The sequence below is a fragment of the Fusarium falciforme genome, chromosome 14 (genome assembly GCF_026873545.1).
Source record: "Fusarium falciforme chromosome 14, complete sequence".
In the NCBI taxonomy this organism is placed as follows: Eukaryota; Fungi; Ascomycota; class Sordariomycetes; order Hypocreales; family Nectriaceae; genus Fusarium; species Fusarium falciforme.
Genome location: NC_070557.1, coordinates 389,528 through 461,616, shown reverse-complemented (window position 1 = coordinate 461,616; position 72,089 = coordinate 389,528). Strand labels below are relative to the sequence as shown.

At 36.4% G+C, this 72,089-nt stretch overlaps 4 protein-coding genes across 4 annotated transcripts; 3 read left to right on the top strand and 1 right to left on the bottom strand.

Moving 5' to 3' along the window:
• Positions 1–28,421: 28,421 nt before the first annotated feature.
• Positions 28,422–30,182, top strand: NCS54_01501500 (Peptide hydrolase; the record flags this gene model as incomplete). Its single annotated transcript, XM_053160128.1, has 6 exons — positions 28,422–28,537; positions 28,615–29,278; positions 29,328–29,379; positions 29,427–29,816; positions 29,860–29,948; positions 30,000–30,182. The coding sequence occupies 6 exons, from the start codon at positions 28,422–28,424 to the stop codon at positions 30,180–30,182; spliced, it is 1,494 nt and encodes a 497-aa protein (XP_053016103.1).
• A 179-nt stretch (positions 30,183–30,361) lies between these two features.
• On the bottom strand, positions 30,362–30,823 carry NCS54_01501400 (Hypothetical protein; the record flags this gene model as incomplete). The annotated part of the gene is made up of 1 exon (XM_053160127.1): positions 30,362–30,823. The coding sequence occupies one exon, from the start codon at positions 30,821–30,823 to the stop codon at positions 30,362–30,364; it is 462 nt and encodes a 153-aa protein (XP_053016102.1).
• A 29,608-nt stretch (positions 30,824–60,431) lies between these two features.
• On the top strand, positions 60,432–62,862 carry NCS54_01501300 (Fungal specific transcription factor; the record flags this gene model as incomplete). The annotated part of the gene is made up of 8 exons (XM_053160126.1): positions 60,432–60,482; positions 60,547–60,653; positions 60,725–60,975; positions 61,041–61,223; positions 61,283–61,551; positions 61,601–62,227; positions 62,273–62,292; positions 62,355–62,862. The coding sequence occupies 8 exons, from the start codon at positions 60,432–60,434 to the stop codon at positions 62,860–62,862; spliced, it is 2,016 nt and encodes a 671-aa protein (XP_053016101.1).
• A 3,922-nt stretch (positions 62,863–66,784) lies between these two features.
• NCS54_01501200 (Hypothetical protein) lies at positions 66,785–68,512 on the top strand (the record flags this gene model as incomplete). The annotated part of the gene is made up of 7 exons (XM_053160125.1): positions 66,785–66,911; positions 66,958–66,997; positions 67,057–67,229; positions 67,292–67,557; positions 67,646–67,758; positions 67,805–68,311; positions 68,362–68,512. 7 exons carry the CDS (start codon positions 66,785–66,787, stop codon positions 68,510–68,512), a joined length of 1,377 nt encoding a protein of 458 aa, XP_053016100.1.
• Positions 68,513–72,089: the final 3,577 nt, after the last annotated feature.

Here is a 72,089-nt window from a genome sequence, read left to right as displayed (position 1 = left end):
GGTTCTCGGGCTCATAGCAGAATGCCCCCTGTCAGCCCGCCACCGGCTTTGAGCTTCCATGCCTTCTTCTCTCAGCCACTCACTCTTCATGTGGTTGTAGTTGAGGCGATCATAATGGAGCAGGAGGGAGACTAAGAAGTTTTTACGATCTTCTGGATCAGTTAACCCATAGAGGGCCGGGCTTCAACTATAATAAAGAACACATTGTCAACACATCATAGCATCATATCCCAATGCTAACACAGTAAGGAGTTTTTACACACCCTGTAGGCCGTGATCTCCAAACAGGCAGCTTGAGCAAATACATTGGGACTCAACGCCATTCGATAGTTGTTCTATTAAGGCTAGTATACTTCGTCAAAGACCATCCCGAGCCGCCAGCGGTGTCGTTCTTGATCTTCGATCTGTCGATTCTACTTCATCCTACCCAGGGGCTTTTAATGTGGTATTGGGATGTCGCAACTTATAGGATGGCTGGTTGTTTTCCTGGTTCCATTTCGCCTCTTTGGTTACAAGTCTCCACTGCCAATATTTTTGGTCCTTTTCAAGGCTTGGGGGCTCTCATCATCTCCATCCAGCGACCGCTTCTTCCTGCTTATTCGCCCGACCGAGTCATTCGATCCATATGTAGACGTGCTTGGTGAGACGCTAGATGCCGCTGGGCTTTCTTTCTGGCGTGAGTGATGGTCCTCTTGGTCATGAAGTGGTCGGTTCTTACGGTTCGCTGGACTTGGTGACTCGGCATAGAGGTAGGTGGAGGGGCATCACGTGGCGCCATCTACGACTAGGCAGGGTTCTGAACGCCGAGTATCATCATCATCTTCATCGTCCTGCTCGTCAAGCGCCTGTTTCTTATTGCTGGCTGGACCGTGTGAGTTGTCCGAGCAGTGGTTAGAGGAACTCACGGCAACATTGGGCGCTGCGGGACTTTCAGGGGGGCTAGACGAGAGGGCAGAGGACGGGGATAAGGATGAGCTACGAGAGCGGGGCAAGGCTTGCCGGGTCGTCTTGAGGCGGGGATTGCAGGCTTGATGGGCGTGAGAGCCAAACGCTACTGTTGCCAACGCTACTGGACATTACGGGCGGCGGTGGCACTCACTCGAAGAAGATTGATCCTTGCTGTGATTGGGATCAACCACCGATGAAAGGAAGACTGCAAGAGATTTGAGGCTCCTGTACTGATGAAAATAGACAAATTTGTGTTGCTGAGTCCGATTGAGAGAAGAACGGCCTTCCATGATGGTGATGAACAGGTCGTAGAGCAACTCATCAATGGTCTGAGCATGTCGCTTTATTCTCTCATCAACTTGACGAGGAAACTCATCATTGTCGTCGGTGTTGCTCGCAACATGATGGTTTTCGTGATGGAAGGTGACGGGGTCCAGAAGGGGAGTTCGCTCATTAAACTGATCGTACAGAGAGCTAAACAAGTCGTCTTCGTTCAGACCCACCCTCCAGTATGGCCATCTGAACTCTGGCTGGTCTTGAAAGTCGATATGAGGCCGGTGTTGCCAGGACATGATGAGGATTGTGATGTTGTTTTGCTGGAGATGCCTGTGTGAGGTTGAGTGTGGAGAAGTGAAGTGACGCGTGTGAGGTGGTGATGATAACGGCTGAACAGACGATTGCACAAGTGCCATCTAAACAGACGTTGGCCTCGCTCCAAGATCTATCAATATCTGGCTTGCCAGCCCATGCTAGAGTTGTCATGTCCTGTCTGCACGACCCGAATGGCTTGCAGAACGACGATGGACAAGTAGTTTCGGTGCGGCTCCGGCATTCAGCTACCAACGTCCTGGCCGCCTTGCAGTCTTCGGTGTCCCCCGGCTTCTCTCTGGTCACACAGAGCCTGAGCTTCTACTGCTACTACGACGCTAGTAGTGACGACATCGTCGTTGACAACCATGGATCGGCACCCGTTGAAATTCATTCTGTGTCTACCGGCCGAAATAGAAACACCTGCAAGACAGTCGCTCCTCGAGGTGTTTTTACTTTGTCGCCTGGCATCTGGAAGACATCAGCTGGTTCGAAACAGGCAAAATCGGTTGTGGAGTTGTTGATCTTACCACGGCGTTACATCGCCGAACGGTCAATAGTAGGTGCCGGGTCAAAAACAAGGCACGGGTTAGTTAATGAAAGTTCGACGAAAGGGCATCGAGCTCCTCTTGAGGATCAAGCTTCTAATTTCTCAGATCCCGAAGGTCTCACGAAAGACGGCTCTTGACGCAGAAACGCAGTTTCCAGAACATCGACAGCCGTAGCTGGAAATCCCTTGATGGACTTCCGCCCTGGAGAAGTGATATCAATCAAGAATGCCAAACCAAGACCATGTCCCATCGCAATCGGGAGAGAGATTGCTAGTCCTTCCGGTGGGTGAGATGGCACGAAGAGACGTAGAGACATACGCCTTGAGCCAGACAGCCAGCATTGCCATAAACAAGGGATTTTCGGCCATTTTCGAAGACCAGCACTCCGACTACGGAGCTATCGCGGTCAAACTCATCCGGACGAGGCGTGTCCCCCATTATCTCTGGATTCCAATGCTAGTCCGCGACTAGCTAAATGAAAAGGGCATACCCAGCCAGCTCGATCATGTGAGTTCACCTGTTCCCGCCTGATGCTGATGGTGCCAAGCTAAGCCGACCAGCCGTCAATCGTAAAGCTCAAAGGATTAGACGCCTGGTTATACTCGCTATGCTTAGATGTAAATCCCTTTCGTGACCTCTCTAGAGAGAGATACTAATAATAGCTATAATATTTAAAGTTAATATATATTAGCTAAAGTTTAATAATTTACTAAGATATTATATTTAAGCTTTAATTAATTTAATTTTTATTATAAATTTTTTTTATAATTAGATTTTTTTTATATAATTATTATAATTTAATAGTTTAAAAATTTTAATAAAAATAATTTTTTAAATTTTATAATTTTAAATATTTTAATTTAGAATAATTTATAATAGTATATAGAAAAACTTAAAGTTTTATAATATTTTAAAATATTTTAAAATTATAAAATATTTTATATTATTTAAAATAATTAATTTAATATAATATATAATTTAATATTATATTAATTAATAAAATTTATTATATGTATATTATAAAATAAAAATTATTATATATTATATAAAATATATTAATTTTTATATTAAATAATAATAAAGTTATTATATAATTTAATAATATTTAATATTTAATTTATTATAATTTATAATATTATACTAATAAATATTATATTAAAAAATAATAATTATAAAAAATAAAAAAATAAAAATTGTATTTTTTATATAAAATTTAAAATTTATAAAAAAAATAATATTTTTTTATAATATAAATAAATATAATTTTTTTATTATTAATAATATATAATTTAAAAAAATATATTATATTTATATTAATATATAATATTATAATATATAAAAAAAAGTTTTTTTATAATTAAAGCTTAATTTTTATTAAATTAATTAAATTAAATATTATTAGTAATAATTATTATTTTATAAATAAATATAAAAATATTTAATAAGTTTTATATAATATAATAATAATATTTATATATATTAAATATTATAATATAATTTATAATAATATAAAGCTATTTAATTATTTTTACTAATAAATTAAAGTTACTATTCTTATAAACTTTAGCCTAGCTAACTCGAGTAATTAAAATATATGCACTGGAGGCCCTCCGTGGTATGTTGCACCTGAATATCTTAGGCAGCGACGAGGCCCTAAGAGTGATGAATACGCACTGGGCGTCGTCTTGCTATATTTACTCAACTCCCTGATAGGGGTGACCTGCGGTATGTAAGGCAAATAATGCACGGCCGATATAACTCTCGGGGCTCGACTTCAAATGCTTTGTCGCGAGAAGATCAGGGCCTCAATTGCTGTCTTCCTTGGTTTTTTTTTACCCTCGAGGCTAGTCAGTGGACTTGAACTGAAGTGGCACTAATGCGGTCACGTGCTGTAGTCTCATTGGCTTTGATCGCTGTGGTCTGCGCTCCTAAGAAAAATTTGGCGGGGGCTACCCCGTGAAAATCCTGGTCTGGCTGACCCTAGGGTAGGTGGAGGGGTGCCGCATGCACGAACTGTTCTTCTCCCGGTGCACACGGCAGGCCCTTGAAGGGACTTGGGCATTGCTAGGCTGAGAATATTAATCTAGGTTGTGTAGAACTATCCCGCTGGCCTTGACTTGGCCTGTGAAGACGGCAGACGGGGCTGGATTCTCGCCTAGTCGACGTTTAGACACTTTTCTGTTTCGCCTGTTGACGTTTAACTCAGATCTCTTTTGCGGGGAAACCTTAATTTGACTTCATCTGGGGACAGCGCCAATTCCATTTGTGGATAAAAAATCAGCATGTAATGCGTCTTTCTGGCTGACATGACCTCATTTCATTTACATCTCAATGGAAAAGCTCGCTCCGTAGACTCTGCAGCATGGCCCGGGCAGCAAATGGTCTTTCTGGGCGCTTGCCGAGAACTCTTCCAGGGTGTCATACAGAGCGCCTGCTGTCACCTTAAAGCATAAAAAATAATAAGTAAAAGAGCCTTATTCTTCTAAAAATAAAGGCATCGCCTAATATAGTAATATAATAGCATATAGCCCCTATAGTAAGGCTACTCTAACTAATTAAAATACATTATTATTTAATATATTCCCTATTTAAGTATATATTATTAATAGTATTTAAACATTCTTATAAATAGCTTTAATAAAAAAAATAACTTAAAATAAATAATATATAAAAAAAATAAAATATTTATTAAATATACCTTTAAATATATATAAAAAAATTTATTATTTTAAGTTTATTTTTTATTTATATAAATTATTTTATTAAATATTATAAATTAAAATTTTTAAAAATAAAAAAGGCTTTTATAAATATAGTTTTTTTTATTTTTTATTATTTTTTAAATATTATTATTTTAAAATAATATTTTTATTTTATATAAATCTTTTTAAATATTATATTAATTTATTCATAATTATATTATATTTAAAAGTTTATTATTATTATATCTTAATACTTTTATTATATAAATTAATTATTTTATATATATTACTTTTATTAATTTTATAATATAAATTTAATATAGTATTTTACTTATAAATATTCCTATTATTTCTTTTTAATTAATTTATATTTATATGTTTATTATGATTATTATAATTATTATTATAATTATTAATATTTCTTTTATTATATAAGGCTTTTAGCTTAAGCCTTTTAAATATTTTTATTTATCTTATATCTAAGCTATAATATTTAATAAAATTCTTAATTTTTCTTAATATATTTCTATTTCTTTTTATATTTATTATTACTTAGCTTATAATCTAAGTAATTATACCTATAGGTTTATATAAGCTTTTATTTTTAACTTTAAATATTAAAATAATATTAATAAAATATAAATAATTTCTTTTTATTTAGCTTATTATTTAGGCTTTATAAAAGGCCCCTTAATATTAATACTAAGCTTATAAGTATTCTTAATACTTTATTATTATATTTTTATATTATTAATTAATTTAATAACTTTTTTATTAATATTATATTATTATTAAGCTCTAATTAAAGCTATTAAAGTATAACCTTAAGCTTTTAAATAAAAAAAATAAGACTTTATATATATTAAGCCTTAATAGCCTTAATAAATCTAATAATAATAATAATAATAAAAATAATAAAGATAATAACCTTACTTAAAAGAAATAAATAAACATAGCTATTTATATATTTTTTATTATTTTTTATTAAGTAATTACATACGTATTTTTATATTATACTATATAACTAATTTACCTAAGTAAATAATAAAAAATATTATATTATATTTTTATTATTTTTTTTTATAATTATAATTATATTCAGTAAAGCTCTAAAGTATTTAAATTATTAATATAAAAATACCTTTATAAGCTTATTAATAAGTATTAATATTATTAAAAAATATAAAACTTTAAATATACCTTTTTTAAATTTTGATTTTAATTATATACCTTATATATATATATAATATAAATATATAATAATTTTTATACTTTTATAAATTATAAAATATCTTATTTATAAATTATTATAATTAATATTATATATTAATCTAAGTTTAAAATATATCTCTAAGAGTAAATACTTAAGATTTATTATTTCTTTTATTATTTACTTTAAAAAAAATAATTTAATTTTTATTATAAATATTATAATTATATCTTATTTTATGATTTTTTATTATATTAATTTTTTTAATAAAAATAAAATATTTTTATAATAACTTTTATATAAAAAAGTTATTAATAAAAGAAGTAGTATTAATAATTAATAATAACTAAATTATTATATACCTTTTATAATATATAATATATAAGAGATTTATATATAAATAATAAATACTTTAATTAATAGCTTATTAGTATTTTAGACTTAGATTAATAAGGAATTAAGAAAATCTTAATACTAAGAATATAATATTTACTTATATTATTATTATTATATAAAGTAATAAACCTATTTTCTTTTAATAAATCTTAATTTGTTATATTATAGCTATATTAGGCCTATATATAAATTCCCCTATAGATATAAGAATTATAAGTTATATATTTAGCTTATTAAGACTAAACTATATAATTACTTTTTTAATATCTAACTTATATAAGAGATATATTATATACTTTTTTCTATTTTTAATACTTTTAATACCTAAGAATTAAATTATATTTCCTTAATCTTATAATTATAAGCTCTTTTCTTTTTATGATAATTATTCATATAGCTAAAAATATATCTTTATAATAAAAGATTAATATATTATTAATAAAAAATCTAATAAAAAAAATTTTTTTAATAAAAGAAAAATCTTTTTTATTAAATATTATATTAAGGGATTAAAGTATTAAAAAGAAATTTATAAATTAAAAATTTAATAAATTATAAATACTAAATATATTAAAGCTTAATAATTCTTTTTAAATACTTAAAATTATTAAGTATATAATAAATAATAAAAGAATTATATTATTTTATTATATATTAATAAAAATATTAATAATATTAAATTACTTAATCTTAAGATTAAATTAAGTGATTATAATTATTATAAATTAAAAAAAATAAAAAATATATAATATTATATTTATAATCTTAAATATAAAAAGCTCTTAAAGGTCGTTTTATATATATCAATATATCTTATAATACTTAAGAAATCTTTATTTATTAAACTTATATTTAAATACTTATCTTAGAGGTAACAGCTTTAAGTATACCTTTAATTACTTAATTTCCTTTTATATATTTTTTTCTCTAAGGGTATAAATCTTTTTCTATATTACTTTTTTAAGTAATAACTTTAAAAGGTAATATTATATCTCCCTTTAATTATTTAATTCTATTAATAATAAATCTTTATTTAGCTTAATAAAATCTATAATATTTATTTCTTATTAATTTAGCTATGTTTAAATATTTTAAGATTTTATAATTATTTTAATAAATATTAAAAAAGTAAGTAAAATATATATAAAATACTTTATTTTATCTCTATATTAATTAGACTTAAAGAGGCTAATAAAGTAATTTCTTTTATATTTATTAATATATTTATAATTCTTTAAGTTTTATTTTATTTTATTTTTTATTTATATTATAACTTATTATTATATTATTTAATAAATAAAAATAACTAAAAGGCTTTTTTTAGCTTATTCTTTTTTATTCTCTAAGGTAATTTTATTTTTTATTTCTTTAAGGTCTTAATAAGAGACTTAATAAATTAATTATTATTATTTCTTATAGAACTATAAAAATCTTTTTAATATATTTTAATTATTATAAAAAGCTTTAAGTCTTAATGTTTTTAACTTAAATTGAATCTAATATAATAATATTACCTTATAATCTTATTACTTTTAGTATTATTATATTTAGATTTTTAAGGCTAATTTTTATATTTAAAAGAGTATTACTTATATGTATTATATATATTAATTCTAGCTATATTATCTCTCTAGGGGTTTAAACTTTAATTAACTTTTAAATATTTAATTATAATATATTTATTTATATTTACTTAGGGGAATTCTAAATAATTCTTTTAATATTTATAAAAGCTTTTACCCCTAAGTTTAAACCTTTTAGTTATTTTTAAAGAAATATCTTTTATTATATTAATTTTATATATATATCTAAGATTATTTTATATAGCTTAATTATTAAGTTTTATAATTAAGTATTGTTTTATATTTTTAATATATAACTTATAAACAATATTTTTATTAATATTAATCTTATATATAATAATAATTTACTTAAAATAATAGATTTATATATAAAAAAGATTATTAATTATATAATTAATTAAATATCTTATATTTCTTTTAAGCTTTATTTTTATTTTTTATTTACATATTCTTTATTTATAAATATATTTTAAAAAATATATATAATATTTATAAGCTTAAAATATATTTTAATTAGGCCTAAGATTAATTTCTAATTTATAAATAAATAAAGGTATATTATTATTAAATTATTATTTTAATACTTTAATAAATAACTTTTAGCTTAATTTTCTTAAGAAACTAATAATAAATAAATAAATAAATACTTATATACTTTTTAGCTATAGCTTTATAAATAATCTTATTCTTATAAATATAATAATTAATACTAGTATAATATTTTTATTTATATACTTAATACCCTTATTAGACTTATATATATCTAAAAAAGTAAGCTTAAAAGTAATATCTTTTATATATACTTAGTATTAAAAGATTAGTATTCTTATTATAATAATAATTATATATTTATTATTTTATTTAATTATATAAATATAAAGGCTATATTATTTATATACTTAGTGCTTAAAGTAAAATTAACTATTAAAAATATTAATTAGATTTTTAATTAATAAAGGCTATATATATAGCTATTTATTAAATTTATCTTTTATAATTAAAAGCTAATTAGAGTTATTAAAGCTAATTATATAATCTTATAAGTTTTAATATATTTACTAAAAAAGTCTTAATAATTTCTATACTAATTTATAATATAAAATTACTTATATAATATATATTATATTATATATCTTATAATTTATATATTTTAAAGTATTTATTTTAATATTATATATATTAATAATTAACTTTTTAAGTACTTCTTTAATTAAATATCCTAATTATAAGTATTCAATATATATTAATATATCTTGTATTTTATTTAAATCTCATGAAAACTAATAAAATTACTTAATATTTTTAATAATAATACTTATAAGAGTATTATTTAAATTAATTAGAATTATATTATAAAGCTTTAATTATATATTAAGAAAATAAAATATATATATATATATATTTATAGAAAATATTTAAATATATCTCTAGCTATTGAATAATAAAGCTATATTGTATTTTTTTAAAATATAAAATATTATTAAAGCTATATAGCTAAAGTCTTATTTTATATAGGTATATTAAAGAAATACTATTAATATATTAACTCTTTATAATAATAATATCTAAGAAAATATAATAAATTATAATATTATATTTTGATCTTTTTAATAGTCCCTTAAGTATGAATTTATTTTATCTTATAATTTAAACGCTTATATTACTTAATTTTATTATCTTTTTAATATAAGAAATAAAAAAGCCTTGTTAAAATAAATTTATATTATTAATTAAATATATTATATTATTAATATCTTATATAATATTTATAATTATTATTAAAATTATTATTATTTATATATTTATATAACCTAAGATATATATATTATATATTCAACTAAATAGGCTTAATTAATTAAACCTATAGACTTTTATCTATTATTAAGTCTAGTACTAAGCCCTATCGCTAATTCTTTTTAGGTTTATAAAACTCTAATACTAACTCTAGGAACTAATCTCTCTAAAACCTATAATATTAATAACCCTTATTTCCTAATATAATTATGCTTATAGCTATATAGCTAGATCTTAGCTAGCTATAAGACTTCTTTAATCCTCTTATTTAGTAATATAAAAGGTCTTTATAGTTATTATAAGTATTATAACTTATGCCTTATGCCGCTTATTATCTTATAAGTCTTTAAGGAATTTAATACCTTTATTAATAAGATTTCTTTTTTTAATTTCTTTTTAAAAGCCTTTAATAAAAAAAGCTTTTTTTTTAATAAAATTAAACCTTTTATTAATACTATAACTTAATAAAAAAAAAGCTAAGTAAAAAAATAATATTATAAGTAAAAATTATAAATTTAATTAATATTAATTTATTATATTATATACTTATCTTACTACTTTTAAGGCTATTATTTAATATTATTACTTATAGTTTATTATATATACTTTTTATGCTCTTATAAACCTTATAGACCTCCTTAGTAAGGTTATCTTAATTATATTAAAAGGTATACTAATAAGTATTAGTTATATTATTTTAATTATTTAATTAAAGGTCTTTATAGAAAGCTCTTATAATCTCTTTAATATATTATTAAAGCTATTAATAATTATATAAATAAACCTTATTAATTTAAGCCTATTAAGACCTTTAGCTTTAGGTATAAAGCTTTTATTATTAAAACTATTAAAATATTAATTAAGATATTTTAATCCCTCTTTTAGGGAATATATAGTAATATAATAATAATATTTATAAACAAAATATTTATATTTCTTAAGTGCTATAAATATATTTATTATATATCTAATTTTATAAATTATCTAAGGGTTAATAATAATATTATAAATATTTATCTCTAATAATAAGCTTAATAATATTTATATAAATAGTCTTAATTACTTATATTTTATAATTAAAATAGGCTTTAAGTCTTTTTACTATAATTAATTAAGCTTTTTTTAAATAGAATTATAATCTTAAAACTTAAATATATTTTTAAAAATAAAAAAAATATTTTAATCAAAATATATTTAAATATTAAATTTGTTTTTAATTTTTACTTATATATATTATATTTCTTATTATTTATATAATAAGAATAAATATAATTTTCTTACTTTAAAAAATATTATTTAATTAATTATTAAGTATTATATAAATATTAGTATATTTAATTTATTTTCTTAAAGGCTTTTAATAATTAAATAATCTAATATATATTTTATAGCTTTTAATATAACTTCTTTAATATAATTTTAATTAAAAAGGGTTATAGATATTTTTAGGCATAATTAGGGGCTATTTATATTTTTATTACTTATAAGAAATTATAACTTCTAATAATATTAAGCAACTTAGATATATTATATATTTTATAATACTTATAAAAAGGCCTTTAAGTCTTTATTTATTTTTTAAGATTTATTCTTAATAAAAAAGCTTTTTTAAATTTTATTTTATATATAAATTATAATACTAAGTTAATTTATTTAATTTAAAAAATAAAAAAACTTTTTATTATTTTAATAAAGTCTTATAATAATTAAATATTAAGATTTTTAAGCTTTAAAGTTATAATAATAGCTTTATAGTAAGATATTATAAGTATAAATATAACTTAACTCTTAATAGCTTAATTCTAAGTAAAATATAACTTATATTTATATTTAAAATATATTTTTTTAATTAAAGTATTATATATATATTATATATTAAAGTTTAATAAAATATTATTATGTTTTTTATTATAATATATTTTTTATAATTTATAATTATAAATTTAATAAGCTTATTATTAAATTAAGCCTTTTTATTAAGATTTATAAAATATTAAATATTTAATATATTTAAATAAATTTATAATATAATTATTTAATTAAACTATTATATCTTAGTCTTAAAATAAATAATCTTAATATTATTTATAATATTAGGCTTAAGAATTATAAATATTATATTTAATAAATAATAAATAAATATATTATATATATTAAAATAATTAATTATTAATATAAAAAAAGGTTTTAAATTATAAAAAATAAAAGTTTTTTATTAAATAAGGTTTTTAAAAGTTTTTAAATTAATTTAAAAAAAATTATTAATAATAATACAAGATATATACAAAATTATTAAGAAATACTTCTACTTAGGCTTATAATTATTATATAAAGCGCCTATTATTACCTTAAAGTATAAAAAATAATAATTCAAAGAGCCTTATTCTTCTAAAAATAAAGGCATCGCCTAATATAGTAATATAATAGCGCATAGCCCCTATAGTGGGGCTGCTCTAACTAATTAGAGTGCGTTATTGTTTAACATAGGGCGAGGGTCTAGAATTGGGCCCTACCCTAAACATATCCCAGCCTCCGAAAGATGATGCGTCGATTAGACGTGAATAATACAATCAAGCAAATTCAAAGTATCCTTCTTATTAGGATAGCGAGCTCATAAAAGCCCATCTTCTATAAAATTACTATGGTGATTTTTAGAGCTTATTCAGGGCTCACATAGTCATCTCAAAAATCGTGCATCACATTCGAAAGACGATCAATAGGTGCTAAAGAAATAACCATGTTTTTCATCTCTACAGTCGGTTCTTTTCATTCATTATTCCTCATCATGTCATCATGTCTTGCATCCGTGCTGCGCCGACACGCTCTCCCCCAAAACAAACACCTCGATCCATCATGCCTAGACGCGTCCCAGCCAAAACAGTACTTGGCCAACCACAACCCCGGTCCCAATGCCAGATCTCATAGTACGTGCATATTGTCCCGCTTCTTCGTCTGCTTATTCCTTTTTTTTTTTTTTTTTTTTTTTTTTTTTTTTAAACCAAAGGCCCAAGCCATCACGCAAAAGATGTACTCACCTAATTCTCCATTGGCACGTGTCGAGCCAACAAAGAGTGAATGCTTCCCGATTCGGGAGAGAGCTGGAAGCCAACTTTGTGGTATTTCCGGCGCAAAGCCGCCCGTGCCACCCTCTTCACTGGGTTGTCATTCCGCTGGGCACCCCAGATCCTGTTGTGAGCGGCCATATCGATGAGGCGATGCATGATTGCTTGACGCGCTTCCAGATCTTGGGCCGTCATGGGCTGCTGAAGCATGCCGACAGTGCTGTTGGCATTCATCAAGAGATGTCGCCGTTTCTCTTCCATTTGCTGTTCCATCTGCTGCTGCCGCCGTTGTTCCATCTCCTGTCTCTTCTCCTTCAACCGCTGAGTATACCTTTCCCAGGCCTCTACCCGCCTTTGTCTCATCACTTTGGCCTTTGCTTTCGCCCTGGCCAGTTCCGCCTTTTCGAGTTTGGCTGTCGCACGCTGGGCTTTGAGGTTTTGCTGGCGCTGTTTGAGCGCCTCCTCTCTCGCCCGCAGCTCCGTCTTTTACCGCTCTTGTTCTTGTCTCATCTTCAGCTGTATTTGATCTCGTTCGCGACTGGCCCGCTGCTCGACCGAGGTCAGTTCCTCTGCTGCCCGGCGTTTTTCGTCCTGTCTCTTGCCGGCCAGCTCAAGTTCGGTTCGATCGTTATCGAGCTTCGTCCTTTCGGTTCGGACACGCTTGGACAGTGCAGTGAGGTGTGCCTCGGTGCTTCGGATCTTGGTCTCGTGGTCTCGGAGGGCAGCGTCGCGTCGCGTCATATCGTCCACCAGGGCTTGGAGTTCTTGGAAACGTCAGCTTGTTCAGAGGCGGCTCTGCAATGATGACCTCCTTACCTGGGGGGATGGCTGGGTCGAGAACCATGGGGTCGGCTGTCTGAGCCATGTCTTGACAAGGATTGGGGGCTTGGCCTTGAGGCTGATGCGAAGGAGGCCGGGGAAACTAGACATTGTGCACGTTCTGATGCTGGCGGCTCTGGTCCTGAACCAGCTGCTGGAGTCGGGCGATCTCGTCCTGCAAGCTGAGACGAAGAGTTTCCTCCATCTGGGCAGCGTCAAAATCGGCTCTCGTCTTTCTGCTCTTCGTCTGTTGAATAGGTCAGTCGTGGACTCGACACTAAACGTCACAGCATCCATACCTCATTCGACAGAACCGTCTTGGCCAATGAAGTGGTAATGTCTCCCATTTCGATATCTCCCTCCGAGTCTAGAAAGTCATCCTCATCCTCGTCGTCGTCGATGACGATGGGCTCAGTTGTTCTGCCGGTCGGCTGTGTCGGGGCCTTGGGATTGGCTGCCGTCATCTCCCCGCTGTTGTGTTCTGATGGGCCGACCTCTTCCTCAGGAGTAGAGTCTCTCAGGATCCTCTCGAGAACACTCGATAGTGTAGAGGTTTCGCCCAAGATCTCATTGACCAGGCTCTCGGGCCACCTGAACCGCTTCTTGCGAGTTGATGGATCCCAGTATTCAGATACCTTGCCATCGTTCTTGACCATCTGGAGAGTATACTCCTTGCTGCTGAGCATCTTGCGCTTGAGGACGATGCGATGCTTCTTGTGAAGCTTGGCCGGCTCAATCCGATGGAAACGGCCAGCTTGCTCAACAACTTCTCGTCCTGGAGACAAACCTTGTGTCGCTTTCGGACTCGAGGTTGGGCCTGCAGAAATGCAGCCGGCGGCAGAATGTCGTCTTGGGGGGATCACCACTCATCTTCAATTTGGGCTTGACGACTGGCAGCTTTGGAGATGTTTGATGCCAACTGGATCATTGAGGAGGGCAAGTCGACCGTGATGCTCCAGAAGACGGCTCACCCCAAGGACCAGGCCAAGGCCGGTGTCTTTGCTTCTTGGCTACAAGATGAGAGGCTTGATTCCATGATTAGCTTTGCTGGTGGTCGACAGGCACCAATTCAGGGCGCCAAAGGGCGCATGCCACAGGGCTCAATGGGTTCTCCGGCCTGGTCTGCACCGGTGCCATGATTCGGGATGATGACGCCGGTGCCCTCCGTTCCTATTAGTTTGATGAGACCGGCCACCTCTATACCTCCAGGTGCGCCGATGACGAGTTAGAGAGGCCAATTGCGTTGATCGGAGGCATCATGCCTAATGGCGTAGATAAGGAGGTACGGGTAGACGCCGTGGACAGGAATCATGGTTCAAGATGCAGCTGGAGCTTCTCCCGACGAGTTCATATGATAATAACCCATCATTTATGATTGATATGTTCTGGGTGGGCCATAAGTATAGAAACCAGGGAAATAAGAGGATTTCGATCAGGCAAGAGGGAATCGATAGAGGTGAGCCGCCTTGCTATTAATTCCCTTGGCCGCCTTGAAATTTCGCGGGCGGGTTAACAACCTGTGAAATTACTCGCGCCCGATCGAAATGACGTCATTCCATGAGCTACCATGCTTACCAAGGACAAGGTAACTGTTGGTGCCTGATACATATCAACCAGTGTGTATCAGGCATCCATTTGGATAAGACACTATATGTTCTGGAGGCCGCAGAACGCTCCTGCCTCATGTTAGTTCACCACGTGATCGTTCAACCGGCTTCTGCTTCACCTCACTAACGCGGCCTCAATGAATGGTCTTTACCTCACGGGCTTGTGATTGGCATTGCCCACTATGCTCCTAACTACCCGTCTTCGGGGCCGGTCTGTACCCCCTGGTGCTCCCACAACGCCGCGCATCCTCAGTTTGAGCGGCCTGCATGTGCCCTAAGCCTTAGCCAAGTCGGCTGCATCGACAGTGTCTCGCCCGCCTCGATCGCCGCCGCAATAACTCCCTGCATAACTTCCTCGGACGCCATTTCTTGAAGCACTTCTACTAGCATCTGGCTCTTAGGCAGCTTGATCACTTAGTACAACGCCGTGCCCTCACTCTCCTCATGGAGCACCATGGAGCTGTGTGCCAACTGGCCTAAGCGGGAAGGCTTTTGTTAGGCCTTTCCTCTCTTTTTGCCTTGGTATGAACTAACTCGGTGGTAGTTCTATGACTTCATGTATAATCTCGTCGAGGACGAACCAGCATGCGGACCGGCTCTCCTACCCTATATCACTAGTTCTCTTAACTCGTACCCCAAGGAGACTCAGCACGACGTTATTCGCTAAGTCGTTCAATAGGCACCTCTCCTCAAAGAGACCGTTACCGTGGCCCGCAAGATGACCAGGCTGCAGACAGACTGGCCTTCGACGAATAAGGGACGTCGGGACAGATGCATCGCCAACTTGAACGTGGCTTAGGGGGGCGATGGTTGGCTGCCGCCGTGGCCACGGAAAGGCGGCGCCATTATGTCGGCGGAAAACATATCTTCTGTGGACGTCTTCAATCTGGCAACCATCACTCGGACCGCTACTTAGCGCGGAGTTGTTCTTCCTTCTTTATAGCAGGCCGGAGGCTGGCTATTTGACGCCGCCCTTTCCCTGCGAACACCCATGGTCTGGACACGAGACACCTCAGGGACTGCTCTACGGTTGTGTAAGCAGGGAGGATTGCCAGTGGCATCCCATAACCAGTCCAATGTACATAATGACCCTGTGGCAGAGGCAGGAGAGGTCAGTTCTGATGATGATAATATCGAGGGCATGGAGATGATTCCAGTCACCGATCAACCCATGCAGCCTACAGGCGTCAAAAATCAGCGTCTCGCTAGCTACTCTGAGCACTCCACAGAGGACGGGAGCATCAACACGAACCTAGAAGCAGAAGACACCTCACTCGTGCTGGAGCTAGGTCGATACATTGCTTTAGAGCAAACCGCAGGCGACATCTCGAGTCCTCCAGAGCTAACCGAGTACGACGACTTAGCTACCGAGCTTCCCTCTAACCTGTTGCAAACACTCCTACAGCCCCACACCAAGAACGACCAACACATGCAAAGAGTCACGCAGCGCCCTTCTCCAGGGACCGCTCTTGTTGGTTCTCCATCTTTGGGGTCGAGGAAAGTACCAGATCCTCAGTCAGATGCCCACGAGCAATTGGCGACAGGGTCTTGGCTGTCAGATGCCACCTTGGAACTGTTGCAGAACAAGATTATGCAGTACACCCGCAACACCTTTCCTGAAAGCAACATCCTCGACTATTCCTTTGTTTTTGATCCTTTGTTTATCGAATTAGCTATTCCCCTACCCGCCTGGCCTCGTCGGATGCAACATCCATCTATCCGATTTATCTTCGTGCCACTTCATCATAGAGAGCCGGGCCACTGGACACTGGCAATGGTTGATCTCAAACTGTCTCATGTTCTCTGGTACGATCCTTTGCCAGAGCCTCGTCGTGCTCGAGATGTCTCTAGAACTCTCTGCTCTTGGTTCAGCCCTGACTCCACGCCCTTCGAGTTTCACGAACTGGTACGTGTTGATACTTCACTTACCCTGTCACCTCCGTGTCGCATCACCGTTCGCCGATTTCCCGCCGGCGACGTGAGAATCTGACCGCAGTCACGAAGACCTGGTTCTCGTGGTCTTGTGTTGTAGCTGAGCTAGACTAATGAATCATGTAGGCTGGGCCGCGCCAATCGGATGGGTCAAGCTGTGGTTATTACGTCTTGCACGCCCTTTTCTATCTTCTACGTGGTCTCCCATTGCCACCGACCTTTCTCAAGACTCAACAATTCCTAGGGGATCTTCTGGGACCCGCCTCTCCGAGCCGCGATCGCCGATCGGCTGATACTGCCTTTTTCCGCCCCGGAACCAGCACAGATCTGCTCCATATTGCACCAGACTTCCCTCCAGACAGCACTTTGCACGGCCCCCACGATGCGACGGGATCTTTTGAATCGGAGCTTAGGGCCCGCCCAGAGAAGCAACTAATAACAGCAGCGCCAGAAAGCTTGGTTCACGATGCCAATGATGATGCGGGATCCATTGGGAAAGACAGTTCGATGCCCCGAACATCAACTTTGTCAGCCGAGTTTGAAGAACGGCGCGCACCCATGGCCGACTCTGGGTCTTCATCATTGTCAAAATCAGATGCCGTGAATACCCCTAACAAGCGGCCACTTGGTGCTTGTACCATTGACATGGACACAGAAGCATCCTCCAGCAACCAGAAGCGCCAATGCCGAATGGATCAGAGCTCATCCCACGGTGGCAATCAAGCCTTGGGAGAGGTCATGCATCGCCTGCAAAGCTTACGAACTTTCACCGACTCTGTCAAAGATCATTTCGGATCGTTTCCACGCAAAGACATCGTTGCTCTTGGCCGGTATCTTGAGGAAGAGGAGGAGAGCCTGCACCAACTTGAACAGGAACTGGGAAGTTTCAACGAGGCAGCCTTGGCCGCTCAGCGACACGAGTTACTATCCAACTGGTTGGCTCCAATCTCGCAGACTCACACGGCGAATATGGAGGACGACGAGGAAGTCAAGCGCGTCATGGAAGGCTTTTTATGGATGGCCACCACCGTCCTGCGTGGATACAGTGACCGTGTGCAGTCCCAGGGGGTTTCAGGAATCAACAAGGAAGAAATTGAACGAAAACGGAGTGAGGTGACCAAGCTTTTGGGCCTCAAGAGGAAAACCCTCACTGATTTGCGCCAGCAAGTGGCATTGGAGGCCATCAGAGGTGAGCTGGTCGGCGAGATGCGTCATGTCTTAGGAACAATGGAGCAGTAGTCTGTCTACTTTTCACTTCACATATCTGTTAACTTTCATGGAGGTTGTTACATAGGGGATACGCTTTCTTCCATCCGAGAGGTTACTCGCGTCTAGTCGACTCAGTTACCTACTTAATATACTGCATCTTTGGGTTTCTTCAGTGTCTTGCCAGTGTCTGTCTCTTTGCCGTCACACGACAACAAAATTCCAACCTACATAGCATTCATTGAGTGCACACCGAGTTTCCACGCCCTATTCCAGGCATATCCCCTAGAGTCGTGGAAGAAAGTCGAGCATATCATCCAAGCTTATCATGATTCCTTGAATCTATTTGTTTCTGGGTGCCTCCAAGTTACTTCGACATAACATTGTCATGTTTCAGAGCGGGAAACGCTATCCATATGACTCACTCATTCTTCAAGGTACCATGACACGAGGGTGATACCGAATCGATGAAGTGAAGAGCGCTTCTACTCTCAACAAGCATCCAAATACCTTCTTAACAGCTTAAATAGACATCCAGGACTACCTATGCCACCAAATATCATTCAAACCACGCGTTTACTGAGGTGGGTCGCCACAATTCAACCAGCACAAGCAATGCAGTCATCGAATGAAGTTTATCAAGCCTACTAGTTAACTATAGTCACTACGAAATATAAGTATTACCGTGCCTCAAGCGTTTAGGAGAAGCAGTTGCAACTGTGCCGTGATTTCTCACGAGCACAGCAGTTAGTAGCGCCTAGGGAAGGTAAATACACAAGTGGAACGACTAAGGTCGAATTATCCCATTCTTCCTACGTCCGTCATGGGCCCGGGCTGATATATCACTCAATAGAGTAGCTCTAAAAGCTTTTCTTGGAGCTGGCTTGGGCACCATGCTAGGTCAACCTTACGGAGGCTACCCGAGAATTGCTAATAGAGAGAATGACGAAGACACCATGAGTAGTATGCGGTCAACTCTACTAGCCATTAGGACCATCTTTCTGACACTGCTCATTGTTTACCGTAATAGCCCTCTCGTCAGATTTCCAGATTTTCAATATCTATTTTCACTGCTCCTTTCTTGTCACGAAGCTCCCTTGAGGCCATCCTTGAGCGTCTGAAGTTGGCCGAGATTATCTCGTCACGCTGGATTCATCACCTTATCTACCCAGCTCTTCACTGACCTTATTGTGAGCCTGCTGCATCTCAGTGACGACGATGTCACAGCTTATAAATGAGCTTACAGGCAAGTTCTAAATGAAGCTGAGAGCATCACTCAAGCGTCAAGGCACCTCTGTGTTTTTTAAATAGACCTGGCCACTTCAAGGGTAATTTAGGGGGTAATTACATTCTTTTTACGCGTGTTAAGCTCTGTCGTTTTGTCGTCGATGACCCGTGAGAGGGAGGTTGACTCCTTCTGTAGCTGACCCGTGGTGATGTTGGTTTAGGCAAAAGGCTTGGGGGTAGCAAGCCCCCTTGACCTATCTAATCGATATTTCGGCAATGTTCACGTGCCGTTGTATCTGTGTTCGTTTTATATTCGCGATGAGTCAGGCTGACTCAGTGGTCCTAGAGCTTCTCATTTGCCCTTCGACTAGATTCCGCCAATTTTTTCATCCGATGAAGCTTTATGTAGGGTAAAGATGGGCACGAAGATCGGTGACGTCGATCGTGTAATCTTAGCACCCCGATGCGATGGCCGCCATGGTCATGCCAACTACGAACTGTGAGTCAGCGGAAACAGATACTCTTCAGTGCCTCACATGGGGACCATGAGTCAAGACTTGACGTGCCACGTCTATCTTTCCTAATCTCTTCCCCTCTACATAGTAGTGGTTGCTACCTCCTCGGCTACTCCGATGTAGCATCACGCCATGTCAACATGACTTTGAGATAGAAGACGCTTCTAATCAAGGTCCACGGGTGCGTAGAGGCTATCCACTTTCACAACCAATGCCGAATGTCGTCCTGTTGGGTGGTCGCCTCAGGCACCAACTTCTCAACACCATGAGATTCATCTCATGATCGCATCGCGTCTCACGGCTCGTGTGGGGGACACAAGCTAGATCTGATAGGCCTGCGCTGTGGATCAACTTTTCCGCTCGTGTCCGATTGGTTGACCAGTCATCCGTTTCATCGAGCACAAAGTCTTGTCTTGTAAGTGTTCTTGTTCTTTTTACCTTGACGCTTTTATCCTGATTCATCTTCTTGTCCTCTTAGTCTCTCTTACTCAAACCTATCTTGTCTCGACTTGACCACATTTCACTTGCCCTCATTCCTCTGGTCTAAAGTTAGCTAGACTTCTCTTCTCCAAGCCTGTCCAGACTTCCCTTACCCTCTTGGCTAAATATCTCTTGCCCATGGTTGGCCAGGGTTCCCTCCATCAGACTTCTCTTCTTCACGTATGCCCAAGCTTGTCTTACCCCCTTGACTAAACTTCGTTTGCTTGGACTTCTCTTCTTCAGACTTACCCAGGCGTGTCACTATCCTGACCAAACTTTACTTGTTCACACTCGCCTAGACTTTTTTCCCTTGTCATCAATGATGTCTCCGAAAGAGGCCATCAGCCACAACAGCGAAAGATGTAACCACCAATACATATCCGTATCAGAGTCTCAGATTTGGTGTGTTTCCCCTTCTAGTATCTCTGTTGCAGTTGACAACTAACGCGATAAAGAGCGGTCCAAAGGCTCTTGGAAGCCCATCGCAATTCCGCCCCCCCCCCACCTTCGAACATTGCCATTGGAGCCATGGAGTATTGTCAGACTTCTGTTCAGCACCAGCGAGCATATCACGGCCATCATCAGATCGACCGACATCACAACCGTGTGCTCTGCTGCCATGAATCAGAGGCCTCACTCAGATCAACAACAGCAACACCTCATCCGCAGACCCTTCAACTCCTACTGCGCCTTGTGCCCACTACAGCTCTTATTGTGCCCTCCCTGCAACGTTCCCATTGGACACGAAGCAGATGGAAGTATTCCTTGCGAGTACAGACGAAGACTTCTTCTGGACAACCGCCAGCCAGGAACCAGGGCCCACACTCGACAATTTGGTCGCTAGTCTCGGCCGTCAAGGCTTTCAACTCACAGTCAATTGGGACACCTTGGTATCCTACGACCTCATTCATACCGCGAAAAATAAGGCCGCTTCCGGTCCGCCACCGCTATCACCCTTACTGACCCCTGTCACTATCCCAGAGGATCATTTCGTCCGGCATTTGGGACGGATGCTCTGAGTCTGCTTGAGAGCCTGCCCCCAGACTAGCTCCTTAAACCGCGAGTTTGTGAAGGCCGGCCGTCTCTCATTGAGGGCATTTTTTCAGGAGAAAGATGGCTACATCGTGCCACCGTCATGGGCGACTCTGGCCCCGACACCATCACCGCCATGAGGCTGGACTCCCCTTCCGCTCAGGGATCCCTCTTACTTCCCTCTGGAATGCTGAGCCGCCTCATGGGCACCTCCGAAAAGCTGCCACTCGCCTGTCCCCTCTACTTCGCGAACATTCTCTCGCGTCATGAACTAGCGTCGACCTGTAACATGAGGTTTCCAGAGATCATCGGATTTCGCCAGCCTCGGGGCTCCTGTGTTGCCCCTCTTTGTCAAGGCCGCCCTCTTGGTCCTCAAGTTGAGGAGGACCTTGTCTGTCGACCGATCTTTCGGTTTGCTTTTATTCAGCACTATATATATTCCGCACGTCCTCGAGACCGGCCGTCTCCGGAGCTCCAGACAGGCTTCGCCCGGAGCCCTAGGTCGGCTCCGCCCGAAGTCCGGACCGCGCTCTTCTGCGGCCGATCTACTTCAGCGCTATAACTCCAGCCGTTCCAGCTCTCGACCCAACGGTGTTTTTTCCCCATTACCGACATGGCGTCCTTCTGTTTCACTACAAGAGGCTATTCAACAACGTGGAGCCGTTCATCGTCGAGCTCGAGACTCTGATTACGCACTGCAACACCCGTGACGGTTTACCGACACTCCCATGCAGGCCACGGCTCATCTATCGAGTCTTCAATCGCCCCTCAACACTATTCCGCGCTTGCCGGATCCTATCTACTCAGCTGCTCTTACTCTGCGGCCATCCTGGTCTCATCTTCCGACTCGCCCACGATGCCTGGCTCTCATGTTCAGCATGAGGACCACCCCAGCCGTACGGCGCATTTCTCACCGTGGCCTGAAACCAAGGACGAGCTGCGGTCCAGGCTTCCGCATCGAATACCAAGACTATTCCGGTCTGAACTTCCCATTGAAAACCAAAACTACTTTGGTCTGAGCCTCTTCATGTTTACCATGAAGGTTACTTCAGCCCCCTGAAGCACTCCCAACGGAGCACCACAGGTGGACCTTTCGACATAAGATTCGCATCAAGCTTGATGAAGCATTATTTACATTGTCTTCATAATGCCTCAACTTGGCGACTCGACGAGTGAAGTCGCCCCGGCCGCCGCAAACAGGGAGGAAAGTGGTAGAGCCATGATGGCGTGAAAACTGCGACACAGGGGGCATAATATAGGATCAACGCATTCACCCAATGCCTCTCCTCCCCTTCGACCGAGCAGGCCGCAGCCGACATGGAGGGCAGCGACGCAGCCATGATGGCTGTGAAAGCAAGCGAGGAGCTAAAGGCATGAGGCCAGAAGCACGCGGAAACGTTCGAGGCGTACAGCCAATGCAGAAAGGACTGAGGAGTCTTGTTAGAGAAGATCGTACAGGACTCCAAGAGCCTGGAGGGGGCACTGAGCCTTGAAGCAAGGTGCTCTTCAAGGGCATCATGGGCTAGACGGGGGACCTTCGTCTGCTGCTACTATAGATACACGGGCTAGTTGGACCTTGAAGATGTTTCCGAGAACTACACTTCATTGCATGCCAAAGACATTATCGACCAGTTGGAGACTCTCCTTCTGCTACCCCCATACACATGCCATTGTCGGATCCAAGGAGCCGCGGTTGGCGCTGGTGGAAACACCAACTACAGAACAACCGAACGAACCTGTGGAGGAGGAGAAGGCCAGTTTTTACGGTGCTGGGTTTTGATGTCGTCATGTGTTGATCGCTATGTCTTTTGCTGTTGTGGCTAATGGCCTCTTCTAGAGACGTCATTAATGATAAGAACTTGGCTTCTTATGATGAATTATGTCTCTAGAAGAGGTCATTAGCCACAATAGCACAAGACATGGTGATCAACACATTATGATGTCAGGCCAATACCATAGCAGAAAAAGAGAAGATTAGCCGTGGGGGAGTCTCTGGCCAAGATATGACATTTGGTGAAGATGATAGTTTTGCCTTGACTTTGAATCTAAGAGTATTATTAAAATCACTCGCTTCTTCTTGGGTATGTCTTTGTTGCTTTCAGTACTTCTCTTTGAACACCAGAGTGGAAAATATGTGCATCAGCCAAGAGGTGTCCGCTGTCAGTAAATTGTGGCCGCCAGCGCTCGAATGTCCCTTTTCCCCGAATGTTTGACCTGCCCTAGCCGGTCATCGTTTTGCCAAAGCTCGCTCTCACATAGCCAGATAGCCAGATGATTATCTCCCATCTCATCATATCCTCTGAGCGAAGTGACCAGGGGGGTCTTATTGTCCCTCCAGATGGAGCATCTGGCTTGTCCACTGACAAGCCGTACACTCGTCAGGCGTGGCGATATGAATCAACTTACGATAAAGATCCTGTGAAGCTTGATATCCAGCGACTGGAGAGTTGGTAAAGGGGCGAGCCGTCAACTCAATTCCCACTATTGGACATGTGGTCTATGTTGTTCAAGGGCGGATTGCTTTCGTAGCAGAGAGGCTATGTGACTGCGAAGCAGGCGGGTGGCAAAATTAACAGATGAATGCTGAAACAAGCTTATGAGTGGTTGAAATTGTCTAAGGGAGTGTCTACTGAACAATTATGAGAAGTTTTGACACTTGGTCGAAAATTAACTAGCCACAAAGTCATCTGGGCGTTGCTCAACTTACGACGGGCTATCACTGCTTTGCAGCTGCGCCAGAGAACCTTGGTTGGATATTTTGCTCAAGATTCTAGTCTACGTCAGGAAGAGCAACCCATGTTAAGTATCTTGGTACTCAATTTAAAAAGGTGAGGTGAGGAATCGAGACGCCAACTGGTGCCTGCAGAGTGACGCCGATCCTCTGGAAGTCTGGAATGAGATGATAATCTGTGCAAATAAAGGTTGAGATTCATTCTCAGCAAAGATGCTGTCGGCCAAATGTGCACCCTGGCTGGGCTCCAGTGTTCCAACCAGCGAGAGGACTCCATGCAATTGGGGCGGCCCACTGAGGACTTGACTTGACTGCTGATCTAGATAAACTTACGAGTATAGCCTCTCCGGCTGAGGCGGGGCGATGACTGTACCTATGTCCATCTGGAGCCTTGGGTGGCAAGTAGAGGCTTGAGAAACCGCCCACGCTACCTCGGCTGTGATTATCGTCGTCGTTTTAGGTTTCGTCCGACCTCCGGTCCCCCAAAGAGACATGAGCGTAGTTCCTGGGCTGCTCATAAGACTTGTATAAGAGGTTATGGCAGGGTGATATGGCGATGCTTCGCCGGCCACCAGAAGCAATGGATGAAACGCTACGTTGTCCAGTGTCTGGACGGTGACTGGGGGATCAATTCATTGGAGGTATATGCAACGACTTGATTAAGAAGCACTCAAATACGAGATAAAAATAGCGTCGACCCAAGGGACGGACTGTTAGGGAGAGTGGACTAAGTATTCATGATCAAGCACACGTCTGGGCGACCTCGGCTACATCAAATCATGACCACACCTACAGGCGTCGGCAGAGTGTTTTTTTATGGCAACCTCAAAGATGATGGGACTTTTATCGATAGTTATTAAGTGCAAATCATCCAAGCAGCCACCAGGCAGTCATATCAAGACAGACATCAAGTTGGCTCCTCACCATCAGCTTCGCCCTCTGCCCTATTTCTACCCCTGCTCGCAAGTAAGCGTCGAAGATTCATCTCGAGCTGCGAAAGGTCCTCCGGGGATATCCCATCCAAGTTATCCTTCTCTAATCGCCTGAAATGCTGTGCAGTAAGAGCGGCTTGATACTTCCGCATCTCTTGCTGACACTCTTTAAACTCCTGTCGGTAGATTGCAATCTCCCTCTCGGCCCTTTCCTGGACCTAGCGAGCCGTGTTGAACTTTTCTAGCTCTTCCATGCATACCTTCCCAGCCTCTTCCTCGGCCAGTTTTGTGCGCTCGAAAAGTGTCTCAGTATCAGCGATGCCAAGTTGAATGATAGGAGCACAACAGTCGCTGTGTTGATTGACCAGCCGCTTTAAATGTTCTAGGGCTATCCTGTGATTCGTGGCATGTCTGATGGCCTCGGCCTCTTTTGACACAGCCTCCCTGTGGCCCTCTTCAAGGCTCTGGAGGTGAAGGTGAAGATTCGCAATGGTTCCTTCCTCCGTGCGGATTGCATTGTTGAGGTGCTTGATGGTATCACAACATGACTCAAGGAAAGCGTCAGGTTGCTATGTCAAAAGGTATTGTTAGACTCGATCATTCCAGACCGATCAGGTGTACAATGCTCACATCCTCTTCTGGCTCCATGCTGCAGGTGTACACTTGTGGATGTCGAGATGCTCGCGGTCATGGTTGTTTTGGTCCTGGGCGTCGTCATCATGGTTGTGGCCGTGGTCCTGGTCATTATCGTTGTCACCATTGTCGCCTGTGTTGCGGTTCCTGTCGAACTTGTAAGCGTCCTCGATGGGCTCAGGTGCACGAACGTCATGTGTATCTTTGTGGCCGGCACCGAGAAGCAAGTTCTCCTGGTCAACTCCCCTCGGCTGCTGCTCGGGGGGTGGCTGACTCGCAGAGAGCCCACTCGAGAGGAAGAAATGGCACGCCTTTTACGTACATGCCATTGGTCAGGTAAGCAACCTAGTCAGTGGGTGGGTAGGTGGGTGCAATATTTGGCCTGACATGTCATAAGTACAATAGCCACACCCGGACGCCCCGGGCCCTACCGGTAGCCAGGAAGAAGATCCACCCCCGGCCAGGCCATGACGAGCCTAACGGTGGTGAGTCTGGCGCGAATCTGGACAAGTCGACCCCAGATATTGACGGCTCCCCTCCCAAGAGACGACACCTCCATCTCGCTGTAGACAACGAAGATGACGATGATGATGACTGTCCGGTTCCTGACCCTGTCTCGGACTAAGAATGGGTCAACAAGGTCCTCCGAGAGACCAGTGACTGGCTCCGTGACGAAGCCTCTAAGCAAGAGACTCATCGTGCTGTCACCGGAAGAGAGATCGTCGCCTACCTCGAATCTGGCAAGCTCCCCACCCTCAACTCCGAGGTATTTTACCGCTCTCCTACCGCGGCCAGGAGGATGGTCGAGCTGAGAAACATCACTGTGCCCATCATCACGCACAAGCAGCAGTCCTTTGACTGGGGGACTCCCAAGGACCCATCAAGGCATTCCTTACACAGTGGACCCAGGACTTGGATCGCAGTGCCAAGGTCCTGTTCAATATCCCCACACTGCCCAGCAACAAAAACATCCGCAAAGAGAAGACGCACGGCCTGTTAGGATCATCATGTAGGCAGCCTAGGTCAAGGAGCTCAAGGCGGTCGTTGGCGTCGGTTAGCAGCAATAAAAAGCGGCTGTGGCGCCGGCAATCAACCAAGAAATGTGAGCATGGAATGCTGCACTTTGTAACTCGAAATATTGTTGGGACTTCTATCATAGGCTAATTTAGGAGGGGAAAAATGTACCTTTCATGCTTGCATTTTAATTGGCTTGACACCCCTGTAGCGACCGAGGCCTTCCACAGTTGAAGGGATAAGTTGGGCTAGCGGAAGCAGACACCAGAAGCAATATCAATATGACTCAGGCGATAAGTGATTGCTGGCAATGGAACTTTGCATATCCATACGAATTGCATTACGCCTAAAATCTTGAAGGGATGAACTACGGACATCTAGATATGAGGCTACTGAAATTGCGAATAGCGTCAATGACAAAGAGCTGAGAAGAGGGAAACGAAAAGACAGAAAATCAAGCGACCAGAGCCGGCGTCTGATAGTAGAAATACGAGCAACGCAAGATTATTTGAGTAGATAGACGGCATTCAGAGGCACAAAATTCTCAACCGATCGAAAATCACTCAGGCGAATCCTCTCGAAGAACGGCGTGCAGGCAACATCCAACTTTGAAGCGGGGTATCGTCCATCAATGGCTATCTCATGCCTTTTTGGACCTTAGTGTCTTCAGGGAACTTTTGTTCATAAGGTTATTCTTATGGTTTCATATCCCTGTCAGCCAAGGCCTTGGGATGCTTTCTGACCTGCCAAATCAGTCTACAAAGAAACTGATCGCCATTCCTAGGAGCTATGGCAAGCTCAATGAACAGCGTCTCACCATTACGGCTCGCTTCTCATCCCGGTTACACTTATCTCTTCGGAGTATACGCGAATCGAACCCATGTCAACGTTCGGGCACATGAGCCTGCGTGTAACCGCAAACAAGCCGTTCCTAACACCATTTCTCACTAATCATTGCACTTCTCCGCCTCTCAACATTCAGATCGCACTGCCTAGTAGGTGGATAGAGCGGAGAAGCCCATGCGATCCCGACAAGATTAGACGTCACTGCTCAACGACAACATCTCCTCCTGGCCACTAATCCCTTCTTCATGACCAGCGGCCGAATGGTACATGCTTACTCAGTGGGTTCCAAAGCTCCCGCCTTTCTTGGCAAGGATTATGGACCTTCCATATCCGATGGGAAACTCTTGAACATGCCATCACTCGCGTAGAGGACAGAGGAGACCTTTTGTACAAGCCCCTCCTTCTTTTGCTTGGTCCTGCAGGTTTTGAGCCGAAATCGAGACTTATGATTGCTGAGTTAGTATCAGCATTGTATGACGTTACATTTTGGTGCAAGGATGGCCGCAGCCACGGATATAAAGTGGGATCCCGCAACAGGGCAATATTTTCTCACGCCTCTTGCGATTGCTTGATCGAATCTCTGTAAGTGCACGATCATAGTGTATTCTTAGCCATGAAGTTCGGTACCACTGCAGCGGCCTTGCTGTCACTGACCCCATGTCTTACTTGGGCGAAGTCACGACCCAAGCTTGATTCCAAGCGGTTCCAGTCCGACATCAAAACCAAGAAGTAAGTTTTAAGGGCCAGATCTGGGTCTTATGGCCCCAAAAACTATGCTGGCTTTTACCTGCTGACGATTTATGAAGCCTCATGGGCAACTTGGAGGCACTGAACGACATCGCTTTTGACAACGGAGGGAACCGTGCTTTCGGACTGCCAGGATACGAGGCATCGGTTGACTACATCTGGAAGCGCATCTCGAAAGTCAAGGGAGCAAAGGTCTGGAAACAGAACTTTCCCGCACTTTTCGCGTTCGTGGATTCTATCGAGCTAAAGGTGGACGACGAACCAATTTACGTCTACGGCTTGACCTATTCTCCTTCGACCAGCGAGGAGGGAATCACTGCTGAGATCGTCCTTGGGCCCGAGGGTGTCGCCGGATGTGACGCCTCCTCATATGACAACTTGGACGTCAGGGGCAAGATTGTCCTCGTCCAGCGTTACCGTTGCCCTACTGGAGGCACCCTGGCCGGTCGGGTGATCCCTGCCGCCGCCGCCGGTGCGTCTGCGGTAATCATTTACCATGATCTCACCACCAATGTCACGGCTGGCTCGCTTAGTGAGCCCAATCCCAAGAAACATGTGCCTGCAGGCTTCATCACCCTTGCCGATGGCGTCAAGATCAAGGAACGACTCGAGGCTGGCGAAACTATCACTGCCCACTTCCAACAGTCACAGACTATTGAAGAGAGAATTACACAGAACGTTTTTGCCGAGACACAAGGCGGCGACCCTCACAATGTGATTATGGTAGGCCAAACATCACCATTGTCCTGTTTCAGAGAGCTCACAAGTGTAGTTGGGTGCCCATCTCGACAGCGTTCAAGCAGGCCCTGGCATCAATGATGACGGTACTTGAGCCCCCAAGCCGCGACTACAAACAAGCTGACCCGCTTAGGCTCCGGCACTTCACTCATTCTTGAGCTCCTCTTGGCCCTCTCAAAGTACAAGACCAAGAACAAGATTCGATTTGCTTGGTGGGGTGCGGAAGAAAATGGCCTTTTAGGCAGCAAATACTACTGCTCCAACCTTGCAGCGAAGGAGGTCAACAATTTGCTCGTGTATCTCAACTACGACATGGTGGCCAAGGGTTTCTTTGGCGTTGCCGATACCGACGGAAGTTCTCATGGAGTCCGAGCCCCGGCTGGTTCCGAAGTCACAGAGAAGCTCTTCGTCGACTACTTCAAGAGCAAAGGCCTCGAAGTTACCCCTGCTTCCCTCACCAATGGAAGCGACTATGCTCCTTTCTGGCAAATCTTGAACAAGCCATTTGGCTTCCTCCATACCGGTAGGATCTCTCTCGTTTTTATTTTCTTTTCTGACATTAGCAGGTACCGCGGTTGAGCAGGACCCGTGCTATCACCAGGCTTGTGATACGATTGAGAACCCCGACCCGAAGACGCTTACCATCAATGCCAAGGTTAGCAATGGTTTGGGTCCTTGTTAGCTACTCTCTAACCTCTTTACTCAGGCTGCTGCCCATATCCTTACTGTTCTCGACCAGAAGGGGCCGAAGTTGATCCCAAAGACCAAGGTGAGCGAGACGTCACTGAGGAGTCTACAGAAACGAAGTGTTGGTCCGGATTTGGGACAGATTCATGAGCTGGAGGCTATGGGCATCAGGCATCTGGGCTGTGGTCTTCACGAGGTCTAATGCAATGATAACTCCTGGGAGGTCACATGTCCAGCGAAGAAATATTCCGATGATGGTTTCAATTCAATAGCTTGCCCAAAACATCTCAAACCTCAGGTTCATCAGCTATGCTTGGGTGTCAATATATCTCGATGATTGATAGCTGATGATCAATCAACTTGCCAAAAGAGCAGTCGAAATTAACAGTCAGCCTTTTGGCCGCCGCAGCTTCCAATGAGCGTCACCACCTCCCACATGTGTCCACCCAGGTCAACAAAGCTGCGAGTATACATGCCGCAGTCGGCTCCGTAGTTTGGATATGTATAGGGGTCTGCAATACCACCAGCCTCAACCGCCTTGGACAGCCACTTGTACACCGCCTCCTTATCTTCAACGGCAATGGAGAAGAGACATTCGGTCACCTTGGTCGCGTCGGTAGCTTGAGTGCCAGGGCGGATAAACTCTTTGAAGCGTGCGTTGGCGGGGTTCATCAGGCAGATGTTATGGTTGGGGCCTGGCAGACAGAAGGCCTTGTTTTTATCGTCCGAGTATTCATTTACAGAGACAAAGCCAAGTTCAATGTAAAATTCAAGGCCGGCATTGGGGTCGGCAGTTTGAATGTTGAGATACAAAGAAGGGGTCTGGGGGCTGTCGGGCTGCATGTTTGGCGTTGTACACTGATGAGCTTCGTGGGTAGTGGAATGAAGAGTGATTAATCGATTGGGATTTTTGCCTTAGGGAGAGGCCTTGTTTGTTGTTGGGGTGCTCGCCACGACACCTGAGTTGCCGAAGAAGCACGTTGGTAATGATTGGAGGCAACGCCCTCGCCTGCCTGAAATGCCAAGTGCGGCAAGTCAGTTGAGGCGTCGACTCAAATTCACGAAGTGAACGCGATATCACGGGACCTTGGTGGCAGTCAATTGGGGGCAGTTGTTTGCTTGGCCAGTGACGATCGATCACTTGACGCACAAGGAGGCGATGCCAAGGAGAGACGTGAATTGGTTCGGGATGGCTCGGGTTCCGATCGGTGCTTGGAAAAGGGGTTACTAGCATATTATAAAGGAGCTTTAAGAAGCCGCTATAATAATAAGGACTTATATTTAGTAATTAACTTTTAGAGACTTAATATTAAAAAATAAATTAATATAATTTATTAAAAATAAAAATTATAAAAATAATAAATAATTTAATAAATTATATAAATATTATATTATATATATTATATTTAATAAAAAATATTAAATATAATATATATTTTAATAAATTTAATAATAATAAATATAAATTAAAATTAAAAAATAAATTTTAAAAATAAATTTAAATTTTAAAAATATATTATAATTATTTAAATTAAAATTTTTATTAAATTAATTTATTTAAATAAATTTAAATAAATTTAAGTAATTTAAAATAAATATTTAAAATATATTATATAAACCTTATTAATAAAAAGAACTTAAAAATAATTTAATATAAAATTTAAATTTAATATTTAATAAAAAAAATATTATTAAAATTTAAATTTAAATTATTTTAAATTATTTAAATTTATTTAAAATTATTTATAAAAATTAATTAAATAAATATTTTAAATATTTATTATATATTTAAAAAAATATATTTAATAATTTTAAAATATTTTTATATTTAATTATAATTTATTTTTATAAATAATAATTAAATCTTTATTAAATTTTAAAAATATTTTTTTATATTTTATTAATTATAATAAATATAAATATTACTTAAAAATTTAAATTAATATATTTTAATATTAAATATAATAATAAAATATTATAAATTATTTAATTAATTAAAATTATTTATTATATTTTTTTATATTATTTTAAAGATTATTTTATTTATTTTTATATATTAATTAATTTTATTATAAATATTATATTATTAAATATTTAATAATATTTAATTTTTATTAAATATTATTTATATATTAATATATACTTAATAAATGTTTTTATTATTATAATTTTTTTATATAATTAATTTTTTTATATTTTTTAATATTAATTAAATATTTAATTATATTTTAAAATTTTATATTTTTAATACTTAATAAATTAAATAAATATATAATTATTTTTTTTTAAAAAAAAATAATTTTAATATTTCAAAATATTATTTTAATAATTTTTAATATATTTTTTAAAATATATAAATTTAAATTTAAATTTTAATATTATTTTTAAAATTTTAAAATTTATAAAACTATAAATTTAATTTTTTTTTATTATAATAATTTATATATTATATAAAAAAATAAAAAAAACTTTAATTTTTAAAATATAAATTATAAAATATTTAATTAATAATTTTATTTATTAATTATAAAATTATTTTAATATATTAAAATATTTAATAATAAAAAATTAAAATATATAAAAAAATTTAAATAATATATATAATTAAATAAAAAAAATTTTATAAAATTTTTTAAATTTAATAAATTAATAATTATTATAATTATTAAATATTAAAAAAAAATAAAATTTAATTAATTAATTAATTATATATTAATTAAAGTATTTAAATTATTTAAAATTTATATTATTATTAAATTATTTATATAAAAAACTATTATTTTAATATTAATTAAAAAAATAATATTAAGTTATATTTATAAAATATAATTAAATTATTTAATTATTTATATTACTTTTTTTAATAATTATAATTTATTTTTAATTATTAAATTATATAAATATATTTTTAATTATTTTTTTAAATATATAAATTTAAAAAAAATAAATTTTATAAATTTAAAATAAAAATAAAATAAATAAAAATATATTTTTTTATTAAAAATAAATAATATAATATATGTAAAATATTATTTTAAAATTAAATATTTAATTATTAATATTATAATTTTATTTAATTAATAATATATATTTATATAATATATTAAAATTTAATAATTAATTATTTTTAAAGCTTATAATATATAAAGAAATATAAATATATTATTTAATAAAAATATAATAAATTATAAAAAATATATTTATTAAATATAAAAAATATAAAATAAAAAATTTTTATTATATTTAATTAATTACTTTATTTATTATATATATATATATACTATAAAAAATAATAATATATAAATATATTAAATATTTTAAATAAATAATTTAAAATATTTTAATTTTTTTTATATATTTTTAATAATTAATTTTTAAATATTAAAATATATTATATAATAATTTCTTAATATAAATATTTTTTTTATAGTTTTTAAAATAATTTAATATTTAATATTTAATATTTAATATATTATAAATATATATATAAACTCTTAAACTCTTAATAATATAATTAAAATATTATTATATAATTTATATTATTTAAAATAAAAATTAAAATATTTTAATTAATATTTAAATAATTTTAATATTAAGGCTTTTATACTTAAAGCTAAAGATTTAAATAAGTTTAAATTAATATAATTTATTTATATAATTATTAATAGCTTTAATAATATATTAAAGCTAGTTTTATTTATATTAAATAGGTTAAATTTTAATTTATTAAAAAAATTATAATCCCTTTTATATAATAATCTTTTTTAATATTAACTTTTAATTATAATTTTTTATTACTTAAAAAAATTTAAATTATTTTTAATATTTTTATATAAAAAGATTTAATTATAATTAATAATAATTATAATAATTTATTATTTAATTAATTAATAATATATTAAGAAAATTATAATAGCTTTTTATAAGAATATTAAATTTACTAATTAAAATAATATAACTAATATTTATTATTAAACTTTTTAATATAATTAAAATAATTTTATTAAAAAGGTTTATAAGCTTTATAAAAATAAAAAAGGTATATATAATAAGCTATAAATAATACTTTTAAATAATAGCCTTAAAAGTATTAAAATAAATATATAATATAATAAATAAATATTAATTAAACTTATAATTTTAATTATATTATTTTTTCTTTATTTAATTTCTTATTATTTAGTTATAATATTAATAAAAGGTTTAATTTTATTAATAATAAGCTTTTTTTAAAAAGGCTTTTAAAGAGAAATTAAAATAAAAAAAATTATTATAATTTAAATATTAAATTCCTTAAAGACTTATAAGATAATAAGTAATATGAGGTATAAGTTATAATACTTATAATAATTATAAAGACTTTTTATATTACTAAATAAAAGAATTAAAAAAATCTTATTATAATTAACTAAGATCTAGCTAGGTAGCTATAAGTATATTTATATTAAGAAATAAAAGTTATTAATATTATAGGTTTTAAAGGAATTAGCTTTTAAAATTAATATTAGACTTTTATAAACCTAAAGGAAATTAGCGCTAGGGCTAAATATTAGCTTAAAACTTAATAATAAATAAAAGTCTATAAGTTTAATTAATTAAATTTATTTAATTAAATATATAATATATATATCTTAGTTTATATAAATATATAAATAATAATAATTTTAATAATAAAATATAAATAATATAAAAAATACTAAAAATAATTAAGTAATTAAATAATAAATAATAATAAATAATATTTTTTAAAAATAAAGCTTAAAAAGTTTTTTTTATTATAATATTTAAAAAAAATAATAATTATAAGTAAAATCCTTTTTTAACCTTATATTTATATATAAGTAAAATACTTAATAGCTTAAAATACCTTAATATATCTTTTTTTTATTTTATTATAATAATATTTTTAAATAAAGAATTTTTATTAATTAACTTTTATTAATTAAGAAATTAATATTTTTTTAATAATAAATTTATAAATCTTAAAATATAAAATAACTTATATTATTTTTAAAATAATACTTTTTTAATATAAAAAATAATAAATTAAATTATTTTAAGTAATATATTAATATTTCTATTATTAAAATTATAACTAAAATTATTATTATTTATATATTTATATAAGCTAAGATATATATATTATATATTTAATTAAATAAGTTTAATTATTTTAACTTATAGACTTTTCTTTACCTCTAAGTCTAGCGCTAAGCCTTAATATTAACTCTTTTTAAGTTTAACCTTTAATATTAATTCTAAGAATTAATCTCTTTAAAGCCTATAATATTAATACCTCTTATTTCTTACTATAAATATACCTATAGCTATATAGCTAAATCCTAGCTATAAGACTTTTTTAATTTTTATATTTAATATAATAAAAAGTATTAATACTTATACTAAGAATTATAAATTATATTATATATTAATTATATTTTTAATCTTAAAGAAATAAATTTTTTTTATTAATTAAAACTTATTTTTTTTTTATTCTTTTTTAAAAGCCTTTTATAAAAAAAACTTTTTTTTAATAAATTAATCTTTTTATTAATATTATTATTAAATAAAAAAAATTAAATAAAAAAAAATATTATAATTAAAAATTAGAAGATTAATATATTTTTAATTATAAAGGTTTATATTTAATATAATACTTTAAAAATATTTATTTAATATTATTTCTTAGAATTTATTATAAATACTTTTTATATTTTTATAAAACTTATAAATTTTTATATTAAGATTATTTTAATTTTATTAAAAGATATATTAATATGTATTAATTATATTATTTTAATTGCTTTATTAAAGGTTTTTATAAAATATAATTATTATAATTATTAATATATTATTAATTAATTAATTAGTTATAAATTAGTTAATTAACTTATTAATTTGTTAATTATAATTATTATTACTTATAGTTAAATTTCTTTTTATAAAAATAATAAATATATAATTTTTTAATATTTTAATATCTTTAAGTAATTAAGTATTATAAAAGTAATTAAAAAGTTAATATTGAAATAGAAAATTATTATATAACAAGGTTAGATTTTAATCTCTTTAGTTAATTAAAATATAAGCTATTTATTATAAATATAGCTAGCTTTAATATATTATTAAAGCTATTAATAATTATATAAATAAACCTTATTACTTTAAATCTATTAAGACCTTTAGCTCTAGGTATATAGTCTTTATTATTAAAACTATTACAATATTAATTATAATACTTTAATCCCTATTATAAGTAATATAAAGTTAAATAATAATATTAATATTTATATTATTATTTATAAAACTAAAAACTTAATATAAAATTATTATTTCTAATATATATCTTTTTAAGCTATTTTAATATTTATATTTTAAAAGGTATTATTTTAAAATTTATTATATATATATTGTTTAATAAAATTATAATTTATGTATTTTTAAATATATTTAAACTTAAACTTAATAGATTTAATAAACTTATGAGTTTTATTAATATTATAACTTTAATATTATTTATTATTTTATTTATTTATAACTTTAAAATATTTTATTTTATTAATATTTATTAAAATAATAATAAAAAATACAATACCTTAAATTTAAAAGCTAAGCTTTAATTATAATAAAATATATATTAATAATATATTATTATTTTTCTATATAATATTAATATAATAGCCTTTTTTAACTTTTTATTACTTATTATTAAATACTTTTATTTTATTATATTATTATAAACATAATAAATCATATACAAGGTATTTAACTACTTAATATAATCTTATAAAAATACTTAAGAATATTAGCTATTAGTAATATATTTATTTAATTAAATATACTTAAAGAACTACTTAGCCTATTAGTATTTTTTTTTAATATATACTTAAGCCTATATAATAGGTTTAGTTATTAATATCCTAAGTAATATAAAATACTAAAATTAGTTTTTTATAAGAAAATCTAGTTATATATTAAAATATAGCTTATAGCTAAGGCTAATTAAGCTATATAAATATTATAAATAAAACGCCTTATTATTATTATATATTAATTAATTTAGCTTAGAGACCTATGCCTCCCTAGTAGCTATAGCTTATTAAGGTAAATAAGTAAATAATCTTAAAATTCTATATTATTATTAAATAAATAAATATTACCTTACCCTTAAAGTTTATTAAATTACAAATATTATAAATTAGAGCTATCTATATAAATCCCCTTAATATATATATATTACTTATATTATTATTCTTAATAATAATCCTCTTTTCCCTTTTAAGCTATAATATAGCCTTTCTAATTAGGCCTAATTTATTATAAAGCTAGAGATTACTTAGCTAGCTATTTATATAAATAATTACCCTCTAAGCTATTATATAAGGTCTAATCTAATATGTCCCTTTAGTATAAAAAGTATTACCCTAATATTATTATAATTATCTATAAATAGCTTTCTTTATTAAAAGGCCTTTAATCAAGGCTTTATAATATCTAAGTATACTCTTAGGCCTTTATACCTTTAAGACCTAAGCTAAAGCGCCTTTATCTCTTTTATTTTATTCATCTTCCTTAAGGGCTTATTTCTTTTTATCCTTACTATAGGCTTAAACTACTTAATACTTAAGTAAGCTTCTTATTATAAGAAATCTCTTTTTATACTTATTAATCCTTATAGTCTTTTTATTTTAATTTTTTAATATATATATATTTTTTAACTTATATTATTAAATTAATTTATTTTATTATTAATCTTAATTATATTTTTATTAAATATATTATTAATAAAGTATCATATTTTTATTATATTATTTAAGCTTATTAAGAGCTTAAGTTATTATATATTATTAGTAATAAATTACAAATTTATATCTTTTATAATTATAATTATAAGAAATATAATATAATAAATAAAAAGGTTTTTCTTTTTATTTTATATTTTTTAACTTTTTATAAATTTCCTTAGAGCTCTTAAGTATAGCCTAAGTATATTAAAAGGCTATAAAAGATTTTTAAAAGTAATATTTTACTTTTAATAATAATTAGTCTTATTATTAAATTAAGTATATAGCTTTTATCTTAATTAATTATAGGTTAGCCTAGAATTTAATGCTTAAATAACTAATTACTTTCATTTTATATATCCTAGCTAGAGCTACTTGAAAAAATAAAATAATACTCTAAGAGCTAGCCTTCTTAAGGCAATTATTAATACTCCTCCTTATATAATAATAAGTATTTCTTTTCTTTTTTCTTAGTTTCCTACCTTACCTAGTAGTTATAGATATCTATATAGCAAAGCTTTATATATAATTAAACTAGCTCTGCCTTAATAAGGCAGAGTATCTATTAGTTATTATATTAGATTATAACTTTAGTTAGTATTACTAGGCCTTACTAAGCGGCTAGGCTTATAAAGTTAACCCTAAGGGAGAAAAATAAAGAGCTTATAAAAATACCCTCTTTAATAGCTTAAGAGAGAGCTAATAGCTCTACCTTAGTAATTAATATTATAATTATATTTTATTTATTTACCCTCTAAGTAATTATTCCTCTAAATAGCCTTATAATAAATACTTAAGAGTTTTTTTTATTTTTTATATTATTAATAAAGTTAGCATTAATAGCTAAAAAGAGTATATCTTCCTTAGATCCTTAGTCTACTCTAAAACTAAGGGTATAATTCTTAATTTAAAGTAAGTACGATAAGACTTAATTAATAGCTTTATAATATTAAGGGCTTAGATTCTAATTAAATCTCGCGAGTTTATTTATTATAAAGGTAATATCTAGCTAAGATATTATAATTATATATATAATTATATTTATTTTCTATAAGTATAAATTAATGCTCCTTAGACTTATTAATTTATAATATATTAAAAGGTTTTATGTATTATTAAGATAATTATCTTAAATTAAGATAAGATATTAAAAAAAATAATATATCTTATTAATATATATAGCTTAAGAAAACTATAGCTAATAGTTCTCTTAGTTTTATATTACTTTTATCTCTAAGAATTAATAAAAGGGGTTTCCCCCTTTAAGGTAGTATAACTCTTATAAGTTCTTTATAAATCTTTTTATTACTTCTTATTTATATTTTAAGAAATAAAAAATATAATTATTTATATAAAAAAAAAAAAATATTATTATTTATATATTATTAATTTTTATTAAATACCCTCTTTATATTATTATTTATAAGGCCTTTCTTAAAGTAATATTATTGTAATAAAAGAAACCTCCTTAAGCTATAAAAGGCTTTTTAAAGTTTTAAGACCTTACTTAGCATTTAATACCTTTTTAAGATCTCTATAAATATATTTTAATTTAATAAGATATATATAAAGGCATTAATTATATAATATTGGAATATTTACTTATTAAATTAATTAATAATAATTATTAAAGTTTTAAATAATATATTTATTAATATAATAATATATATATCTCTTTTATCTCTAATTTATTAATTCCTATAAATTATATAATATACTTTAATTTTAAAAAACCTAGTATATTTATTTAATTTATAGGTATATATTTACTAATATCCTAAGATTTAATAGCTTTTTATTATTAGTCTTAAAACTTTTATCTCTAAGTTTAATTATTTATAGCTTTAAAAATATACTTTCTTAGCTTTATAAATTATATCTTAATATAAATAACTTTTTATATTTATATAAAAGCTAAGAAATCACTTTAATAGCCTCTAATATATATTAATATTAAGTTATCTTTTATTAATAAATATAAGGGTTTTTATACCCCCCTTAAGGACTTTATATTTTTTTATATCTAAAAGGTAAATTATATTTCTTTTTAATAATAATAACTTATAGCTAACTAAGCCTTTAAATACTTTTTAATAAATACTTTTATAATATTTTAAGGATTAAAAAATCCCTAATAGAAATATTATATTAAAAAAGATTTTATATATATATTTCTAAGAATATTTTTACCCTCTTTATATATATCCTCTTTATTATATCCCTTTATATCTAGATTAATAGCCTAGCTATAAGTAAATATTATTAATAAAGGATTAAATAATATAGGGAGAACTTTAAATTTAGCTAATATATATTACTTTTACTTAAGAGGTCTCTTTGTTTTATAATTCTTTTATTAATTTTAAAAGAGGGCCTTAAGGTATTTTTTTTTCTTAATTATATTTTAATTTATTAATCTTATTAGGTTTTTTATTAAATACTTAGATAATTTATTAGCTTAAGGCTTCTTATTTTATTATAAGCTCTTAAATTTACTTTTAAATTATTTTATGGTTTTTTTTAAAAAGGTTATTTCTTAGGGATTTAATTTAGCTATTAAAGAGTTATTTCTTATTAAATATAATATCTTTTATTATAATTATTTTTTTATAAAATAAGTTTTATATATAAAAAGAATTACTTAAGGTATAATTAATTAAAAAACTTATTTATATTTAAAGAGCTTATTTTTAAAAGTAATTTTATTATAATTAAGTATTAATAATAAAAATATATATTTTATAGCTAAATACTTATAAATATAAAAAGTCTAAGTTTATTATATTCTTTAAGTATTAATTAATATAAAAAATCTTATTTAATAATTTCTTTTTTTTTAAATTAAAAATATATAATTACATAAGTTATTACTTTTATTATTTTTAGCTATAAATATTTTAAAAACTTAGCTTTTATTTTTATTATTTTATTTTTTTATATAATAATTACTTTAATCCTCTTAGCTTTATTATCTTATACTTAGGTATTAAATATAAAAGGCTTATAATATATTTCTCTTCTTTATAAATAAATTATTACTTAAAGGTAAATTTTTATAATCTTATTATTATACTTAAAGATTTTTTCTTAAAAAAATATTATATCTCTAAGAATTTTAAGAATTTTCTTATTATTAAAAAAATAATAATATACTTAATAAGCAAGCGCCGCAGTTATATAAGCGCTATACTTTTTTTAACCCCCTCTATAATTATTATAATAAAAATATTATAAATTATTTAATTAATTAAAACTACTTATTAAACTCTTCCCTAGATATCTTAATTATTACTTAATAAATCCTTATATTATAGCTAGGCTTATTATATATACTATAGCGCTAAATACCTAGCCTAATTAACCTTCTTTAATTACTACTCCTTAATAATTTAGCTATTACTTATATATCTATATCTATTTAATTAATTACTTATTTTCCTTCTTTTATTATTATAACCCCTCTTTTTTATAATCTAGTCTTTTTTACCCTTTATTACTAGCTTAATATCTTATTTATCTCTTAAAGGTCTTTAATCTTAGCCCTTAATAATATAATCTTATATATATTTCTTTTTATTACCTTTATAAGAGACTTTATAGCCTCTATAATTAACTCTAGGGAGTTATTATAATACCTTTTAATTTATCTTTTAAGGTATTTAGACTAAGATCTAGCCTTAAATATAGTCTTTAGGGTCCTTAAGACCTAAGGGGTAAAGGGTTTAATTACCTCCTTAGTAGGTATTAGAGTCTATAGCTATATATTAAGCTTTAAGATTATAGCTTCTAGGTTAAGGGGAATAAGACTAGCTCCTTTAAAAGCCCCCTTAATATTTCTCTTTATTATAATAGCCTTATATATAATATAAAAGGCTAAAAAGAACTTAGTCTTTAAAATATAAGTTATAAAGTATCTAATTAAATACTTTATTTCTTAACTATAAGCTTTTTTAAATAGCCTAAAGTACCTAATATTAAGTAATTAAAATAAATAAGAAAAATAAGGTAATATATAAAGCTAGATAATCTTTTTTTTTTATAATATCTCTTAAAGTTAATAAATTAGTAACTTTTATAGCTATTAAGAATTAAGAGATAATAAAAATTAATTAATTAATTAGTTATATATTAATTAAAATACTTAAGCTACTTAAGACTAATCTTATTATTAGTTTAGCTATTTTTAATTATTATAATAGCCTAATTGCCTAAGAGATTACTTTCTTTATACTAATTAGCAAGGTAATATTAGCCCGCGCTAATAATAAATAATTAAATTACCTAGCCTTTTATATTAATTACTTAAATAATTATAATTTATTCTTAGTTACTACGCTATATTAATTTTAGCTTTAAATGCCTTTTTATACCTATAATAACTATTTTGCTTATAATTATACCTATAAGAAAGTAAGTCTTATTAAAGTTATAGATATTATTTAATTAGATATTATATTTTATAATTATATTTACTATAAGCTAAAACTAATTATAAATAATAATTAGATCTTTATACTTAGCTTTTTAATAGTTATATTTATAAAAAAAATATATCTTAAGGTCTAAGTATTACTTAATAAAGTTATAAGCCTAATATATACTAATTAATAGCATGTCGTAATTAATAAGTAATTAATTAGCTATTTCTTTTATACTATATAGCTAAGGGGGAAATCCTTATAAATCTAGATTAAAAATAAAATAAATAAGGATTTATTCTTCTAGATTAGATAGCTAATATAATTTTTAGATAATATTACGTCGAGACTAGATGCCTTATTAGCGGCGATATAGTCATCGCTTATTAATTATATAGGTGCTTACAGCGCATTAAATACTTAGTTTTAGGTTATTTTAAAGGGCCTAAAGGGTAAGAAGGGTTCTAGCTTTAATAGTAATAGCTAGCATATTAGGTTATTAAGAATTAATTAATTAAATAAAAAGTTAGGTATAAGGTAGAAAAGTATAGCGCTTATATGACTGCGGCGCTTACTTATTAAGTATATTACTTATATAATAATTTATAATATAATAATTTTATAAATAACCTAAGGCTTTATCTATAAAGGTCTAAACTAAGATATACCTTTTATAACCTTATATTATTAAATAAAAACCTTTAATAATATATTCCCTTAGTCTTATTTCTTTTATTAATTTTCTAGGGATTTTTTAAATTATTTATTAGGCCTTTATTATATTATATATATTATAAGTAATTATAATAATCCTTTCTAGGCCCTAAGGGTTATTTAGTTATAATCTTATACCCCTTAAGGTAATTATAAGATAATATAAAACCTCTAGCCCTAGGTGCCCTAGGTATTAATATTATATAAAGGAATTTCTCTTAAGTAATCTCTATATTAAGTAACTTATATATTTATATCTTTTCTTATAAGAGAAAAAAAGCGCCTTATTAATTATAAGTATAGCTTAGTTAAGCTAATATAATTAGGCTACTTCTTAGTACTTTAAGACTTATTACTTATAGATTTCTTTTATTTCCTTAAGAAGGCTATTATTTACTCTCCTTAGGTAATTCTTACTTAGCTTTATATCTTATTAAAAGCCTTATCTTCTTAGCTTAATAAAAAATATTAAATTAATAATAAAATAAATATATAAAGTAATATTATAAAGCTTTAGCCTTTTTATTAAGCTATTAGTACTTTTTAAGCTAATAATAATATCTTTATAGCTATTTATTAATATCTAATTTATTTTTAATTAAAAAAAGTCTCTTATTAAGGTATCTTATAGGTTTTTAAGCCTTAAGCTATCTCTAAAAATATATAATATTACTCCTAAGTTAAATAATATATTATCCCTTAAAGGGTAATACTTAGTAATTAGTAAAGCTATCTCTTAATTATAAGAGCTAATAAGTTATAATTAAATTAACCCTTTTAATTTAATCTTTTATATCTAATTAATTAAGTTATTAATATTAAAAAAGATTTTTTTTTATTATTTCTTTTTAATAAATATTTAGCTTATATTTTTTATATCTCTTTTTAGGGAATATATCATAATAATTAGCTAAGATAAATAAAAAGTTATATATTAAGTACCTTAGTGAGTTGGGGGAAATGGGTGCTAAGCCGTTTTGGGCCATTAGGCAATTTCTTGTACATAGAAAAGAAGTCAGAGGCCTTAGACCTTCGACCATCATCATCTTCTTCACCAATCAGGTCGAGAAAGGGGAGCTTTAGGGCTCTCTTTTCTAGCGTAATTATTATTACTATCAATTGATTAGTTACCCTTATTATTTTCTATGATATTAAGATCACGGAAAAGTGTGTGAAATCCCTCTTCGAAAAGTCACTAAAAGAAAGACGCATCAGAAGATTTTTAGCTATGTGGTTAGTATATTCTATTTTCTCCAATAAATCTAGTGCCCCCACACAGGATATTTAATACTCTTGCTTTTATAACAACTAGGATACATCATCGAAGGTAATCCAATTAATCAAATAAGAGAGCGTACTTCTACGCTGCCAATCGATAAACTATAAACACAACCACCACCACTAGCTCAAAAGGCGCGAGGTATTAAGAACTAACACGGAAGTCAAAAAGTAGGCGATTAAGGAAACCCCGAAAAGTCATTTAGTCGCGAGGAATGCCGATTATGAATAAATTCTACCCCTTTTCGATCCAGATTTAGCAAAACTATTTGATCAAACCTTCCCCTAGGGACCGAGATCAAAATAGATCCTCCTTATACCCCACAAAAAGCGAATACAGGGAGACAGAGGAATCTGCCCACGACAAATAAGGAAAAGAAAGATATTACTAACCTATAGCTAGCACGGAAAGCATTATTTCCCAATAAGATAAGCGACTTAGCCTTCCTTGACCTACCTAAGGATATCCTCACTAAGCAGCAATAGAAGGTCTTGGCTATTAGAATCCTGGTTTAAGTGGCCACAGGAAGCGAGACCCTTATAGCCCTCGTCCTCGTCCTCACGACGTTTAAGAAGACACCCATCATAAACCCCTTTCACTTTCCCTAGCAAAGAGGTTCAAACATAAGAGACTTAAGCTCCTAAAAACCATCTAATCAAACGCCTAATACCACAAGTACCATCACTCTAACTACGGAAATAGCCTAGAACAACAAATCCACTGACCACGGGCATAAGTCCAACACCAGCCAGAGCACAGAAGCAAAAGGCAGTAAAGCTACCAAAAGCAACGACGAGGTCACTAAGCTCCTAATACAACTCTTAACCAAAGGATTAATTAGTCCCTCCTTCGCTATCCCGCTTAACCCTCTTCCTCCATTCAAAGGAAAAGATATAACTAAATACCTCCGGGTCTTCAATCAGCAGGCCGACCTCACGAATATCCCCAAAGATAAGAGAGGGGCGCTTTTTAAGTCATACTCTAACCCAGAGATCAAGAAAGAGGTCCGATAGGCTATAGATAGGCTCAAATGGGCAGCTACTTAAGAGAATCTAAAGGAGTCCTTTATAAGTAAGGACTCTAATTAATCTAAGACCATCAAGGAAAAACTAGAAATACTTAATAAGACCCGGTTAAAGGTAGATTTCTATGCCATCGTCAAATAGTTAAATAGGCACTAATACCTCTTCAGGCAGGTCGACAGCAACTAGAAGGAATCCAAGGCCCAGTCCCGGGCTATCTATAAAGCGCTTCTAGAGGAAGTCATTAAGGGTATCTACGAGAAGCATAACAAGAACGTCCGCGACATCACGGCCATAAAGTACCACAAACTCACTCAAATGATTAAACGGTATTACGACAATAAGATCAAAATCAGGAAGACCCACCGCCCCCGGACCAAAGATAACACTCACCGAGTCACCTAGGCCCTAACCCCTCTAAGGAGCCCAAGCCCCTCAGCAAAAGCAATAAAAGCCCCGAAGATCCTTAAGAAAGATCCCAAAGAGCCCTCTAGCTTGAAGATAGACCAACTAACTGCACAACTAAGTCAACTCGCGATTAATGTTGCGAAAGGTCAAGAATCGCAGCTCCAGCTCGCGCAGATCATCAAAAGGGAATACAATAGGCAAGCGGCCTCAGGAACGCCCTAGCCCTTTAAGATAAATACCATATTAATTAATCAGACGCAAGACTACTAGAATTTCTATACGAACGCAGCATATAGGTCTAGGCGAAGCCTCTACCAGAGTAACTTAGCGTGCTAGTATTATACTAGGAGAAATTACTTCCCGAATAACTACTCCGACCTCGCTTATGATAAAAGCAATAAAATTACGAGCTATAACCCCCAAGGTAGAGCTACCCTCCTCAGAAGAAGCGATAAGATATTACCGCCAAATCTAGTCTATATCTTTAGGAAATTTAGAATCAGGAAGCTAATTCATAACTGGCTAAGTCGCTTCCCGAAGTTAGATATATTCCACCTAGTCAGACAGATAGAATAGCATAACCGCGCCGAAATCAACTTTAAACCAACGCAGCAAGAGGATATAATAATTAATGATTTTATGTAAAAGAACCCTAAAGCCATGAGCCTCTATTAACCGCAGTATAAATCCCCTAAAGGATTTGATTAATTACCCATAGACGTCACGAAAGGCAACTAGGATATTCTAGATAGTCAAAACCCGCCACCGGGGACCGCCACTAATATAATCCTAATTAATAAAAACTCTTTACCCTCGGATCAATTAGAAACGCCTTAAGTACTCACTACGACCATAATCGCCGTTAATGCAAATATAAGAAAGAGAGTTCATATTAAAGACATTATCGAGGTTTAAGAAGCGGCATAGCCGATTCGGAAATCCACCTTAGTAGAGAGGCCTATAGCCATTAACAAAGAGAAGAACCAGAGGTTCTAGACGCTTGAGGAGAAGCAGGCCTCTATTTTGCGAGAATTGAGAGATAAGTATCGAACTAAGAAGATTTCTATTGCCGCTAATAAGCTTTTTACGCTATTGCCGCAGCTCAGAAGAGAAATGGCTAAAGATTATCGAGATATTACTAATAGCATCAAATAGATTACCTATATCGAGCTGGCCTTATATACTATCAGGGAGACATAAAGACCATCTAATCAGAAGCCTCAGGGCACGAACGCGATCTAGGTTGGCGAGCAAGACTAGGGAGAAGCCTACTGGGCTAAGATTAGCGAGAGAGCCAGAGTCAATATAATCCTCATTAACAACGAGCCCCAAACCGAACAGACCAATGACAACACCAAGGACCTTCAACCCGGTGACTATATTATAATAACTAATATAGGAACGAGCTAGGAAGCGACTAGGACTATAAAAGTGCAAAGGGACACCACGGAAACCTCAGGAGAAACCAGAACTATCACAGACCACGATGAAACGGCTGATCAGATGATCAACACCGTTGGACTGATACTAGAAGGTCAGGGCAAGACGGTTGCGCAGTCGCAAGAACTGCCCCGGATTTTAGTCCGACTTAACAATGCAAAAGGCAAGGTAGTAGAGGCCATAGTAGACACCGGCTCTAAAGGGAATATAATCTCAGAAGAACTTACGAAAGCCTATGGTCTCAATATCACGAAGATAAGAGCCTCTATGACGTCCTTCTCTCAAGACCGGATCACCATGCTTAGCCAAGCAACCGTTCGACTATACCTAGGCAATATATAGATCCAACAGAGGATATACATAGCGCCCTCCAGCGGAATCTCAATTCCCTTCATCCTCGGCATGCCATTCATTCGTTCAGCGAGGGTATCATTTAATCATTCGATAAGGGACGGTTCTATGCTCCTTAGATGCCAGCTAGGCAACACGCGAGTAATTACCCCAGCTGCCGGTTCCATCAAATTAGAAGCGCCAACCTACGGTATAGATAGCAGCATATCATTAAAATAAACATCAACCTTCTCTCTAAACCTAAGGTTAACTAGAAGAGCGGTTTAGAACTAGACGACGTCCCGACATCACTGCGGTAGCTAAGCCGGGAGTTAGGGGAGGAGGTAATCAGTATCGTCAAAGCAGAGACGATCAAGCAATACCACGTGGCCCTTAAGGATACAAACCATTTAATCAGAAAATAGATAAAGAAGAAACATAAGATATAGAAAAGAAAAGACCCACCCGACCGGGGCAAGTTAAAGGAAATTTTAGTCAATACCCTCTATAAAAAGAAAGGCATTAAGATCTACCTAAGAGACGATATCCCATTAGATAGATCTACCCCAGAAGGTAATCTAGAATAGAAGGCCAAAAAGTAGGAAAGGATAAAGGAGAAGTTATAAGAAGATTTGAAATACCGGGACTAGATCACATCGAAATTCTCAGACATCAAGCAAGGAGCCTAGATCTATAAAGAGCGACTCTAAGGACTAATTAATCAAGTAAATAGCACCCTCACGCGCGAAGAACTAGACGTATTCCTCGAGATCATATATAATAGAGAAGCGGCGCTTATATAGGAATTTTCAGAGTATAGAAAACTTAACCCGCTGGTCGCACCGCCATAAGTCATTAGGGTGGTTGAGCATAGAGCCTAGCAAATAAAAGGCATACCTATTCCCAAAGGGTACGAGAAAGAGGTCATTAAGCTATTAAGAACCTAGATAGAGAGAGGGATCCTCGAGGAAGGTCATAGCCCCTATAGAAACCCATTCTTCCTTATTTAGAAAAAGGACGATTAGTTTCAATTAATTAATTCAGCCACATTAATAAATAAGCATATAATACGAGATAGCCTTATCCCCCCGGGCTACGATGAGTTCTCCGCAGATTTTGCCATATGCAAGATATTATCACTCCTAGATTTCTTCTTAGGATATGACCAGATAGAGCTAGCGGAGGTTAGCAAAGACCTAACTAGTTTTATAACGCCAATCAGACTACTAAGAATATATACGTTGCCATAAGGAGCCATAAACTCAGTCGCCTAGTTCACCCAAAACATCCTCTAAATCTTAAGAGATCTAATCCCTAATGTTTATCGGTCCTTTCTAGATAACATCTACGTCAGAGGACCTACAATAGATTACGGTAGGGAAGAGGCAGCACTAAGGATACATCGCTTTATTCTAGAGCATTTAATCAACCTCGATAAAGTACTAGTAAACATTAAGCTATCAGGCTACACAATTGCAGGTCAGAAGTCTCAATTTTGCAGAAAAACGGCAGTAATCACTAGCTATCTCTGCGGGACCTACGGGAGGAAGCCAGAAGAGAGGAAGGTTATAAAAATCTTAGAGTAGGAAGTCTACCTTAATGTAGGGGAAGTAAGGTCCTTCCTCGGCATTATGGGATACTACCGCCAATAGATCAAATGGTTCGCCTAGATTACAAAGGCCTTAATAGACCTACTAAAGAAAGACGCCGAGTTTATCTAGGGACTAGACCAAAAAGAAGCCATAGAAACATTAAAGAAAAAAGTCACGGCTCTACTGATCCTTATTACTCTCAACTACTCTAAGGAAGCCGGGGAGGTAATCCTCATAGTTAACGCAAGCCTACTGGGCTAGGGGTATATTTTGATGCAAGTGATCAAAGGGAAGCAGAAACCAATCCGGTTTAAATCCGGATTATAGAACCCGGCTGAAACTAAGTATGACGCGATAAAAAGAGAGTATAGGGCAGTCCTCTATGCCTTTTGCCGCCTTAGGGGCATAATCTATGGCATTCCCTTTATTCTTAAGACTAATTCGCAAGTATTAGTCCACCAAATTAACAGCAAAGCAGACAACATACCCGGTTCCCTCATCTTAAGATAGATCAGTTACATTCTTCTCTTTGATTTTACAGTTAGACACGTACCCAGAAAGAAAAACCGCGTGGCTAACGGATTATCACGGAAGCATGCGGGACCATCTGATCAACTAGATGCACAAGTTAAAGGGAATATTAAGGACTTTGTTAACCTCCACCTCAACATAGTTCACATCAATGGGGAACCTAACGTCCTAAACGGCGTTTACTCCCAGGAGCATAAGGATATAGCTAAATACCTATGCACCTTTGAGAAGCCTAAGGGTCTAACTCATTCATAATAATAATAGTTCAAAAAGAAAGCGCTCTCTTTCTTTGTTTAAGGACGGCGTCTATAGAAGCGGCCAAAACGGGAATATAACTCGCCCCTGCTGGTAATAGATAACCCGGAGATACAGAAGAAGTTAATCAAATCATACTATTTCGACAGTAGCCACAAGGGCAGGGAAGTAACCTATAACCTTACGAAGAGGAGATACTTCTAGAACGGCATATAGAACTAGGTCTCTAAGGCAATACGGTGCTGCCCCACTTGCCAAGCCCACGCTCCCTAGAGGCCATTAGAGGCCGTCTAGCACACTAAACCATTTAATCCCATAGTCAAGGTCTATTTCGACTGCCAGTATATGCCGCTAGACCAAGGGTTTAAGTACCTCGCGGAGGCAAGATACGACATAACAGGATAGGTAGAAGCGATTCCTCTAAAGAAGATCACGGCCAAAGCGCTAAGGCGCTTCGCAGTTAACCTCATCTACTGATTTAGCATAATTTCCGTGGCGGTCATAGATAGCGGACCTAAATTTAAGAAGGAATTTCCACCTTTACTCGAGGAATTAGGAATTCTACGCATCGTCACGTCCCCATATAACCCCAAAGCCAATAGCATCAATAAAAGAGGACACTACTCAATTTCCATAGCCTTAAGGAAGCTAGAGAAGGAAGGAAAGCCGAGATAGTATAACAACCTAGAAAGAGCGCTATTCGCCAATAGAACAGCTGCGAAAGCGCCACATAGACACTCTCCCTTCTATCTTATCCATAGGTAAGAGCTAGCATACCCTCTAGAAGTTAATCTTCCTACTTGGCGATTAATCAATTAGGATAAAGTATTAATAGCCGAAGACCTAATCCTTGCGAGGGTTAGGATCCTTAAAAGGAAAGGTAAAGATATAGAAGTAGCGCGGTAAAAGATTAGCGCATTTAGGGCGAAAGTTATAAAGAGATAGAATAAGAAGAATATCTATAGGTTAAGAAAGACCTCTCTAAAGGTTAGGGATTTAGTATTAAGATTTAACGTTCCCCGATCAAATGATATATCGACAAAGATAAAGATAGTACGCAAGTAGTATAGCCTATTTCGCATCTTTAAGCATTATGATAAGGCGAATCACTATAAACTTAAGACACTTAATAGCTATGAGATCACTAAATCTATCCATGGGGATTACCTAAAGAAATTCGTAAAGGACGAAAATGGCTAGTGGGAAGGGGAGTTAGATAAAGAGGAAGTCCTTAAGAAGCTCAAAGAAGAGAAGAAAAGACCAGAAGGCAGTAGAAACGAAGAAAGCGTATAAGTAATAAGAAGTAAGAAATTAGCGGCTAATCAAATAGTTAGCTGAGAAAGCGATGATAAAAGCGATAAGATGGATAGCGGGGAGGAGGATCTTAGCGAAAAGAGTAAAATGCCATATCCGAAGAGAAATACTCTAATGCGCATAGAAGTGTAACTCCCTAGCCTTATTACTAAGCAAGCTACTCAGTATAAGAGCCTCTAAAATAAAACAAAGAGGAAAGAGGGTGGCACTAAAAACCTATAAGGACCCTTAGGTTTCTAATAGGGGAAGAAGAGATAGAGGAGAAAGTTTTAATACCATAACATAACTACCGGAATTTTTAATAAATTCGGGCATTCATTTTACGAGGGATACATAGATCATTTAATTAGACACTAGGGACACCGCCTAAGACACTAGAGACGCTATCCAAGATAGGCAAGATACATCAAAAGATAGCAGCGATACCGTCTATGATAATTCAGATGCAACGCCTAAATTCCCTATTTTATAAGAAATAAATTTAACGCATAACCTACGCAGGAGAATAAGAGCCAGATAGTAGGACTAATAAGAGGATTAGCAAGGAATAGGGAGCAAATAATTAATTAAAAGTAACTATAGACGCAAAGCCAGACCTCACTATTAGTTAAGCAAAAACAATAACGCCTTACCCACACTTAAAATTTATCCCTTAGCGGAAAAGCTTCTAGGACTCAAAATCCACCCCCTTCTAGAACCCAGAGGAGTTAGCCTTCTTATTAAGAGCCAATTAGCGCATTCCCTGGAGAAGCTAATGGTCCTGCTCTTAATTCCCATCCTCGGAAGGGTACAGGCAGGAAATGCAAGGACAAGACACCCGGTTCAATTAATTAATTCCAACCTCATTAGGCAGATCCTTTAGAGTATCCTTCCCCTGCAGAGGCTAGTCCAAAGGACCTTTAGTAGCGGATTTTAGCTAATACCCAGGCAGAAACTCCCACTCGCAAGGCTTCTAGTGCTAAACGCAGTTAGCATATTTCCCGCCTATAAAACCCTTAATTAAGACATAAGATAAGAAGGGGTAGAGAATATACTCCTTGTTCTAGCTGATATTGGTCAAATAGGACTAGCAGCAGTATTAACAGAAGATGGGGTTATAGAACCTAAGGAGGGTAATCCTAAGAGCTTTCCGGTGCTCTAGGCGAGTAATCAATTACTTAAAGAACCATCCACGAGGATAGGTAAAATCGGCAGGGATATAGATAGTCTAGAGGGAACGATTCGGTATCAACGAAATAAGCTCTCTTATAACCATATTGGGAGCGCCATAACGCTCAAAGAAACATTTCGCAATGGCCTTTAGGTTCTCACGGCCCATATCGTTAAAGGCGAGCTCGACATACAGAGGGAAACCATCTCGGTCAAGGGCAAAGCGAAAACAGATCCAGACCTTAAGGCACTCATAGACCTGTTTGATCATTTAGTCAGAAAGGCTATCAAGAGCAAAGAGGATACGGGAACTAGCCCTAGGGAGGTTAGCCGTCTAGGCCTCTATAGGAGTCACCTTAAACCCGCTATGGTCACTCCACTAAGAAGAAATACCCCTCTAGAAGTCAGTATGAGAAAGCTAAGGTCAAGCGAGAGTCTAAATGTTAGGGAGGATATTCCGTCGCTTATTAGCGAGGATCTCATGAGGAGTCTACGCAGACATAGTGAATCAATTGATTAAAAGCGCAGATAAGAGTAGTAAAGTTAGAAGAGAGGAGAATAAGAAAATAAGGAGCATATAGAAGTTATATGCGTATAGGGTTAAAACGTGTGAAGAAAGAGGAGCGGCGTATTTAGGTGATCTCTACGTAGGGAGCTATGATTCATAGCTACCCTCCGCGCATATCAGAAGAGCTAGACAGTCTCTCAAGATAAGAATAATATACCAACCTTCTTTCATACTTTGCACGCAAACCGGCCCGTCACTTATTTTCCTTAAGGCATAAAGACATAAACCCCTCCCTATTCATAATCACCCGCACCGACCATTTAATCAGAACACAAAGCCCCTTTCTGCCTATTTAAGAATACATATCTGCCTCCGTTCGATAAAGCAAGATTCTTTATCCAACAACAGCGAGATCAACGCAGACTAGTAACCGACCTTGAGATCAACCTCTTTGCACTCCGGAACCGACGAAGTTTAAAAGACCAAGCGATCCTCTTCTATTTGATCATATGAAGCGCAACCATACGATAACCATATACTACGCACACTATACATAAATCAACGAAAAGACTTTCCAAGAGCAACAACTCCACATCCCCAAGTGCACTTTAAACCTTTAAGATACCTCTACCCACGCAACCGACCATTTTCTTCGCCCCCATTAACCACTCGCGGTTCATAAAGAAGGGGAAGATAGCCTACCTAGTGGCTCAGGTCAAACACTTTAGAGGAGCAAGAAGCTTCCTTAAGAAGAATAAGACTAGCCCTAATACAATCAAAGAGCTATACGACTCCGAGCAGCTGCCCTTCTTTCAGCCACGACAGGAATAGGACCATTAGGACCCCGCCACCTTTAAATACCCCAGCGCATCAGATAATCATCAATTAATCAAATCAAAGCTCGGGAAAGACGAGTTCCAGCGGTACTACTATAACAACCCCGCCTATAATATATCATAGAGGGAGCATGCGCTAGCTCTATGGCGCTTATACTAGGACCTGGAGAAGGACGGGGAGATACTCCTTAATAATTCGATCTCATCGGTACTACGAATGCTTAGGAATAGCCTCGAGAAGGTTATTATAGCTACGCGGTATAAAATCGATATCTAAGAAAAGAAGCTAGAGTATAACTCCGACTAGGAGGAGCCTTCGCCCTTCCTCCCCGATAACTACGAGAGAGTCCCAATAAACCATAATATGGGTTTTAGAGGGATTCAGAGGTAACGTAAGGCCTACAGAGGGAGAAGATTCTTTATGGGATTCTTCAGGTTCAGGTATAACAAACACTTTACTATATTCATATGGGATAGGGTCAAGGGCGACTTCTATCACTTTAATACGGTATTAACTAATCAGAAGCTCTATGCAAAGCTCGCCTCTATCGCCTAGCGGGAATACCTTATAAGCGCCGGTTAACTATACCACTTTAACTTCCATTTAATCCCTTTAACTCCACAGCGAGGAGAGTAGGAATATAGTCTCCTTAGCACATTCTGCCTCTTTTAAACCCTTAGAGGACTTATGGGAGTAACTTTAAGCGAGTTAGCCACGATTTACCCTCCCATGGCCTTAAATATCAACGGGAGTAAGGAGGTACCTTCGCAACCATTTGATCTATTAGTCCGCGACTAGCTACTAGACTCGTGGACTAAGGGAGGAAAGCCCAGGGATATCCTATACGACAACAACCTAGAGGGGATCCAGGGCATCTACCAGACCATAATCTTTAACGAGCTAAGAATCAAGGACAGTTACTTCTAGCGCAGGAGCACCCGCAATAAGGTCATAGCGAAACGGCAATCCCTCTACGCGGATTTAATTAACTATAGTCCAATTAGATTCGCTCAGAAGGTACCCCGAGACTAGCTTTACACCGACTAGGGAGGATATATACTAGCAGACATGAGGGATATTAGCCATATTAGCAATTAGCAATCCCACCGCTTAATCCCAACTCCCTAGGGCAATCTAGGTAATGCGGTAGAACTTCCTTAGGGACTAGGGCCATTTATAGTCCTTAACTCTAGGGTCACATTTCCTAACCTCCCCGCGCGACTAATCAAATAGTATACCAACCAAGGCATAGAGATCATAGATAACTTCCCCATTTACCAAGAGGGAATAATCATCTCGGCTAACGATAATAAGCCTGACCTAAAAGCGAAGAAGCCAATAGCGAAACCAGCCGGCCCAAGGCCCAAAGCTCAAAAGCAAACCAATAAATCCTCGACTCCTACACCTTCTAATCAGAAGGATCAGCCTTAGACCCCGAGCAAACCTTTCAAGAATCTATCCCTAGGAACCCCAAAGCGGCCACAACCTTCATCGAACAGCAGCTCTAAGTACCAGCAAAACGGGAGCCCTTCCTCATCTAAGGGTGCAAAAGACACAACTACGGGGCAAAAGCCATTAGGTTCATCTAATCAAATGATAACTAATTACGGATGGGGTTAAACCAGAGATAGGCGTCCCTATATTGTCAAAGAAGGGCCTTACATCCGCGGCGCCGAAGATTTCGTCTACTCAGACTATAAGACCAATAAGGGATCTACATCAAAGCGAAAGGCAATTAGGGCAGGGACAAAGATTATATCAGCCGACCCAAGGGAAAAGAGTTGGCTCGGCATAGTGCGCGGCCGGCCTACGCAGCGATTACTAACCGGCAACTACGCCACTCACCTCCCTGACGGGATAGTAAGACCTTCACAGTGGGATAAGCTTCTGGCCGCCGCCGCTCAGCCTTGGACACCTGCTGCGGTGTCAAAAGAGAGCCGAGATAAGAGAATAAAGAAGCGGCAGAAGAGCAGGGACACTTAATCAATTAATCTATGGTGGCTATAAGCCTAGCATAGTGCTAGGTGAGGCGCGATGGGAACAACATATAAAGAAGGGGGACAGGTTTAACGAGGCTTTTTAGGAACCGTGAGGATAGGTATCAAAGCCTCGTGGGGAGCTATGAGTTAGGGGAAATAGGTGCTAAGCCGTTTTGGGCCATTAGGCAATTTCTTATACGTAGAAAAGGAGTCAGAGGCCTTAGACCTTCGACCATCATTATCTTCTTCACCAATCAGGTCGAGAAAGGGGAGCTTTGGGGCTCTCTTTTCTAGCGTGATTATTATTACTATCAATTAATCAGTTGCCCTTATTATTTTCTATGACATTGAGATCACGGAAAAGTGTATAAAATCCCTCTTCGAAAAGTCACTAAAAGAAAGACGCATCAGAAGATTTTTAGCTGTGTGGTTGGTGTATTCTGTTTTCTCCAACAAATTAGTTATTTATTTTTATCTCTAGCCTTTTAGGCTTTTTTTTACCTCCTTAAAGTAACCCTTAGGTAACTCTTTTATTATTTAAGCTTATTAATTTCTTTTAAATTATCTTTATTTATTATTATAAATATATTATATATTATTTTTTTTTCTTTAAGGATTCCCTAAGGTTATTAAGGGCTTATTTTATATTTATAATTATAAAAATAATTATAAGTTTATGTTTTTTTATTTTTTTTTATTATATTATAAATAAAAATTTTTAACTTAAAAAATAATAAATATAAGACTTTAAACAAATCTAAGAAGTATTAATATATTTTCTTAGTTTTTTAAAAGCTTATATCTCTTATCTTATTAATTATATTATATTACCTTATAATCTATTTATTAATAACTTAATAAGAAATTAAATAGCTTTACTAAGGCTTTATTAAATAACTCTTATATATCTTTTAGGCTTTTTATTTTTTTATTTATAATTATTAAAAAGAATTCTTTATATAAAGATTTTATTTAATCTATAAGTATATTATTAATTAAGTAATAATAATAAAAAAATAATTTATTAATTATTTTAAAGATTTAATCTTAAACCTTTATACTCTTTTTCTTAAGGTTTTTATATTTAAATAAGAAATACTTATATAAAATCTAAAGAAAATTATAAATCTAGAGATTAATTACTAAGAGATTTATAATCTTATTAGTTTTTTAATTATTATTTTTAGTAGCCCCTAAGATAAAATTTTCTTTTTAAAAGGTATTATTAAAATCTTATATTAATAAAATTCTTTTTATAATTATTATTATTATATCACTTTATGCCACCTAAAATAGGGATCAAAGTATCTCAATCAATATCTCAGTAGTTTCAACAGTAAAGGCTCTATACCCAAAGCCAGAGGTCTCAATAGGCTCAAATCAATAAGGTTTATCCACGCAATCATCGATAGCTTCAATAACGCGCTAAAGCCAGCTCTGTTCATAATGAACAGCTTGCATCTTAACCAACTGAAGAGGTTAAAATCCTTACAAAAGTAACCCCTTCACGTAGCAGCTCTCCCCTCCAACGTCAACCTTCCAATCGCAATTCTCGACCACTCGAAGAGGTCAAAATCGCTTCCGTTATCCTCGTGAGAGGAGGTTCAACCACAACCAACAACAACCACCACAACCAACCAGTTAACCAATCAACGACCGGTCAACTGGTCAACAACACGTCAAGGAGATCACGATGGCTTTCCGCAGAGACCTTCAACCAAACGATCAAAGCAGCGCGGCCAATGCCTATCGGCATGCCTTTCAATACGACCAAGATGACCTTGCCGAGGAGGTCCGCAAGCTTCGCAAGGGCGCAAAAAGCACACATAATAGGCTACGAGTAATAATATCAGACAGCGGCCTTAAGAGCATTGAGATAAGCACGCGATATAGCAAACTAATGCTGGTTGAACTCGTGATCTTCGGTTGTAATATCCTTCTTCTGCCTGGCCTCTTTCCACCTGGTTATAATACCAATAGAAGGTTTGACTTCGTTAGAAAAGAGCTTTCCTTATTGGGGGCTCTTAAAAAGAAGCTAGAGGAAGGGGAAGATCCCGTCGGCGAAGACGCCAAATTCCTCAAGGACTTGCAAGACAACAAGCGGCACGGGGCGTGGGTCATGACGCTCGTAATGACCGTGAAGACCTTCCGCACCGCCAAATGAGAGGATCGAAGAAGTCTTGTGGCCAGCCAGGATCTGGCCACGTAGCTGCAGGCGCAACTGTGTTGGGAAATGGGGGTTATCGGCGTCATAGGTTTCGGAGGGATCGGTTCCCGGAGTCGGCGTCGGAGTTCTGCAAACCTAAAAAGAGTCGGCGCCGGGGCTCGGCGCCGGACTGAAACTGCCTCGGCGGCAGATGAAAGTCTATAGGTTCAATTGATCAAACCCATCCGGTCAAATGCATGATGCGTACATCTTGGCTCGTGTGAATGTGCGAATGACAGTAATTTCAACAGTAATTTCAACAATAACTTTTTATAATTATAAATTTAATTTTTAAGGCTTTTTTTTTATATTTTATATATTTAGCTTTATAAGAGGGTTTAATAAAATAGTATGCTTATTCTTAGCGAGAGGGTTAATATAAACTTATAAATCCAAGTTTTTTATTTTTACCTTAAGGATATTAAATTAAGTAATTTAATTATTACTAAAAGCTAGCTTTATATTTATATTTATTATTATTACTTAAGGAATAATTAATAAGCGCTCTTTAACTTAATATTTTACTTATTAATTATTAATTAATATATAAGACTCTTAATTCTTCTAAATTAGGGCTATCTATATATATCCCCTTAATATATATATATTACTTATATTATTATTCTTAATAATAATCCCTCTTTCCCTTTTAAGCCGCAATATAGCCTCCCTAATTATGCCTAGTCTATTATAGAGCTAGAGATTACCCGGCTGGCTATTTATATATATAACTACCCTTTGAGCTATTATATAGGGTCTAATCCGATAAAAAACTAATAATAACTATAATTATAGCCTAATTTAAAGTCTTAAATTTAGGCTTATTATATTAAGTTATATTAATAAATAAATCTTACTATATTATACTAAATACTACTAAGTAAAATGTCATTTTAGTCATACTATAACTAATAATCAGCGTTAGGCAGGATCATGTTAAAAATGCCTTGACCAATGCACTTTTACAGTATATGGTAGGGTGCTTCAGGCATTGTGACCAGGATGCAATGTCACAATGATTGACTTGGACTATCTTGAAGTTCCTACAGCTTGATGAAATGAGCTTGCTCCTGACTTGACCGCGAAATCTGAGTAAAGAGACGATAGAAAAAGTCGTCTCTGTACTTCCTACTGTTCAAAGGTCACCTCGTAGATGCAGAAGACATTACCGGCAATGTCCAAATATTTCGCATACCAGCCATCGCCTCGCGCGTCCGTTTTTTCGAGGCACACCTCTCCACCAAGGTCAAGGATTTTAGCATGCATCTGCCATGGCCATGTCAGGTACAACAAGTAAATCGTCTATGGCCTAAGCTTACCTCGTCAATGGAGTCCACAAGGAAATACACCACCATGCCTATGCTGTTTGTCTGTGAATTGTTGCTGGCAGTGAGGGTGTTTGGATTGACTTTGGTGATTGCGCCTTCTATGTCTGGTTTACGAGTGAGAGTTGGCGCGAATTCTTTTTTTTTTTTTAAAAAAATAGGAAATAAAAGGAAAGAAAAGGAAAGGAAAGAAGAGGAAAAGGAGAGAAGCGCCGTAACTAACATGATGGTTCTTCGATCTTGAACAAGCTGATAAATTCATCGGGATTTCTGGTCTCGTTTCCAAACTTCCATGCCGGAAAGAGTGACTGGTAGAATTTCTGAGCCAAGGGTCAGTTAGCACATGAACCACCTTGACCTATACGGGAACTGTGGCCCGAAAGCTTAAGATGCTAGCACTCCAGCTGACCTTGGAGGCGGCAACATCAACTGCTGGGATTTCAACCCAGCTCATTCCACCATGGGGCGGGCGGTGGTCAAAGGGTTGCGAGATGTTGGTGTATCGGTACATGATGTGATGCGCAATTGTGGTTGCCTTGAGACTGTAACAAGCAGAACTGAACAACTTTTGCTGCTAATAGAGATACAAAATTGTCGTAGGGTAGTGTAGTCTGGGTTTTATACCCATAAAGTAAACGCCGAGTAACATGCAGGTTTCGGGCGGATAATGACCAAGAATGTCCGTGGCATTTTAGGTGACTGTGCATTCCAGTCAGTCTGTTTTCCCATTGGTGAAGGCGTGGCCTCACGCTCATGCAAGTTTCGGATGGACAATTCACAAGACCCGCAGCCGCTTGAGCCCCTTTAGCGTCTCCAAGTTCACCACCATGTCTAGCCTAGTTCAAGATTTGTCATGTCGCTGCTTTTAGATTTTGAATTGAGCCTCTAGAGATCACAGTCCCGCCTTTATTCCTATTATCACTGCTATGTAATATAAAGCAGACCTTAGAACCCTGCAAACCCTCTTAATATCCTTAGAATGGCTGTTTGTTTGGTTTGGACTACTGCGTTTTAACGTCGCAAGACCATTGCGAAGACAAGAGTATAGTGTTTTCATATATAAAAGCAGCAGTGAAACCGCACCCAATTAGGTTAGCTTGCTCTTACGATACTTGAAGGAGATCACCGCAGTGTCGGATAATTACCGGTAACAAGAGGAAATAGATAAACGATCTCCCCCCTTGCCCGATACTTTGTAGTCCCAGAGTCCCTCAACGTCGAATTCGTGGGCACCAAGGGAGAACTCCAAGCCGTTACCATCCAGCCCGAGCTCATCCGTCTCGTTCCTCCGCTCCTTGATGCGCCGACTATGGAATCTCCGTCCGAGGCAAGAAGCGAACTACCCGTTGACGACCTGCAGATGGGGCCACATGTCAAATTGTTGGCCTGCACCCCCTGTCGGCGCCGCAAGGTAGGGCAAAGAAACAACCGCCTTTACTGGGCAAAGTCAAGTCACTAACGTGAGGCTGGCCAAGGTCAAATGCGACCACAAGACGCCTGTCTGTAGCAACTGCCTGAAATACGGGCAAGAATGCGTATGGCCTGAATCAAGGCGGTATCCAAGCCGTCGTCAACAAAGACGGTGAGTGATGCCTGCTGATCATGATCCATCTCCCTCCATGCAAGCTGACTTGGCCCGTCCTCCGCATTGAGGTCATACCAGGACATCGTTGCGCGACTGGCGAAGATGGAACGGTTGGTGCAAGAACTCCAGCTCGATCCGATTACGGATTCCCCCAATCTCGCAACCAAAGGCTCAGACACAAGCACCATGAACAACGTCGACGATTCTGATGACTGTCAACGTTGCCGCACTACCGCGCAAGGGACGTCGGAGTCAGTCACACCAGCAAGGACACCGTTCTTCTCCGGCGCCCCAAGTGAAGCCAGGACAGCTTCCACAGGTAAGGTTTCAATGTGCCAGATACCCACTTGCTAGCTTGGTACCCAGGTAACTCATTATCGATAGGTGCTTGCTCCATATTCTCGCTTAGGGGCATTCGTAAGATCAACGGCCTTGTTGGGGACGATAGCTTTGCTAGAATTATAAGCAGCCTTGAAACCCCGAGCCTTGGAACTCGGCGGATCCTTGATTCGTCCAATACACCTCATCCTCTCCCCCCGAACGATGTCATTATGGATTGTGTAAATGGTTTGGAATGCATTCATGGCCACGGCCTGGCAAGGAAAAGGCTGATAAAGTTCATTCAGACTTCTTCATGACCCAGAACCATGACATACGCCTCTTCCAAGAAGACGAAGTACGAGCCGCCATTCAGACCTACTTCTACGACCAGCCACCCAGCGACTCGGGATGGTATATGGCTGTCAACATCATCCTCGCACACACATTGCGCAAACGAAGCCGTATGGGAAACTCATTCGAATATGAAAAGTACCTGCAAAATGCGATGAGAAAGGTGCAGGATGTTATCTTGCAGAGACCTACAACACTTCACGTGGGTGCTCTGTTGTCGATGGTAAACCTCCCCAGTCCCAAAGAGTGCAAGATCATTAAAACTTCACTAGGTCCTCTACTTTGTTTTCACGTGGGATAATCATATTGCTATTACTCTCTTGAGCCTCGCAGTTCAACCCATTTTGTTGTCTGGCTATCACCGTAGCAATCATCATCCGGGTCTTACCGCGGCAGAATCTCTTCACCGTCGTCGTCTCTTCTGGCAAGCCTATATCGTGGACCATGACTTGATGCTTCGCACGGGGAAGCCTCCACTCATCGGCGACGAGTTCCTGCTCCAGCTCCCTGACGATCATCCTCCCGATGGGTATGGAATGTACTACTACCCCAACAATGTTTCCCTCAACTTTTTCCGTCAGCAAGTTCGCCTAGCCCAGATACAGGGCAGGATCTCCTCCTCGCTCTACTTCGGGAATATCACTCCATCCGAGTCGCAGATCGACCAACTTGACCGGGAGCTGCAAGAATGGCGCGACAGCATCCCCGAGATGATCCGGCCTGAGCCGACAGAGGCACTGGTGGATGCAGATTATAGTAGACTGATGTGTTTGACCACGTTGCATTTTACGTACTTCCAGCTCATCGTTGCCATTCATTCTGCTGCGTTCCGGCTTCGTGCAGCAGATGAAGGCAACGAAGCTGAGAGCGGCGCTATTATGCCCAGTGTTGCCCTCTGCGTAGGTGCGTCGAGGGCGGCCATCTCATTGCTAAATTACCACCAGAATGACCATCCATTTACCATGTAGGCTTCATCTACAGCCCACTTCACTGGCTAAGCCCCAACTGACCTCTCCCACCGCACAGATACCTACTGTATCAAGTCGCCTGGAGCGTTGACATTCTCTTCATCAGCATCCTGCAGAACAAAACAACGCAACGAGCTTTCCAGGATCTTCAGCTCATTAACAACATTGTCTCCTTCTTCGAGAGATACGATCCCAACCACCAGAGTGTGTTCTCGTATTATATTATCAAGGCTCTCGCTACTATCGCCTCTCGTGCCCTACAGAACGGAGTAGAGCTCCCACTGGATTGTTTGAACCCGTGTTCGACCGGAATGGCGCAGACAGTTGTTGCGGCGTCAACAGCAGTAACTAGCAACGACACCAATAGTCTCGCCGTCCCTATACCAAGCCCTTTGAGAGGGGAAAGTCTAGCCTCAGCCGAGCAGGAGCAAATGAACCTGGAGGACCTCAGCTTCACAAACGATGGTGGCTGGTTCACTGGCCTTCTAGACTGGAATATTCCATTAGATTACCAGCCCGAAGTGTGGCAGGACTTTTTGAGCTTTGATGCCAGAGATAAACAATAAAATAACAGCTTAACGTACTTGATAAGCAAGCGCCGCAGTCAAGCAAGCGCCGCACTTTTCTACCTTACACCTAACCTTTCATTTAATCAATTGATTCTCAACAACCCAATATGTCAGCTACTACTATTAAAGCTAGAACCCTTCTTGCCCTTCAGGCCCTTCAAAATAACCCAAAACTAAGCATCCGACGCGCCGCAAGCACCTATACAGTCGATGAGCGACGACTACGTCGCCGCCAGCAAGGCATCCAATCTCGACGCGATACCATCCAGAAATCGCGCAAGCTATCCGATCTAGAGGAAGAGATCCTTATTCACTTCATTCTCGATCTGGATTCGCGAGGATTCCCCCCTAGGCTTCGTGGTATAAAAGAAATAGCTAATCAATTGCTTGCCGACCGCGACGCATCACCAGTTAGCACGCATTGGGCTCATAACTTCATTAAGCGGCACCCAGACCTTAAGACGCATTTCTTTCGTAAATACGACTACCAGAGAGCTAAATACGAAGACCCAATAATTATCCGCAACTAGTTTAGGCTCATAGGGAATACAATCGCGAAGTACAGCATCCGATCAGATGATCTCTATAACTTTGACGAGACTAGCTTTCTTATAGGCATAATTGCAAGCGGAATAGTCGTCATAGGTTCAGAAAGGCGTTCAAAGCCGAAATCAGTGCAGCCTGGAAACCGGGAATGGATTACGGTCATTCAAGCGATCAATGCGGAAGGCCAGGCGATCTAGCCATTTATCATTGGCGCGGGCCAATATCACCTCGCCAACTGGTACCGAGAAAGCAACCTCCCGGGCGATTAGGTTATTACAACGACCCAAAATGGCTAGACCAATAATGAGACCAGTCTAGAGTGGCTAAAGCACTTTGACCGGTATATAGCCAAGCGATCAAATAGTCGCTATCGTCTCTTAATCCTCGATAGCCACAAAAGTCACCACTCCATCAAATTCGAGAGATATTACGAGGAAAAGAAGATTATCCGGCTTTATATGCCGCCTCATTCCTCCCATTTACTCCAGCCCCTTAACATCGGGTACTTTAGCGTGCTAAAGAAGGCTTATGGTCAAGAAATAAAGCGTCTAATCAGATGCTCTATAACCCACGTTTCAAAGACCGAGTTCTTTCTGGCCTTCTACGCCGCACATAAGGCCACTATAACGAAAAGAAATATCAAGGGGGCTTTTAAAGGAGCTAGCCTTATTCCTCTTAACCCAGAAACTATGGTCTCGAAGCTTAATATTCAGCTACGGACGCCAACGCCGGTTAAAGAGGCAGCTAAACCATCGACCCCTTGGGCTTCAAGGACCCCAAAGACCGTAATTGAGGCCGGATCTCAGTCTAAATACCTCGAAAGGCGGATCAGAAGGCATCAAAGTAGCTCGCCAGAGTCAATCTTAGAGGCTCTACAGTCTCTTACAAAGGGGACAAAGGCTATTATGCATCAGGTTACCTTATTGACGGCTAAGGTCAGAGACCTTTGAGAGGCGAATGAGATATTAAGCCGGCGCCGGAGGGCAAAAAGGACTAGACTGCAGAAAAGAGGGGTAATGACAGTAGAGGAAGGAAGGCAAGCAATTAATCAAATGGATATAGATGCGTAGGTAGTGGGTAAATCGTCGAGGAGTGGTAATCAACGAAGGTCAGCGCGACCGGGTATTCGGCGTTATGGTATCTACGGCAAGCCCGGCCATAATGCAAGGACGTGTCAGATAGTGATTAAGACGTCTAGGGAAGAGTATAGTAAGTAGTTTTAACTAATTAAATAGTTTATGGTATTTTTATCGCGATAACTCTAGAGGGGGTTAAAAAAAATGCGGCACTTGCTTGACTGCGGCGCTTACTTATCAAGTACGTTACTCTCTTATAAATAGAAATTATTAATTATCCTATCAATAATAGCTTTTAGAAATGGCTTAGTATAGCAGGCGGAGCGATGAGATGCCTAAGCTTATACAGGAAGCTATACGATATGGACTAGGGGTAAGAGACATAATGCAGATAACTATAAGCAAGGTACCATGGATAGAGAGCGGGCCGAGTAAGCCGGAGAACGGTGAAGCATACTATTCCGGCATAGCTCGGCAGGTGATTGGTAGCCCTTTCCCTCCATCAGAACCGACTTCGTGGGCGCGATGCGAGCAGTACGTGACGCACGCTATGAGGGTAAGAGAATGGGCGGATGTGAGCGGGATAGAGATCGAGACATCGACTTTACTCGTTCATCTACTGTGGTACTACTTATGGCTTGGCCTTGTAAATAAATACTATGTCTTCACATCGGATGAGGAATACTACTATAATCGACGTATATTATACTGGAATCAAGATCGCTTCTACGTTGTAGCTTGTACTTGAGGAGGTGGGTTTTAAACAGGGAGAACTTTGCGACCTTATAGCGACTACCTCCCATGACCCAAAGTAACACCCGAGTGCCTAATTGTCCACGTGTCTTTGTTCTGCTGTTTATCGCGCTAGCACCGCCCCCTTCCTCTTTTCCCCATTCAAGTGATCTATCCAAGCCGGGCTAGTGGCCGATTATTGTATCCCGCGAGAGCATCTTCTTTGGCCTCTATCGTCATGGGCAAGGCAAAGCTGTCGTTGAAGTGGGTGGAGATGAACGGCCGGAAGGCAATGCCGGTCGAGGTTGGCGGAGACGCCTTAGTCCTCTCCCTGTGGGATGTTCTCTTCAGGCTGGTTCTCGACAGGGCGGACAAGACCTTCCCCGTCCTTCGCTGGGATAAACGGGCGAAAAGCAACATCTGCAGATGCATGGGAAGTCTCGGGGTCGTCGGGGTCGTGGAGATTGTAGGTAGATGTTGGAATGGCACGCTTATCAACATCAGCGCCAAAGCGAGGCTCCACTGGTAGAGCTAGCCTATTACCGTCTCCATCTGGGATAAATGGGCGGAAGGCGACCACTGCAGAGGTCTGGGAATCCTCATTGGGATAGTAGGTGAGTGTTGGTGCAATACGCTTTTCGAGATCATCCCCAACTTCACCCTTGATAGGCAAAGCCGGTCCATCGCTGGCCTCGGTCGGGGCGATGCTCTTGGGCCCAATGTCCGTAGAAGGACGGGCGTCAGGATATGTTTGGATTGGGTTGGCATTGCCAACGCAAATCAGGGCGAAAATGCCCAAGGGCAGAATCGTAGGCAACATGATTTCGTTAGTTAAGATGAGTAAGAGCAAGGAGTGGAAGCTGAAGTGTTTGAGACAAGACAGATTGGGGGAGGACTCCAGAGGGCTTTATCGCATGGCTGATCACCACCTCAGTCAGCCTATTTGAGGCTGTCCAAGAGAGGTCGGAAATGGCGAGATTGTCTGTAACAGCCCTATGGGTCTCTTATACTATCAGACACATAAAATCCCTAATGTCATTGGCGGATTGTGTGTCTCGAATGACGGTGCATCGGAGCCGTTACCAAGTCTGTCCCTTGTCATTCAGCTGCCTAATAATAGACACGCAAGCTCAAGCCACCAATAACGCGGAGCAGAGAGCCCCTGATCGCCGAATTGACCATTACGAGGCTTTTTTTTTTTTTTTTTTTTTAGCTTAGCGCCCGAATTCTGTATCTTAATTGCTTCTTGTGCCCTGCTTCGTCTAAAGCCACTACGCAACGGCTACTTCCGTCTTCAGCTGACGTTGCTGACAAAAACGGCGTCATCGTCACTTTACCCTTTTAGGCAAATGCTGAAATGCCAAGATGTTGATGATTGGCTGCAGAGAGTGCGGCTAGATGAGCCTAAATAATCGCCTAAAGCACGGCCGTGCCTTGAGACCTGACGGGGTGTTTCCTAAAAGGGTAAACGCTGAAGCATCCAATCATTTAACTGCCGGCTTTTCCCAACAGTCTTCGGTTGCTCGACTTCGAACACTCGGCACTTCCTTTTTGTCACCTGCATGATGCCTCCAAAATCTGACATCTTTGTTAACTATGAGGGGCCCAGGCTGAGCAGGGACCAGAAGCTTGTTGTCCGGTCTCAGGCCATGGTCTCGTTTCGGGCCAAGAAGAAGGAGACGACGAATCAGAGTGAGTATTCCCCAATCGCTGGGGGCCTGGCTAACAGGGACCACAGAGAAAACTGCAGAGCTAGAAACAACTTCAGGCAGCGCCGAGTACATCCTTGCCCGATTCCCCGACGACAATGTTCACTGTCTAACTCATCCCTACTTAGAACTCGAGCCGAGACCGCAAGAGATGTCACCGAGTCTCTCGGCTTGGCCCAAAGACGAGCTCAAAAGTTGGTGCCTATCTTACCCCGTCCTTGCGACATTGGGCCGACGGGCCATCATCATACTGGGATCCATGCAAGGGTATTCCAGAACTATCTGTGCTTATGTGGCGCGTGTAAGTGTCTTGGCACTGGCAGACACCTCACTTTGACCCAAGTTCTAACGTCTCACCTGCAGATTCATCATACCTTGATGAAGCATACGTCCTTGTTGGATTCCACCAGCCCAACTTCTTCAGGCCTGACATGAGCAAGTCTGCGTGCATCTACATTGGTTGGCTGCTGACAACCGGCATTTTGGATGCTTTCCGCGGCACGAGTGATTTCTCGTACCCCTATTACGAGTGGAACGCTATCCGTGAGTTGCAAGGATTCCTTGATACAGCCACAAACGCCGAGTTGTACCAGGTTGTATATCCGGTCGCCATCCTCGGCATATTTGAGGTATGAGTCTCTCCACTCTACAGCTGGTTGCTGTTCACCGATAAGACTCCGCCCTGACTGACACTCGTGGCTCCTTTGGCCATTGCAGATGGTCCGCTTTGGTCCCTGCACTGTCACTCATTTAGGTGCAGTCGAGCGCTTCATCAAGACCCGTGGCGGCTTACAGAAGATGCCTCCACCCATGCAGGCCATTGTGGTCATGTAAGAGCGACGCCCCTTGTCTCGGTCCCTTACTCATTACCCATAGGGCTGATCTCTTGCAATGCATCTGTCTGGAAACGAAACTTGCCTTTAACTCCGTTGGTAAGCCCCTGTTTCATTGGCAAGCTGCCGAGAAGCTCGGCGGTGACCACATGGTTAGCTCGCCCCTGTTGCGGTGTGAGGATGAGGACTTTTTGCTCGTCGGCCGCTTCATTAGCCCTGAAATCTCCACGACGCTTGCACAGATTCTGGGTCAGACTTTTGACGCCGTCAAGAACTTTTGCAGCCAAGAGGCCGGAAATGAGCCGTCTGGTGCACTTGCCGGGATTGTAAGCCTAGATGATGTGGCCGATGGGGTTCTCCCAACCCATGACCCTTCAGGACTTGTTATGCAGACTTGTGCCATAGCATCTCGCATTGTACACCGCACAATGCAAAAGAGAGCTGGCTTTCATGACAGCGCCAACTGGGCAGACATGTGTGCTCTATATGGCAATCTTCGGTTCATCAATCTCAAGTCGTGGGCAGGCCTTCCATACCTTCACCTGTGGGCGTATGTATCTGCTTCTCTGTATCCAATTCTCAACTGATAGTGAAGATTAGGGTTCTTATTGGCCTTGCCAGCTCAACTAAACTCGAAAGGTCTTATTTCGTGGCAGAGCTGATGCGTGCTACGTTCAGCTGGGGCTGCTACGAGATGGAAGTGTACATCGGCAAGTTCATCAGGGGTGCCCGTGAAAAGCTACCTGGCTAACCATGCATAGCATTTCTGAAGAATTTTATCCATCTTCGCCATAGAGCGTTGTCGGAGGATACCGTGACCGTGGAGTCTAGTCAGTAGATGTAAAGATGTGGTCAGTAGACAGATAGATGTCATAAGCGCTACGTGTTATGTGGCCCCGTACTTTCGTCAACCTTGGCGTGCCCCATTGTGAATTACTGCCCCATTGTGAATTACTGCCCCATTGTGAATTACCTAGGTATTGAATGAGCTATATAGAGTATGTTCATTCATTGGCCATGTGGATCGTGGCTGCTTACTGAAGTTTCTCGTCAGAGTAGGTTTCTTCCGCTTTACCTCAATGCAGGCCCACATCTTGGAGAAGTGCCAGGCACCAGGAGATTCGGTAAAGATAGGATGAAGAGGGTGGTCTCGTATTGGCTAGTCTGTGGTCCGCTTGGCGGAAAGTCTGCCCGCATCCGCCGTAGTTGAGCTCTCGTAGAGAGGCACTCTCATTTACAGACATATAAAGGGGGCCAGAAGACCACTTTCTTCCCATTCCTCATCAACTCACTCAATCACTCTCAGCACAACAAGACCCGCCTCCAGAATCTCGATTTGCCTACCATGCATTTCTCCACCATCATCTTCTCTTTTCTCCCCATTGCGGCTGTTTCCAACGCAGCCTGCCACAACTCCGGCGCAACCTGGGGCGGCAACATTCCCCAGGTCCAGAACATCCTGCGCAACGAGGTCTGCCGCTCCGACAGACTCGCAGGATCCTTCAGCGCCAGCCAGAAGAAGACCCGCTGTGTCCAGATCGGCAACGGTCTCCACGTCGACTTTGAAGTCAAGCGCGTTGCTAAGAGCGCTGGGACCCTGACCAACGGAGACTGCTACTTCTACCTCAACACTGAGGTCGAGGGCTGCTCCAAGGGCGGACGACGAACTTATGATAACTGGGAGTTCAGGTTTGTAGTTGCCTTCTGCTTGTTTTTTGATTGCATGCTAACAAGATGCAGCGCTGACCCCAACTCGGGTCCTTGCTAAGTCATCCACGACTTGCGAGGGGGTCGTGATATCGCCAGAATAGCAAGACTGGCCGGACTAAGTCGTCCAGAGAGGAGTTTAGTGCAACTAAATTCCCATCCACTGGGCTCGGGCTTGTGAGGTGAAAGCGAATCGTGACAACCAATCCTTGAACATATCTTTCTGGGAGAAATGTGGCCTAGTCTCCATCACCAAAGTACTTAGTAATAGGGTAGAAATGTACGGGTCCCATGATGGGTCCAATGTTTGCAGGGGTACTCAGATACCTAGCAATGGTCTCTCTTGATGGTATTCGTCCTCGTTTCTCAGTGGCGATAGCAAATGCAACGTGAAAACACAGTGAGTGCTAATAAGAACACGGCTCTTGGAAAAGGCGCCGTGGATTTATAGAGTTTTGAGGTTCTAGGTATTTATATATATAAACTTAAACTAAAGATAAAGCATGGAATAAATAGAGAGAGAATTAAAAGCAGATAAGATATGGATAATGAAATAAAGTCTACTTATTACAATACCTCCCTAATAACAAGTCTTAACTAAATCACCCAGTATATAAGGGTAGCCTAAAGCTAGTATTTATAACTTAAAGATATCCTCTTGTTTTATAATATTTTAATTATCTTACCACGCTATATCTTATATATTACTAAAGAAATCTATTTTTAATTATAATAAAGTTAGTATAAATAAAGTCTTTAATAGCCCTAGAGCTATATATCTCTTAATCTAGTTAAGTAAATATAATAAATAGCTTACTAATGTTTTTAAATATAAGTTTATATTAAAGTAAGAATAAGATATTTATAATTAAGAATATTAAAGACTTATTAATATACTTAATAAGTAAGTAAGCTAGACAAGTAAGTAAGCTAAAAATCCTAACTTTCCTACTAGAGATTATAATAAAAACGCTATAAACTATTTAATTAATTAAAACTACTTACTATATTTTTCCTTAGATATCTTAATTACTACTTAATAGGTCCTTATATTATACCTAGGCTTATTATAGATACTATAGCGCTAAATACCTAGTCTAATTAACCTTCCTTAACTATTACTCCTTAATAATTTAGCCACTACCTATATATTTATATTTATTTAATTAATTACTTATTTTCCTTCTTTTACTATTATAACCCCTCTTTTTTATAATTTAATCCTTTTTGCCCTCTAGCGTTAGCTTAATATCTTATTTACCTCTTAAAGGTCTTTAATCTTAGCCCTTAATAATATAATCTTATATATATTTCCTTTTATTACTTTTATAAGAGACTTTATAGCCTTTATAATTAATTCTAAGGAGCTATTATAATACCTTTTAATTTATCTTTCGAGGTATTTAGATTAAGCTCTAGCCTTAAGTATAGTCTTTAGGGTCTTTAAGACCTAAAGGGTAGAGGGTTTAACCCCCTTCTTAGTAGGCATTAAAGTCTATAGCTATATATTAAGCTTTAAGATTATAGCTTCTAGGTTAAAAGAAATAAGGCTAGCTCTTTTAAAAGCCCCCTTAATATTTCTTTTTATTATAATAGACTTATATATTATATAAAAGGCTAGAAAAAACTTAATCTTTAAAACATAGGTTATAAAGTATTTAATTAATTACTTTATTTCTTAATTATAAGCTTACTTTAATATATTAAAATACCTAATATTAAGGGGTTAAAATAAATAAGATAAATAAGGTAATATATAAAGCTAAATAATCTTTTTTTTTTATAATATTTCTTAAATTTAATAGACTAATAATTTTTATATTTATTAAGAATTAAAAAATAATAAAAATTAATTAATTAATTAGTTATATATTAATTAAAATACTTAAATTACTTAAGGCTAGTCTTATTATTAATCTAGCTATTTTAGGTTATTATAATAGCCTAATTACCTAGGAGGTTATTATCTTAGTATTAGTTAGTAAGGTAATATTAGCTTATATTAATAATAAATAACTAGATTACCTAGCCTTTTATATTAATTACTTAAATAATTATAATCTATTCTTAGTTTTTAAGCTATACTAATTTTAGCTTTAAATGCCTTTTTAAGCCTATAATAACTATTTTGCTTATAATTATATTTATAAGAAAGCTAATCTTATTAAAGTTATAGATATTATTTAATTAGATATTATATTTTATAATTATATTTATTATAAGCTAAAATTAATTATAGATAATAATTAGATCTTTATATTTAGCTCTCTAATAGTTATATTTATAAAAGAAATATATCTTAAGCTCTTAATATTACTTAATAAAGTTTAAAGCCTAATATATACTAATTAGTAGCGCGTTATAGTTAGTAAGTAATTAATTAGTTATTTCTTTTATATTATAAAGCTAAGAGGGAAATCCTCGCGAATTTAGGTTAAGAATAAAGTAAATAAGGATCTCTTCCTCTAGATTAGATAGCTGATATAATTTCTAGATAGTATTACGCTGAGACTAGATGCCTTTTTGCTAGCGACTTAGAGTATAGTAATTAATTATATATATCTCTATAGCGTATTAGATATATAGGTTTAGGTTATTTTAAAGGGCCTAAAGGGCAAGGA